General features: G+C 40.3%; 5 protein-coding genes and 1 long non-coding RNA gene across 9 annotated transcripts in view; 2 read left to right on the forward strand and 4 right to left on the reverse strand.

The window, feature by feature from the left end:
• cstf1 (cleavage stimulation factor, 3' pre-RNA, subunit 1) overlaps positions 1-265 on the reverse strand; it is a 6,665-nt gene extending 6,400 nt beyond the window's left edge. The window contains exon 1 of the mRNA XM_037102265.1: positions 197-265. The gene's annotated coding sequence lies outside the window, so the exon portion shown is untranslated. The remainder of the gene's footprint in view (positions 1-196) is intronic.
• A 3,713-nt stretch (positions 266-3,978) lies between these two features.
• znf831 (zinc finger protein 831) lies at positions 3,979-16,803 on the forward strand. Of its 2 annotated transcripts, XM_037102317.1 has the most exons (5): positions 3,979-4,623; positions 6,095-10,346; positions 12,995-13,278; positions 15,082-15,445; positions 15,569-16,803. In XM_037102317.1, exons 2-5 carry the CDS (start codon positions 6,143-6,145, stop codon positions 15,919-15,921), a joined length of 5,205 nt encoding a protein of 1,734 aa, XP_036958212.1. In that variant the 5' UTR covers positions 3,979-4,623; positions 6,095-6,142; the 3' UTR covers positions 15,922-16,803. The 2 variants fall into 2 exon arrangements, with proteins under 2 accessions (XP_036958212.1, XP_036958211.1); XM_037102316.1 differs by having other exon boundaries at positions 3,980-4,623; positions 15,082-16,803.
• A 4,713-nt stretch (positions 16,804-21,516) lies between these two features.
• Positions 21,517-25,785, reverse strand: LOC119021321. The gene is made up of 3 exons (XR_005075519.1): positions 25,533-25,785; positions 22,149-22,279; positions 21,517-22,031 (listed from the first exon to the last, which is right to left on the reverse strand). It is a non-coding gene; the product is annotated as an uncharacterized LOC119021321 (long non-coding RNA).
• Positions 25,786-32,599: 6,814 nt separating this feature from the next.
• On the forward strand, positions 32,600-42,502 carry LOC119020475 (endothelin-3). 2 transcript variants are annotated; one of them, XM_037099810.1, is made up of 4 exons: positions 32,600-32,863; positions 35,951-36,194; positions 40,711-40,839; positions 41,917-42,502. In XM_037099810.1, exons 1-4 carry the CDS (start codon positions 32,794-32,796, stop codon positions 41,966-41,968), a joined length of 495 nt encoding a protein of 164 aa, XP_036955705.1. In that variant the 5' UTR covers positions 32,600-32,793; the 3' UTR covers positions 41,969-42,502. The 2 variants fall into 2 exon arrangements, with proteins under 2 accessions (XP_036955705.1, XP_036955706.1); XM_037099811.1 differs by having other exon boundaries at positions 41,920-42,502.
• A 23,821-nt stretch (positions 42,503-66,323) lies between these two features.
• pdrg1 (p53 and DNA-damage regulated 1) lies at positions 66,324-69,495 on the reverse strand. Its single transcript, XM_037102482.1, has 5 exons — positions 69,342-69,495; positions 68,434-68,509; positions 68,023-68,097; positions 67,805-67,885; positions 66,324-66,719 (listed from the first exon to the last, which is right to left on the reverse strand). The coding sequence occupies exons 1-5, from the start codon at positions 69,423-69,425 to the stop codon at positions 66,637-66,639; spliced, it is 399 nt and encodes a 132-aa protein (XP_036958377.1). The 5' UTR covers positions 69,426-69,495; the 3' UTR covers positions 66,324-66,636.
• Positions 69,496-71,286: 1,791 nt separating this feature from the next.
• Positions 71,287-72,089, reverse strand: part of LOC119021931 — a 4,498-nt gene continuing 3,695 nt past the window's right edge. For both annotated transcript variants that reach the window (XM_037102537.1, XM_037102536.1), the window contains one exon: positions 71,287-72,089. This exon is cut by the window's right edge. In XM_037102537.1, the coding sequence (XP_036958432.1) occupies positions 71,715-72,089 (375 nt within the window). In that variant the 3' untranslated portion in view covers positions 71,287-71,714.

A 72,089-nucleotide genomic window follows, 5' to 3' on the forward strand; every position in this document is an offset into this window, starting at 1 on the left:
GTAGCATTGCTGCTAATAACGTTAGCTTTGTTGCTGCAGTTGAGACGGGGCAGGAACAACAGCAGGTTGGCCACGGATAAAACCACAAACCGACAAGACATCTGTACTATGTAAGAGCGGCACAATGTAATGTTTAAAGACATGAGCTGAATATATTTTTTTCTCTAGAAGCTGAAAAACATTAAAAACATCTAACCCTCTTCCAACTTGCAACGGCGAAGCAAGACGCAAATGTGCGTTACGTTGTACGTACTTACGTTATACGTCACAGCCGTCAACTTTCTTCTTCCCTAAGGTTTTCATGGCAACTTTTATCATTGATGTTGCATTACCGCCCTCTTCTGGAGGCATTTCACTTGACATTTGAAAGCGGAAAGACGATGAAACCAAACGACATTTGAAATTGTATTTGACTTCTATTGAAAACTAAACAAAAACTATTTCACTATTTCGAAATTTCGAATTTACTCCCTTTATTAAGCAGGCCTATACGTTTTGAATTGTGTTTTGTTATGTCTGTTGTTGTTTGTTGGTGTCAGCTACAAAACCCTCCCACGGCCTTCCTTTGGCCTGTCAGATCATATTTCTCTGCTTCTGCGGCCTACATATTCTCCATTGATAAAGAGGGTCAAACAGTAAACAACTGTTGTGTGGACAGATGAAGCTACAGCAGCCCTACAGGACTGTTTTGAGTGCACAGACTGGCACATATTCAGAGATGCAACCACTCCTCGTGATAACAACATTAGTCAGGACCAAGGACAGGAGGGCCTGATTGTTGAGAGTCGAGACCGATGCTGTTATCAGTGGGTGATTAATATGACACAGAACTTCACTGATACCCAATTACATAGTATATGTGACATTGGTGAAGTGAGATATCTGCAAGGACGGTATTAAAAGACAACACCAACCTCAACAACAGTCTGTTCAGCCTGCTGCCATCTGGCAAAAGACACAGTATCTGCTGCTGTACCACCAGACAGCAGCTTCATTCCCAAAATCGTGAGACTCCTGAGCTCATCCATATCACATACTACCAACACACATTACCAAAAAATTAAATAAATAAAATGTAGCAGGACACTGATGACTGAAAACTGTACAAACTGTGGCTGTCTTCAAGGTACATAGAAATATCATAATCAAAGTTTATAATGAAACACTGATGCAACAGTCCTAGGAAAGAGATAGTGGTAATTTGGGTTACAAGCTAAGCTGTGATATTGGGAGAAACTGCAGCTGCAGGCAATGACAAAAAAAAGTATAAAATAAATAAATAATAAATAATGACACTTCAACATTTAAACTGGGATTTAAACCAGCAACACTCCGATCACTAGCCATCCTGCCCTATCCGCCCCCAAACATTGCTGTTTATGAGTTATTGTGAGGATTTGCGGCTCCTCTTTGTTTGAGATAATTGTTTTTTAATTAATATAGTTTGGTTTTGCAGTTCTCTCTTGTTTCTCTCATTTTCTAGATTTAATAATCCAAAAACAAACAAACAAACAGATTGCTGGATAATATAAAATAACTGTTAGTCTATGCAGCTTTTAATGCCATGGATTTTACTGACCTCAATTCTACCACCTTTACACATGTGTATACACCTTACAGTATTTTACCTCACATTGTGTAGGCCTACACTCATCATGACACTGCAGGGGCTGCACAAGTGCAGCATCTCAATGATATAAATAAAGAAAAGCTGTAAGTTTCTGCCCAGGTTTTGATCTTTTAAATCTGCTATAAAACCAAAACTGCAGTTTGTAAGCTTATTTAATCATGTTGCTGAGCTACATACAAAGCAGCTGAGACTGTGTCCTAGTAAACGGACAGACAGAAGCAATTATTATGGATGACAGGTATGCACACAGTGTTTGGCGGCTGGTTTTAATCGGTGATGAAGGCAAAAGTAGGTTGTGAGACTGATAAGTAAAGATGTAAGTGGATATAGGCCCCCAGTGACTCAGCAGCCACCCACACAGTCTCCCAGTTGCCACCCCCTGCAAATTGGCTCATCAGTTCAAATGCTGGCCAAAAAGACAGAAATGTAGTGTCATACAGAAGATTAGTCTGTTCACTAGGCCCATTCACATTCTACCTCTGTTATTTATCATTTCATGTACAACAAGGGGCAGATCGACACTAATGAATCTAACTGGATATTTGCCTTGAAATCTTCAATCTAGGACTGTGACTTGACAGTCCTCACAAATAAGGTAAAGAGCCGTTTTGATGCCATTTCTAAACATTCATGGTACCATTTATATAAACAAATATTAGTGGTATGACTCTTTTTGTGTCTGCTAAGTCCACTCTATGGCTAAAAATACATGAATATAAGCCAAATAAATGTCTATGTAACTGCAACATAACATTGCAGAGGGCTCAGCAAGAAGACCAGAATGAGTAGGACAGCACTTTTTATTAGTATATGGTCCCTGCTGACTATCATCTGTAAAACTTGACTCAACATTGTATCTTAGTAACATGGGTAAACCACAATATCATCTATCAACAACATTAAGGGCATGCTGACTGTTTTGAAGATGGCATCTGTAGAAAATAGTGTAGACTACAGACAATCCATGATTTAAAGATGCTGAATCTGACTCACTCTGTGAAAACATGCAAGCATGCCTGAAACTATACCTCCACCCAGCAGGGCTGCGAGCTGTATGAGGATAGTAGAAAACATGCGTGGTTGGTGGTGTCTTGTTACCATGTCAACACAAAGCATGCTCTCAGTGGGCCAGCCTGTAGTTGCCTTGGAGACCAGCTCGAGTCTGAAGCCATGAAATGATATAAAAACTATTTGTTTTCTTTCAGCAGATGTCAGCTGATGATTGCATGGTCTCTCCCAAACAATGACATACTGTTAAAAAAATGACTTACATCAGATATTTTGAGAGTAGTAATATGTGTTCCATTTAAGTTCAACACTTATTAACATTTAAGAAAACAGAATAAACTAAACTACTAAAATAATTTTGTATTAACATTGGGTCTGTTGACTTGGTATAATATGAAAGCAGTCTTTTGCACTGACCTACAGAGAATTATTCCTGACTTTTCAGTTGCCCCCTGTTGACCATTTAAGTGTCCTTCATCTCAACATTTATTGTCTTGGTTTAGTCTCAGTGTCGTCACCAGCTGTTTTTCAAGCAGTGGTATTCTGAGCCAGGTATTCTTCCCAGTCGTTGGAGACATATATCTTGCCTGGCCAGGCAGCTGGATTCATGAGATCATGCAATCCATCTTCCTCAGGCCTCAAGCTTTGTGCTATGTGTTTTGAACACATAGTGGTAGAACCAATGAGTGCGCTTTGAGTAAATACTGGCAGCTACGAGCATGATTTAGGTGTGACGAGCAGTGAGAAAGCATCTGTTCAGCGGCTTCTCAACAGGTTAGTGTTGCTACTATAGCATCAGTATGTTTTATTAAAAGAAGAGCAGACAATGGGTGTGTCTGTGTCACATTGGTTATGGGATGGCATGGGACAGAAAGTGGGTATGTTTATAAAAAAGTATGTGGTGCCTTTATCTTTTGATGCTATCATGAACTTTAAAAAATAGCAATGATCTGTCCATTAACAATTTGGTCAAACAAAGAAGCCAAGCTGGTTGTGTAGAAATCGGGGGTCAAATTTCTCCTGTAGGTGTTACCTTATGGACATGAAGCAATGACTATCTGATTTGATATTACGGATCTTTGAGTGAATGCTCTGGTGTACTCTTTGACAAGTTGAGGAAAACAATATCCTTATGATTTTTCAGATTCCTTAAATGAAACATTTAGATTTGTTTTTAAATGTACTAATGTACTACTATGTGCAGTGTGAACTAATGTACCTATGCAACAGGATAATATTGCAATGGGGGGCTGTGGTAGGAGGCGGGAAATTCACTCCAGCCACTCACAACTCATCCATTTGCTCTCTGCCTGAGAGAGTGAGAGCTGTGCAGTACACTTGCTGCCAAGCTGCTACATCAACATTAGCTGTGCTGCACCCTTGTCTATGTGGGTGTATGAAATACAGTGCGTGGGAGGAGGTAGGAAGGTGGAAGAGTGGGTATAAAAGTGAGCTGGATACCGGCTCAAACTGTTGATGGTAAAGTCAGTCAGTCAGTCAGCTTGGTGAAGGTAAGCTTGCCTCTGTAATTGCACTTCCTCTTCCAAACAGTCACTTTCACTTCCGCACAACACTTTGTATCACCCTTTTAATCCCTCCATCTGTGCTCAGGGCCTCTGCTCTCTTTCACTCCTGCTGATCACTCTGTGTAATCTATATTTTCAACTTGTCTTCCGGAAGTCTTTGTTTAACAGCCACACACCCACCCAGCCACCCAGCCAGCCCTTCTCCTTCCCTCACTCTCCTCTTCTCTGCCTCACCACTTTCATAGTACATCTTCTCTCTCATTTGCATTTGTTCCGCTTCCTCGTGACAAGAAATGATTCTGTCAAAGAGCTGTGCAAGAGAATCAGAGTGGAGAAGAGCACACAGTCTGGATGTCAGAACAGACTGAACTGAGCGGGTACACTGAGGATGTGACCGTTCAATGGAGAAGACTTTTCTAAACTGGATAACTGTTGCTGATTGAATTGCAGAGCAAGAATGTAAGTGACTTCCACTGTTCCTACTCTCTCTTTTTAACTGATGCACCTTCGTTTTGATCTAGTAATGGCACGTTCTAGCTCTTTATAGTATTGTTCTTACCTAACTGTATGATGGCAACATCAACATATATTTTCAAATGATCCGTTTATAAGATCAGAGCAATTTAGTGGTGAGATTAATGGAGTAGACAAGTTGAAACAATAAATTGTCTCACAATGAAAGAAATCTGAAAAAGCTTGAGAGTCATCTTTTATTTACATTTTGATGCTTGCAATTTTTTCTGATGCTTATTCTATAAGCAGAAGCTGTTTTTCAGTACAGTTTGACCTCTTTTTGAACCCATTTCCTCCTAGGATGCAGTTGTACACAGACAGAAATAATTACAAGGAATTGTAGTAAAAATATGCCCTTCTTAATGATTCAAACAGCACTGCATTTGTAATTGTAAGTATTTCATGTAACAAAATGACATAACTGTAAAGAAGTGAAAGTACATAACAGTAACAGAGTGTAGCAGTTTCCATGTACATAATGCTGTTTTTTTAAAGAGAGAAATCATTTCAATATGAACAGAAACTTTTCACAGCACTACAAGAAGTATCTAACGTGGGTGTACTCATGCTGTAACTAACAGAGCGTGCTGCATGCCAACTATACCCCTGAGGGTGAATTATGCAAAATCTCAATGCATAAAGAAACCACATCACAGCAACAGGAAATTAACTGTGCCCTACCTAGTATGATGCCATTTATGTTTTTTTGAAGGTAGCTTTATGCTATGATTTCATTACTGCATAAATATGACAGGAGATAAAGCCACCACATGCTGCTGACAACATTAAGGTTTTGCCATTTAATTGGTGCAGACTGATGGCAACAGCTAATGTCAGCACACATTTCAGTTAGGTAGATTAAAGCCTCTGCTCTATTGTGGGAGAATCTGATCTCATTCCCTCATCCCTCTCCTGATGTGAGTCAGTCTCCTACATCACCTCCTGCTTCTTCCAACTGTGTATAAATATTTCTCTCCATGTCGTGTCTCATATGTCCACTGCATGCAAAATAAACCATCTTGAGTTATATTCCTGTACCACCTGCTCTTTAAATGAAACTGTACAGAATACTTCTATTCCTCTCTGCAGTTTGTAACCTTGGGTATTATTGCTCATGACAAAAATAATGTCACTGAGTTTAGATAAAGGAGAAATCTAAACTGGATTAATTGCTTTATTAGTTATCTGTCATAAAGGATGCTGCATGTCTATTATCATCAACTGCTTTAGTACGTTCATTAACTGCTTTAGCATAATTATTATGCATCACTTTTCTTTGTTCCACTGGAACAATTACAAAATATTCACTAGGAATGAACTTTTGAAGACCTAGAGACATCCATGATCACATTGACAGATCTGCTCCTTTGCTATGTGGCAAAGCAGAGGTGTAATACAATATGTTCTTATCTTACAGGTAATTAGAGACCTGGCACTAGTACATCACGACAGCAGCAGTGTTACCATGGAGACTGGCAAGCCAGGACTGGCGCATGCTCCAGTGCACATCAACTCTGTAGCAGCGCAGACAGAAAAAAGGATGGACATCCAGACCCCTCTGACGGCTGTTTACATCCACACAGTGCCTGCTCTACCAGCACAGCCTTACCCTCAGCCTCCTGCAGCTGCCCGGGAACCAGCCACACTTCATCTGGCCATGCCGCCACTTTACTCCAAGGAGACTCTTCCTTTTCTTACACTCCATATTGCTAGTGGGCTGCAATCTCAACCGGGATTTAGTCTGGCAGCTGCCTCTCCTGCAGTTAGATCCAAGTCTTCAGGAAAGCATGTGTGTCCTCACTGTGGACGGGACTGTATGAAGCCGAGTGTGCTAGAGAAGCATCTCCGCTGCCACACCGGGGAGCGGCCTTATCCCTGCACTACTTGTGGAATTTCTTTCAAGACTCAGAGCAACCTCTACAAACATAAGCGTACTCAGGCTCATGCCCGCCTCTCATCTGAGTCGGAACAGAGCAGCCTGGGCAGCCTAGAGAGCATGTCCAGCTCCAGAGAGACTTGCACCTCCAGTTTGTCGCTGGATGAGAGCAGCCAGGAGTCAGGCAGCAGAGAAGATGAGGCCACACAACCTGCTGCTGAGGTCAACTGTCCAGCCAGTCCTGCAATTGTCTGCTCTGTAAAGATGCATGCTGCTGTTGGTAAACAGAATGAGTTGACCCCTACAGATCACAAGACCAAAGAGCCAAATGAAAGTGGAAAAGTAACAACAAATGGGGAAAAACAGAGGCCAGAGAATAAAAAAACCCAGCGAACTGCCAGTCGACATCTCCCCCTTCAGAGACAGGAGGCCACTCTGTTCTCCAATCAGTGGGAGAGCTCTGTAGCCAGAGGGAAATCCCAGAGCCATGAAAGCACAGACTCAGGCTTCAGTGAGAGCAGTGACCACAACCCAAGCCCTGGCAGCATTTTACCTGATCACAGTATGGATTCTCTCGCCGAATCCACCAAGGAGCATGTTGAAGAAACCACCAGCACGCAAACACTGTCACAACCAGTCCAAGGTGGGCAGGAAGCCAAAGACACTGCAAGGAAGCAGAAGCATGAGACATTGGAGGAACGTATATCTAAGCTGATTTCGGAAAATACAGCTGTTGTGGAGGACAAGCAGCTGGAGAATGTAAGGCCAAGGAAGACAGTTCTGTCAAAACAGGGCAGTATCGACCTCCCTATGCCTTATACGTACAAGGACTCCTTTCACTTTGACATGAGGATCAATAAGGCTCTGAATGTTGGGCTCCAAAGAAACAGGAAACCTGGCTACTACAGCTCTGTGCCCACTCAGCACTCCACCACCATGGAGCATGCTCCCTTAACCCGAAGCAACTCCCTCCCTTTCAGTGTTACCCTCCTGCAGCCTGAGAGGAGCAGCCAAACCTCTTCCTTCCAGAGTGATTATGGAACACTTGTCCGGAGGGGAAGCTCTGGCCAGATCAATCCAACAGGTTTCACAATGAAACCTGTGAACCAGCAGTCATCCACCCACCGCCCACTGGTTCGGCAGGCAGCCGTAGACTGCAACCACGCAACAGATGGTCTCTTCATGAATTCATCTGTGGAGGAGGCGTCCACTGGCAGTCTCAGCTGCGATGGGGACGGTGGTGACATTTGTGGAGCGCCAAGCAATAGAAAGTTCCGCAGGAAGAAAGCACAAAAGTTTGCCTACAACAAGTGGTACATGTATGGGGGAGGGACGTTTAAGAAGCTCTACACTGCAGAGAAAGGTGTTGAAGACAATGTTATCAAAAGCAGGAAATGTTCAACGAACCCAACGCATGAGGCTGTTCAAAAGAGGCCGTCAGTCCACAATGAGTCAGAGGCAACAACAAGCTCAACAATGATCTTTACCAGCAGCAGTACAACAGTGTATCGTCGAGACTACCCTAATTCCAAATTATCCCTTGGCTCTACTGTGGATCTAAACTACTCTAAACTAAATCTAAACTCTAAAACCAAGCAGCTTCATACTCCAGGGAGCTCTCTCAAGAGCCCACTCCCAAGAAATCTGTCTTTGTCAATATTACCATTACCTATAACTGAATCACTGGTTAGCAACAAAACAACCAGTATGAGCAGAGCAGAGGATGTGAGACTGACAAATGAAGATACACATACTGACTCCAGCTTGCAGCTCTGTGAAGCCCATATTCCCTCTGACAGGAAAAAGCAGAAAACAGATGACAAAATAATTTGCAACCTGGAGATGGATACTAACCCAAACACACTGACTCACTTGCCTTCCTCTGTCACTGGTAGTGCACCTAAGGATACAAATCTCAATTATATTAACCCTGGAAAAAATTTAAAACATACTCAAGTGAAAGGAGCTCTCTTCCCACCGTGCATAATCAATGCAAATCTAACACCATCTGTTAGCACCTCGCCAGCCACTTCCACCACCTCCACTACGAAGACCAGCTTTCTGCCCAAGTATCAGCTAAAGTTACCCAGTGCTCCTGAGCCCCAATCAAATCCTTCATTGCAGGCTCTGGATATACCAACAGGGGCTGATGGCTGCAATATCATCTCTTCTCTGTCATCATCTCACAATGAGCAAACAACTTCTGAAAAAAAATGTCCTGATGCGGTTACCTCACTGTTGATGCAGAGTTGTGATATTAAAAGGACAAATGCTCCCACATCTACTCTGGCTGAGGTGCACAGGCAATTTGCAGCAGCCACAACAACCACAACCTGCATACAAGGTTATCAAGCAGGATTATGCAGCACTTCAATGCAGCACTCAAAATCTGGAGGAGGCTTAGGAGCTATGCAGATACCCAGACCTGTTGCACCCGTGGTTGCAAACTTCACTGCAACACCTGCCGTAACCACAGCAAACAGACATCAGATATCTGCTGCCACCACTATAGCTTTCTCACAAGATCAGCCTCAGCCTTACTCTACTCTCTCACACACTCAACTCTCGGCAGCCTCAGACCAGTTAAGTCATGTAAATGCCAGCTCAAAAGCCCCAGTCGTACCGTGTCAGGTCATACCGTTTGACCAGATGCAGCCAGCTGCTCAGAACGTGTTTCATGTTCACACAGCAGACCTCCAGATCTGCCTCCAGATCATATCTGACGAGCAGCTGGCTCTCATTGAACCCCAGATTGAGAGGCCAGAAGCTAGCACCCTCTCACAGAGACATGGTGTGGATGCTGTGATCCAGAATAAAGCTCAAAGCTCTTTCACCGTGGAAAGTTTCAAAGGAAGTGACTATCAACCGTCAAGACATCAGAAAGACTTGGACCAAAATGAGTCTTTGCGCACAGTGAACATGGAGGGAATAAAACCTCCACTTTCTGTACAATTTAGAAAAGCAGAGCCAAATCTCAACAGTAATTCTCAGGCTACGGTATCTGCTGAATCAAAGCCTCCCGAAGCACTTGGCTTGTCGCAACGCCCACATGAATACAGTCATACAGTCACAGAGACTCAGAGCTGTATGGGCAATATAATGTCAACTGCTGCTTCACTCAAAGGTGTAAAGTCAGGAGGAAGTCAAACTTCAGAGGAGGAACATGCCCTTTTCCTCAATCACTGTGTTGATGAACAACTTTTGCTAGACCGGAGGGTCAGCCAAGGTGGAGCGGTCTCGCAAACACTCTCCGGCCAACACAACCTCAGCAGGAACTCTCTCTCTCTCAGCACAGTAGATCAAAATAACACGGGAATTGAAATACTGAGAAAAGAACTAAAACTTAAAAATCAAGGAACCACACATAATGTAGGCATAATGAATGCCAAGGGTGAGGTTTCTACGCACAAGAGCAGCAAGTCACAAGGTAGAGAAACCCAGAACATTCAGTCCTCCAGTTCTGCATGTGCTAGTGCAGTTTCTTCATTTTTCATCAATGAATGCAAAACTCTGCGACCGCTGAACCCACAAGTATCAATCAACTGCAATAATCTAGTGGAATCTACATCATCAGAGGGTCTGAATTCATCTAAAAATGCAGACATGGGATGTGACAGAGTGAGCCATATGGACAATTCTGACCCTTCACAGGAAATGTCCCTAGGTGACGTAATCCACTCAGCCCACTCAGACAAACAACTTGGTCAATTTGCTTCAGTGTCTTCTAACATCCAGGTGGAGAGATCCAAAGACATCCCATCTATGTGTATACGTATTCAGAGCCCTACTACAGGTGAATATGACTATTTTAATTAAATTAAGTACTTGTAATTGGGTCTGGATGGATGGAACATACAGTGCAGTGTTTAACTTTTTGTTATTGACTTGGTTCTGTACCCCAGCACAATGGATTTAGACAAACATGTAAAAATTGCCACAATAGATGTTTTGATTTAAACAATGATGTTGTGAATTAGTGTTAGTCATGGGAATTGCTGTCTTCAGTTTTCTGATGTGTTTTAGAAAAGAGGATGAGATAGCGTTTTAAAGTTTTATTCACATTGAGTTTGCCGACTTCCCAACTCACTCTCTGATGTACCACTGATGTTCCCTGTAATTGATAGCAACATGTTTCCAAATCAAATGCTCCATTACCTTTCTCTGCTTTGAACACTGCTAGAATCATTTGAAATAACTCAGCAAAATGTGTAACAAGGTCTAATTGACATGTATATTTTAATGCAGAATTGTTACATGGTATTTCCTTTAAGTTGTACAGTGACTATGAGGTTTTAAAGCTGACTGTAAATATTTTAGTTCACATCCATACTTGGCTAACAATGTAGCAATGACCCTAAACATATGATACAGACATTGCAACCAAAAGTTTTGGGGGCAGTCATCAGGGGTGTCGAATTGAGGTGATAAAGGAAACTGAGTATACACAGCCCTCAAGGGAGGAGGACCCAAAGTCTTCCATCTGATCATGTATATCGCTGGAGAAGACCAGGCTGTTGGCAAAAAAGATTCTGAAATATATTGCTGGATATTTATGGCCCCAGGCCACCAAGAGCAGCGAGACTCCAAGGTTGACTGAGTACAGTTTGTGATAATTTGGGCCTCCTCTGTTATTAGAGTATCTTGAGGCTCTGTCTTGTAGAAGGGCCCTATGTCAAGTTTTACTATCTTCATACATATATACACTTAAATATATTCGTAAAAAGAGCTATAATTACTATTGTTCTGGTGAGAATGCAAACAGTGTCAGGTTTCAGTATATTCTGCACTGCATTTGCTTTTACTATAAAGTTTTCATTGAAGCACCTTTCAAGACAGAAGCCAGATTTTGCCACAAGATGGCAGTGCTTGGTCACTGATTTACAGAGTGAAGCCTTATCAAAGGTGGTTTTGTGTTAAGCACAATCATCAAAAACAAATTATTATGTGGAGGTTATTTTGGACTTTGTCAAAGAAATTAAACGCACTAGCATCAGCTATTTAATCATAAAAATAATAAAATGTCAATTTGCCTAAAAATCTCTACATCAATCAAATTAAATCATGGTCAAATCTAGTTTATGTGGCTCTAGCTTTGTCATTCGATCCCCAGCACTGGATACAGAAATGTAATCACTCTTTAGGTTAAAAGACTTAATACATTATCTCATCTGTGAACACCTGTAATACTGCTTAAAAATCTTGTCATAATCAAATGAAATCGTGGTCAAAACAAGTCCATGTAGCTCTAATTTTGACTTTTAATGTCAAACTACTCGACATGTGAGCTGCTTCATAGAGAATTGCAGTGTCCTTCATTATTTAAAAGTGTCACTTGATCTCCATCACTGGATAAAGCATTTTAATCACTCTTTACGTTAAAGGATTACAGACATGAACAAGTTAAGTTAAGTTAAAGGGTCACCCGGGGAGGGAGAGGATAAACACAAGGGCTGGCACTCATTGACCTCCAGCCACTGCCTCCAGACTAAACTCAAACAATAACAAAGTGTCTTGTTCCTGACCTTGAAAGACTTGTCAATGACAGTGATCATTCACATGGTAGTCCTGAAAATGTGTTCACTGTAAATTACATTTCCCTTTATTATTATTGTTGCCAGGTTAAGGGATAAGGGTCACTCTCTCGCCACTAGTTTTTCGGTTGCATTATCCAGGCGATTGATGGAAAACTAAGAGTATATAACATCTGCCGCTAGGAATGTCTTAATCAAAACAAAGATAAGGTTGGTGATGTTAACAACAGTCACTGACAATGAAAATATTTCTGATGTGACCCAGGCTTAAACCTTCACAGATGAGATAATGTATTAAAGTTGATGTGACATAACATTTATTCATGCTTGCAGTCTTCCTTCTTCACTCTGACTCACACAGAAGTTATTCCGACATACAACCAAATGAAAGATGTAAAGGAGTATATTAGAATTTCTCCGGGTTCTACGTTGTTTTCATACACTTTACTGCAGAAATGTCACATTTTACATCTTTAAAGGCAGTGGACTGGGAAGGAGGAGGAGGCAGGGTGGTGCTGGTCCATGTGAACTTTCTTACAGCCCTATGCACTAAGGTTTTGCCAGACAAAACATATTCTACAAGCCCGTTTGTTTTTCATTAACACAATTACTGTTAATATATATATTCAACTGCATATTATATCTGATCTGATTACTCCATGTTTATATCACAACAATATTTAGCCCAGCAGGAAAAAAGGCCACATTATTTGTTTAAATTGTGTTGACAGGCTGGTAGCATTACATTATTGTGACATGAATGTTATATTCATATTTGCTGTGCTTTTATCCAGAGTGTCTACATTCAGGTCTTTACATAAGGTGTATAACATTCACTAAGCTTAAACTGACTGGCAGGCTATAACACTGTGGATTCACTGTCCTAAAGGAAACCTCTTTCTTTCTCTAGGGCTCATGGATGGCGACTCACTGGTGGGATGTGCAGCCCAGAAGGAGCTGCAGACACTGGGACATGGAGGGACCCCTGGGCAGCCAAACAGCACAGATAGGAGGCCAAAGCAGAGTCAAGAGGCTGGAGCAACAAACCATGACTGCATGGAGGGTCAGAGTGGGGGAGGGTTAGTGGGAGAGGATAAGAATGAAGGAATTATGACAGACAAGGAGCCAGGACAGTGGGACAGGACCATATTTAACTGCAGATACACAAGTTTACAAGACATAACAAAGACTGAGGTAAGTTTGAATGAGTTGATTCCCTGCTCACAGGATACATGTTTATCAAATTGTTTTGTTCTCGATATTTTAGTGTTTACACTCCAGAACAAAAAAACCCTCCTGTCCCCTTAATAGAGAGGCGAAGTCCCGCCCCTTCTGGTGTGCCCCAAGGAACCTTATTTTATAAAGAAATTGCACAGTGGTCACTGGAGAGAGACCAGTGCATTTTGATCATGTTTGAATAGTTCCATGAGTTAAACCTATGATGTTTGTCAATATAAAAGGTAATTTTGCGAGACAAAAACGTTGGTGTGTCAAAAAGTAGAATACCATTTAGTTTTGGCGAAACCACTCAGTAAACTACAGTTTACCGCTCAGTTCAAAAGTATTTAAAAAAGAGGAAAATCAAAAAAAGCCTGGCATACTGAATTCCGCAGTTAGGCCAGCAAAAAAGGAGAGTATTGTGAGCTAGCTATTACACAGGGCAGCACTGCAAGGTTTTTAGTTTTGGGTTTCAGAGAATGTTAGACATGACAAAGCCACTTATGGGACTGTTGGGTGTATAGTTTTTTTAATTGCGTATTTTCACAGTCCTATCCCTCAAACTGAAACCTTCTCAAGTTGAATAATTATGTTATAAATTGAAAGAAATTGTGTGTGATCCGTGGCACAGTTCAAACATTGTCAAAAATGATCTGTCACACACCATTCACTACCACTCATATATTTTAAGGTCCCATGGTGGTTCATCAGAAGGAGCTTGACTTTGCTGAAACATTGTTGTTCATTTTTTCCCGAGGCAAGTGAGGACATTTTTTGGGAGTCTTAGTTCTGTTTTTGTCAACCCTTGGCCTTCCCCTTCAAATTTATCGATCCACTGCTGTGCAAAAGTTTTGTTCAGTGAGTGTTTACATTCCACACATCGTTTTAAGTGAAAAAAGTTAGAAGACAAATTATAGTACAGTTCAGACACACCAAGTAAACACATCAAGAACACATATTAAATCCAAAATTCCAGTGACCCTTTGATTTACGCAACCAACTCAGTAACTCCTTCTTCACATGTGTACCTACATATAAACCATCTGTCAGCTGCAAACAGGGGATAGAGGAATTGTGCAGTCGGGATTCTTTCCAATTTGGCATTCTTTCTAAATACTTTTCATTGTTTTAATTATTCTTAACCCCTAAATCTTTCCCCAAACCCCTCACCACAAGATATATTCAGGCTGCACTGATCCAGACATCATGTGCAAGCAGGTTTCTGGCAGAATGGGTTGTTTGTTCATTTTTTGAAAGACATTTTCCAAAAAAACAAAAAAAAAAACCCAACCAAAACAAAAACAAAAACAAACCAAAAAAACCCTAAATCCAAAGAAAGAAACCAAAGCCAGGTTTTTGGGTTTTCCTCATGAAATATTTGCAGCACAATTAATATATGATTCCCAATAAGTGCTGAACAAAAAAGAAAAAAGATTTACACATCATGGCAAATTTGCTAAATAAAAATGTATATCAAAGAGCCACACATTGTGGCAAATTTGATATAAATCACGTGGCTTCATGCACCATTTGCCAAATTTGAAAACATTGGCAGTTCATTATCACAATACCAGGACTATGCAGCTGACATCAGTTACATTAGCATCATTCTGTTTCATGGCAGAATTTCTACTAGATGATTTCAAACTTGATGTATATGAATTGTTGAAGAACAATGAATGCTTCAACCACAGCTGATAGCTAATAAAATGATTCGAAGGAGGAACATGTGTGATTGTGATTATAGTATTCCCACCCATATTCATCTTTTATTAACAGGGAGAAGACGGAAAGGCTAAGGTGGATTCCTTGAAAAACTCTTGGCTATCGGCGCAGCATACACATCTTTCCCAGGGACACACTGGAATATCTGAGTCCCCTCAACATACGAGCCTTTTCAATTCACCACAGCCCCCAACAGAAGTGAGCAGCTTCTATTTCTCACAACAACAGTGGGAAAGTGGCATCATCCATGACCAACAAACACATGTCTGTTGTGAAAAAATTTCAAGTGAGCTCATGAAAGAAGAGGAGGCACAACATGCTTTTTCACAAATTGAATCTAAGCCTCAACACACTCAAACCTGTTCACATAAACAGACCAACATCGATCCAGCTTTTCAAAAAGGAAACACCACTGCAGGTAACAAGGTCACAGCAGTAAGCTGTTGTACTAAATTAACATTAGGAAGTCACAAAAGTCTCATTCTTGATGTCAAGACAGCATCTTGTACACACCCCACTCAAGTTTCTTATTCTGCTCAAGTCAATAGAGCTACTGCTGGATTAAAAGGAGCGGGACATGAATCAAACAACAACTTGCTGGATAACACTCTGCTGCCGTCTAAGACTGTCACATACCTACAACCTACTGATTACCAGGACACCAAGGCTAAGCCACCAAATGATGACACCAATCAGAACAGCAACTCTGGGAGATCTGACATTACCAACCCTAACCCTAAATACCAGTCTTTTCTCTTTGCTGGCCAGTTTCATGGCTACCAGCCAGCTGAGTGTCTGGGTGTCATTGGAATAAGACCTGTTCAAAGCTGCCAGGATGACACAGAAGATACCAGCAGTAGTGATGATGAAGGGAAGTTAATCATTGAGCTTTAGGTGAACATACACATATGCTATTTGGAGCTTTATCTACTGTAGATATATATATTTTCAGAGGCACAATTGCTCTGGAGGGAGAAATAATGTCTATGTATAGTTTAAGTTGGTGGACAGAGCCAAAGAACTACATGTGTAAACTCAAATTATGTTGAAATATGAATGAGAAATGAACTTTTAATTACTTCTCATATCTCACATTACAAATAATACATGCAAACGTAAATTGTCAACTTTTGAATTTTAGCTATGATTTTTCACTCTGTCAAAAAGAACCACACAAATAAATAAACCAGTCACAAAACAGCTGCAAACTTATCATAGCTGGCAGTTACATCCAAATAATCCAATAAATGAAAAGTTGTAACAACAAAGTGGTATGAACACCATCGCCTCTTGACCTTTTTGTGGCTATGTAAGATTAGGAATATAATGATGGTGGTACAAAGTAGGCTAAACTTTGTTTTAGTGCCATTCATATATCTACTGTAGGAATCTAAAGCTAATGGATGTGGTTGTTCAGTAATACTTATTATGTGGAGAAAGCTAAAGTCATCAACATCCCTTGTAATGTTATGTCTTCATAATAATAAGCCAACAACAAGACAGCATGGCTATATGACTACAAAGTAGCTTCTTCCCTCAGGCTTTCAGACTCTGCAATGAAAAATAGTTTTAATGTTATTACAAATTATTTTACAGGAACTCCACCCCATTGATGAGAATAAAGAATATAGAAACAGCTAAACTTCTCACTGAACTTCGTGTTTGGTAATGTAGGTCTTACAGAGACATCATTTTTATAGAGGCATCAGTATTAAACTGAGACTGTTTCACAGTTAAAAAAAATCCTTGTTGTAGGTTCACATACTTACCTAGTGTGTCTACAAAGTGGGAATGCTGCCGAGTTGAAATAGTTTCCCATCATTCCTATCATGCTGACATGCAGCATGACATGTGAACACTTGCCTTCAAGCTTGCAGTGCCCACAACAATCAAGTGTTCTTTCATTTATGACCACGACAATCAACTTAGAGTGTCAGTAAGTTAGCAGCAGGTTAGCTAAGTGGATAACTAAGGGAGCTATTTTGCTAGCTTCAGTCAATTAGCTTAGTTATTTAGCTATTGTAGATAACCTAGCAAAAAGATGTCTCACGTATCACACAGTTTTCTGTCCTGTAAACTTGCAATCACTGGAAAACAGAAAACATGTTTCTGTTAGCAGGTAGTGTGCTTGCTTCATATTAGAAGTAACAGCAGAAGAAGAATCTTTATGTCACGTAACATACTAGCTCCATTGGGTTTAAGTCATCTTTTTGGCTTGGTTTCTTGAGTGTTGACAGAAAAATCTTATTGATTTTACCCAACCAATGAGATTACTGCTGCCTCAAAGAAATGTTTTGTATGACTTCCATTCTGCTCATTCACACTTGCATACACATAGTTTGCAACCTTCTCACACTCACACTCTCTCTCTCGTAAAAAAAAAAATAATCTGTATTACTCAGTAACCTCCACAGACAACACCTGTGTGTATGAATCATGTACACATACTGTCAAATACCCATTAAGTAGATCTTTGCTGCCAATCACCCAGGTGAAACAGACATTCACTGGAAGGGCATGACCCATTTCCCTGTCTAGGTTTTGTGATGAATCAGAGGCTATAAAAAGTTATAAGGCACATGGGAACAGGAGGTGGGTGTGTGTGACCATTTTTTTTTTTACATAATTTCACAATGAAACCTCAAGCTGACTAGTTTGTCAATTCTCAGCCAATTAACTGTCTGGAGCGTCATTTCCAATGCATCTGTTCAGGCCTGTTTGGTTTGACCTGCTAGAGTGAGGAATAGAAACACCAACACAATAGGAATAACAATTGCACATAAATGTGCAACATATAGCTTGGTAAAGTTATAAGCTAATTTATTGTTATGTTACAATACATTTGCTTTCATTTTCTAATTTTATAAACTTGTTACACATTGCATGAGCAAGAATAATCATAATAAATAATAACTGTTTTCCTGTGCTGATTGTTTGGCTCTATCCTTCCATTAAATCTCTAACATTTGTTTTATTATTAGAAAAATATCAATTCTCATCAATATGTTAATGCATTAGCCAGCAGCAACTTACTGTATTTATATGACAGACAGACAGAAGATTTGTGTTGTGTTTGTTTATCTGATGAATCTATTTCATTCAGGAACACTATCGTCATAGGATTACCCATTTATTGCAACAAATGGAAATACAGTTATGCTTGGTGCTGATGGCTCTTGCTCCCTTAATCGACCCCGCAGCATGCTAAGCCAAAACAGGGAACCATCAGGGTAAACAACAGTGAGCTGCAAGACAATAAATGCAGTTTTATTTATTTATTTTTTTATTTTCACTTTTTTAACCATGAGCCCTGATAGGACTCGACAGCAGGATTTAAGGAGGTATGTGAATGAGAAGGGAGCCGTATTTAAACAGACCACCTCGTGGTACGAATAGCTGTGGTTGGTGTGTGACTGATTGGTAACAATTAACTGAATGGTTGCTGTCAACTGGCTACAGCTGGGACATATGACTTCTGTGTCCTACATGAACTGACGCTAAGCTTCATTTCTGCTCCTGCTGTGCTTTTCCCCATTCTGTATTCTCATATCAGATGTTTCTATGAACAGTTTTGTATGAATATTGAATATTACTCCAGACTCTCCTGGATAATGTACCAGTCATTTAGGTTTATGTTGACACCAGTTTAAATTATTTAAACTTCCAAGCTTCATTTTTAGCATGTTGTACAAAAAGCTGTATTTACTTAAATTGAACAAATCACAGTGGCAAATCTGAATCTGAACTAAACTGATTTTAGTTGCAGATTGTATTATCAGTTTTTCTCAACAGTCTATATGTTATGCTGTCTGGTTTAGTGTACTGTGACATTTTGTGGTTTGTCCAAGTTCGGTTCCTATTTCATCCTGGTGTTTTCATCACTCATTCGACATTTCGAGATGTGATGTACCTGCTGATATTCTGATTATTAATTTTGTGCAAACAAAGTTTCTGTGTAATACATTAAACTTCTTCTGGACTTTCTTTTGTGAACCCACAACCTCAACCTTGCACCTCTGATTGTCTCTCTGTAACCTTTTTTAACAACCATCAGCAAATGAAAATGTGCAGTCTGTATTTATTCTGTCCACTGTGTCTGTGTATTAGCTACACTGTCCAGCCAAAAAAAGTCATCCTCTAACATGTTGTTGGACCGCCTTTAGCTTTGATAACATTTCGGTCCAGACTTTCATACATTTTGCAGCACAATCTTGTATCAATGATGGGGGAGTTGGTCTACTGTGTAAAGTCTTCTCCACCACATCCCAGAGATTCTCAACAGAGTAAAGGTCTGGACTCTGTGGTGGCCAATCCATGTGTGAAAATGATGTCTCATGCACCCTGAACCACAATTTGAACCTGATGAATCTTGGCATTGTCATCTTGGAATATGCCAAGCACAGGAAGAAGATCTGGGAAGAAAAAAAATCCAATCTTTCCTGGTCAGATCTTGGTCAAACTCAAACTGTTAACAATGGCAGAGAACAGACAACAACAACAACAACAACAACAACAGAACAGAAAAATTCCCCACCATTGCCCATGTGAAAGAGAAGAAATAAGAAGACTGACAAAGAAAAGCAGTCTTTTAAAAAAAAGAAAAGAACTGGACAGAGCCAGAGAGAAAACAAGGACAAATAGTGTCATTTCAGAGGTGGAGGGAGCTGCAGGATTAGTAAGGACTCAAGAGCGACGCAGAGTTAGCGGCTTTTCTTTTGGACAAGTAAGGACCCCTGCTTTATATATGTTTCATTTTATTTACTAACCACAAGGCTAAGATGGCGGCAGTTACAGTAATACTTGCAATAGTGCATATGGCCTTCCAGACATCTGTCTGAAGTATGTCTAAAGTATTCACCAATGAAAGTGTCTATTTTCACAGTGTGCTGAGGATGGTCAAGCTCTGTTCCATAAAAAATATCTAATCATGTTGCTCATCTGTTGCTTTACAGGACAGAATGCATGGACTACTTTTGGAGCACATCACAAACACATCAAATGCATCAACTTCAGACTGGCATTGAAATAAAAACATTCTGTACCACAAACTCTTTTCAGTTCAGGGTGATTCAGACTGGCAGCAGTGATTCATTGACTGTCTGTCAATGCTATGTTAAAAAGTGAGCCTGGGCTATTTTGTAGTTTTGGTGGGATTTGATGAGGTTTGGGTTTGTCTTGAGGTTTGTAAAGGACCGGGAGTTGTAGATTTATTGGTATTTGTAGATGATCTGTATTAAGAAAAGGTAAAGATCTTGGTTTATTTATGATGTTTTAACTGAAACAGGAGTTGAACAGGCATGTGAGCACGTAGATTCACTGACCGAGGATTATGAACATTTAGTGCATACTTTTCGATAAAATGTCATTAAAACTTGTTTTAATGCAATTCCTATCTTAAATTTGTTGCATTTTTCACTGGAAATAACAGGAATGGCAGCCATGTTTTTTGTTCTTACAGCCAGAAGGTCAGGCATGATGTGGCCAGGCAATAGAAAAGAATTGGCCAAAAAAAATTGTAGGCTTCTCACAATTTAAAATGCGTTATTGTGAAACTACTACATTTTGCCATGTGGACCAACGTAGCTTTTATACATTTTCATGTGAGACTGGTTTGTCGAAGCAGGCAGGCTCGCCCTTCCCCCATCAGCGAGAAACACTTCCTGCATACCTTGCAGACAGAATGATGGAAAGATGGAGAACCTTACACAATCAAACAGAAGACTTTAGCATTAATGCTAAGCTATTCTGAAAAAAAAAACAAGTGCAGGTAACAATACACTACATACAGCTACATGTGTCTCTGTTTTCTATCTTTATGCTTATTGTATATAATTTCTAAAACTACTTTTCATTTGCATTACAGAATTGTTTTTAGGAGAAAATTGTACATTTCCTATCAAGTGAGGGAACTTGCAATGAATGAGTGTTCTGTGTCGCCAATTGCCATCAGCTTCTCAGAAAAAATATAATTATTGATAGTGTTTTTATGCCTAAATTACAGTGTCACAATGTTTTGGAATATACACACAGCATTGTTAGTGGTAAGGTTACACTGCTCTACATTATATTCAAATGTTTCAAATATTTAATACATGTATGTATGTAAATTATGAGGACAAAAAAAAAATGAAAAAACCCCTAAATATACTGCAGTCCACTCCATGGATTTCAATATGAGTTGATACGATTTGTGTCATATGAATGAGGTTACTTTGTTAAGACTAAGAAGATAACATTGATTAATTTTCCATCTTTTCTCTGGCATTTGGTGCATGAGGCCACAGCTAAGAGACCAACACAGGTATGCACCTTTACACAATATTTAAACTATATATGCACATGGACTTATTTTATCACTGAAGCAGTTGTAATTCGGACTGTATGAGTGGCTGTACGAGTGCCTGACAGCTGAACTAATCAACACTGTAAAGCTTGTAGGACCCAAATGCAAAGAACAGAGATGAGAAGTAGTGAGCAAATTAGGCTTGATGATTTTAAAATATTTATTTCGAGAGTTTCCTCATCTTTTTTGTTGCCTTGTGTTAGATAAAATAGAAAAATATGAGCACTGGGGCAGACAGCCAGCAAGATAGCGGACAGGAATGACTTCTGTTCAATCAAGGAGCAAGGAAACAACAAATATGAGAAATGAGATGCATGAAAGGAAGGACTGGCACCAACCATAACACCTTCAACAAAAACTCTATAAGCTTTAACCCAACATGAACTTCAACTTTTTATAGCTGATGGCATTAATGTTAAGGAAATCTTCCAGATACTTATTTTCGAATATTCACATACCCAGTTCTACATTATCACATGGACATCTAATCCTCATTTTCCCAAAATCAGTGATGTTCATCAGGTGGAAAACAGGATTGAAGCCTCAGATGAGTGCATGACACTGTCAGCCCAGGTGCAGTTGGCTGGTGGCAGAGGTGTGGGAGGCTGGGTCGCGCTGAGGCCAGGGACTGTATCCAGGAGCAGACTGATCACTGAAGGATCTGAAGAATAAAAGAAAAAAACAAAAAACAAAACATACAAAAGGTTATGATCACTGAAAACAAAGCAAAGAGAAAGTAAGCATCACACTAAAAGACTATGCACCACGTTTGGCTTACAAAACAATCTGGCAGCGACAGGGGAGGGAACCAGGGCTTTTACCCGCCACTGATTATCTCAATGTGCTGCGGGTGTGTGACAGGTATCAGACAGGTCATACGGGAAACCCAGTCCAGAGGCTCCACAGCAGCTGTGTCCATCGGCCCATTACTGTTCGGCCCATCGGGAAAAATCCCAGTAGTCCCGATGGCCACCCCTGTACCCACTTCAATATCAGTTCTCTCGAGTGGCTGTGTGTCCAAGCGCGTGTGTGTGCATGCGTGCAGTGCGCATGAGTATGCGCTTGTGTTTAGGGCGGGGGTGGGAGGCACAAAAAAATATTTGCACCGAGGCCTATCACCATGATGTTACGCTACTGATTAGCGTTACATCACACCAGACCACCTGTTTTGTGGATGCACAATTCTATAATTCTGACGAACATTTCCAGCAACATGTAGTTTTAAAAAGTGGCAACAGGATGAATAAATAAATGTCCACTGCTCAGTGTGTGACTGCATTTCTCCAGCCTGGTGGGCCGTCGTCTCAGCTGCATGCAGTGTGCTCCCATTCACCTTGGCTATCAGTGTGCATTGACTGTGGGCCCAGGCTAATATCTGGGTCATGGTTAGTCTCCATCTGCTCATGTGCAGGTTGATCTGCAATGACATGAAATGTTTTTTGGAGATACAGTAAATTTACATGGAAAGCAGAAAATGATTATGTCCAATGCGCCAGCTGCTCTCACATACTCACACAGGTCCATGTTATTATGTGGATTAATATTTTGACAGAGTCTATTTTATTCCACCATGACACCTACTGGGTCATTAGCTTAGCATCAGTTTGTAGCAGGAACGGCCCACACTTTCTTGTAATGTGTCACTAATTAACCTCCCAGAATGTTTAAAAAGGGTCTGACAGTTAAGGCAGGAACACATCAGCCCAACTGTTGGACATCTGAAGTGTTTGGAGAGACGGACGAGGTCGTGAACAAATATGTTCGGTGTGTTCAGCTGCGTTGGAAGCTGTCGGAGCCGCTTGGATGTTGTCTGCTCCGATTCAGCAATTAGCGTTGTGTCGGTCGCAAACATGTCCTTCAAACGAACAAATCTTTTGGGTGAACAAAGTGAACGGAATCACTTCATGAACTGATTCGTTCCTTTCTCATTTCAGTTGAGCTCAGCTGCAAGCATGCCAGTCGGGAGTGGAACTGCCGCGACTCACTCGTGGATCTTTGGCGAACGACGCAGCCAGCGTGCAGGTGGGGACTCACTCGCCTGCACACAGAGAACTGTAAGGATTCACGTTCAGGTCTTCACGTTGAGGCGTCTTTAACACTAGAGCCACCTGCTTATTGCATCTTGCACAAGCGCAGAACGTATACACTACTGTGGAGCTGGCAGCACGTCGAAGCAGTGTGTTCAATGCAACTTTTCTGCTGAACAGGTCAGACAAGAGTGGTTGGAAAGTGGTTGGATAAGGCAGCTGGACATCTGGGTTGTGTGTGGGGGCCCCTAGGCAATAGGATGGTCTCTGCTTTATTCTAGAGAACGATATCTGGTAATTAGTCACTAATCAGCCCCTAACAGAGGTGGCAAGTAATGAAGTAAAATACCTCGTTACTGTACTTAAGTCGATTTTTCAGGTATCTGGATTTTAATTGAGTATTTATTTTTCTGACGACTTTTTACTTTTACCCCCTACATTTAAAAACAATTATTTGTACTTTCTACTCCCTACATTGTCAAAACAGTCTTGTTACTTTTTCAACCTCCGCGGATGACGACACAGCGTATAACAAGTTACTACCTAGAGAGGGAAAGTCAACGGCAGAGAGAAGCACTGTCAGTTACAGGTTATGTAGAGAGAAAACTTGCAGCAGCGACATCAAGGAAGAACGTGAACCAGGGCACGAGAATGCATCATATTTGGAGAAGCAAGTCATTCCCCACCCATGACCAAGAATGATCATGCCGATTGCATTGTGTGCCAACCAGCTAAAGTGCCCTTTTGGGAGCCGAAACATGCGCTAAAGTGCCCTCTTTGGATTACGAGAAAAGATCTCATAATTATGAGATCAGGATCTCGAAATTATGAGAAAAGATCTCATAATTATGAGATCATACTTTTACAGTAAATAATCCCAGTAATAAACTGAAGGTATCACGAAGATATCCAGATTTCAAAGTAAAGGATGACATGAAAAAAAACAACAACAACTTTAATTAATTGCCGTTTGCCACTGTTGTGAGACCTTACTCTTCAGGGTTCTCTGCCAGAAAGCCCCTCTTGGGTAGGTTTAGGGGTTGAATGGTGATTTGGGTTAAAATAAATATATTTTCTGTCAGAAAAGGCTTTTAAGCTGTAAGGTCTGATTATTCTGAAATTTAACTTGCAGCAAACAGACTGTGTCCAGTGATGTGATGTGCAGGTTGTTAATAAAGAAAAAAACTATCCTATTTTGTGTGCCAAGAACTTTTTGTTTTGTTGAGTTATCGGAAGAGGTATTGTGTATTGCCCTGATGGCAAAAAAAAAAAATTTTACTTCTTACTTTTGCACTTAAGTACATTTCAGAGCCTGTACTTTCTTACTTTTACTTTTGCTAGAGTAAGTTTTTACACAAGCATCTATACTTCTACTTAAGTACCAAATGTGAGTACTTTTGCCACCTCTGGTCCCTAAGCAACAAATTTCTCTGTTTTTTTATTCTATTAATGATAAAAATAACACACAATTTAGCTCAATGCTGAAATGGCCCTCCTATGAGATAACAATACCAGCAGTGGCACCCAGCACATTTGAGTTTGAGAGCCCTGCTCAGTGCAGCTTATTACATCTTATATGTGCACTCTAAAGTTACCTAAAGTTCAACCAAAAGCAAAGTACAAACCGGTAAAAGCACGGGGAACAAAAAAACAAACATTCCATGAGGTGACACAAGAAGACACTGAAAGACATAGGAAACAGGGTCATGTGAATAACACAGGATGAGAAAGGGTGAGAAATGACACAAGGAGAGGAACTGAAAAGGAGAACACAAACTGAAACATGACAGTAAATAACTTATTAAAAGTAAACCTCGCACTGAACTAACAAATCCAATCCCTGAATACATTTGTAGTTTATTGCATTTACATTTCTGCTCATATTTCCTATCCAATTTTTATTTGTATTTTTCCCCCCATTTTTAAACCATTACTGCAACTATTTCTTTTTCACATCAGTGTGATGAAATGAATGAAACTGATAGTTTAATGCATCGTAGTTACCATTGTTGGAGCAGAGTGTTAACTTGCTATCTTATGTAGTAGATTCGACAGTAGTGTCATGGTGCTGCTGGACAGGGTTGTGTTTTGCTGTGTTTTGTTTTTCTCCTTTTCGTATTCCTCTTCTTCCTCACCTGCCCTCTCCTCGTGGGTGTGGCCAAGGGCGTGGAGACATGGACGTGGAGAGTAGCGCACCTGCCTTCCATCATCTCATCACCTGCAGTCTACATACCCCGGTCTCCCCACTACTCGGTGCCAGATTATTCCGTAACCAACGGTGATCACTAGTGCCGCTGAATTTATATTTCGTAAGTCGACGATTACTCGCTCAGCTATTGTGAGTTGCCTCCTAACCCTTGTTCTGTCTGGCTCCCTCTGCAGAGGACTCCTGCGCCACTCCGTCCCGTCATCTGCCCGCCTGACTCCCTGCCTGCTCTCCCGATCCGTCTACCCGCCTGCCGGACCAGCCGAACCCTGGACAGTCCGTCGGCTGGATCCGAGCGATCCGAAGCCTTACACCTGCCTTTCTCCCCCCGCTGAGATAAATAGACAAACTCTTTTTCACGTCGCAGCTCTGTCTCCGGTGTCTGCATCCAGGTTCCCACAGTCCGCCCCGCCGTAACAAGTAGCATTGTTTAATAATCAGGAAATAGCTAGAGTAGACATAAGTTCATGTGACTCCACCTTTAATTCATGAGGGACATTTGGAAAGTTAACATGAGGCCTGTTAGGTGTTATTTTAACCTGTTGGCTGTGTTTTCCTGCTTGTGTCTCAGTTAAAATGCTATTAGTGTATACATATGTTCATTTTACTGCACTTCAGTGCTTTTTGCTCTCTGGTTAGACTGAATTGCTTTGCATGACAAAGTTCAATGAATCTCATATTTTCATTATTAATCTATATTAGTCTTAAAACTCCATTGGCTGCATATCAAATTGCATTGATTTTAAGATTCTACTCCTCACTTTCAAGATCTTTCACAACCTGGCACCATCACAGTGTATATCTCGCTGAACTTACCCATATCCACACACCCTCCCACACTCTCCGATCCTCTTCTACCATCCAGCTCTTTGCCACATCTGCCAACCTTACCACCATGGGGTCAAAGCTGAGGGTTAGCATCTCCGAAGAAGATAAATAAAACAAAAGCAACAAAAGTGCAGCATGCAAGTCAGCAGTATACACTTTGTCTGAGTGTGGCATGTAAAGCTGCAGGCTGACAAATCAACAAAACTCTCCAATGAATGAGTCAGTTTAATGCAATCTGCATTTAGGGTGAAAGGGTGTGTTTCATTGTTTAGTATCTTGTCATGTCTTCAGCCACAGTATGCAGTTTGACTCAAACAACACAAAGAAATATGTCTATATGTCATTAATGTGTGTGACTGCTAAAAGGGTTTTCAGCGCTCCTTAGCTTGTTAGTGTATTTCAGCAATCCTCATCACTTACATATAACAAGGAGCTGTCAAATTGAAATAAACTGCACTGAGTGCAGAGGAGTGGAGTCCTTATACTCCTGCAGAACATATGGCTCAGCCCATAGCTTACCGCTTTTGTGTTATAGAAGTTTCTGCAGTTTGAAAGGGATATATCATTGCTGTTTTACCTTTGTGTGGAAAGTGTGGAAAGTGTAAAGACGAGTTGTGGGGCCCTATGGACCCCCAATTCCTGCACTGGCCCCAATTCCTGAGTGCAGGAATGGGGCCAGGCTGGCCCCATTCCTACTGTGTATAAATATTTGTAGGTATTGGTGCATATGCTCAAGGAAATTGGAAATTCCAGCTGTGTGACACAGTCAAAGGCCTTTAACATTTTCTCTATGGATAATTTTTAAGACATATTTCCTTTTCTTTTTGTGTTTATATTTTATTTTAAACTCAAAATGGAGAACTGAGATGATAGCTATAATAACTTGGATTCAAAGCGTGGTTTACATGTGGATTGGATCTGTGTCTGGGTGCTCCATTTTCCTCAAAGAGATATCAGTTATGTGAATTGGCAAACCCACATTGCATATGCACTCCATATGTATTAGTCTTTGATAAAACACCTGTCCTGACTAAAAGTTGCATCTTTCTGAATGTGTGCTGGGATAGGCTCCAGGACTCTGAATACGATGAATGGTTGATGATCTACAAGTTAAACAAACAGCTCTAAATATGCTTTTTCAGATTGGATTCTGTTTATCTGAATTGATGTAGACAACTTCCAGTTCTAATATTGTGTTTCCTTAAGTCTGGCACACGTGCAAAACAGCATTTGTTCTGTTTTTTGTGGCGACAGTATTATATTACAGTATCACAAAAACATAAGAAATGCTCCAGTCAAACAAAGTTCTGCCTCTTTTAACCCGTTTGACAATAAAGGGAACATTTCTTAACAACAAATAAAAGACAAAAACAAAACAGATGTGTTTACTGGCTTCAAATAGGAAAAAAACAAGGTGATGCCAGATAACCACCAATCCATTTATGTCCGCTTTTTGGCAGCATGCTGAGAAGGGTATCCCAGACATTTCTTTCCCGGCAATGCTCTCAAGCTCCTGGAGGATCCTGAGGCATTCCCACTCCCTCCAGTGAGTGCTTGTGGGCATAAAACCTCCAAAGGAAGGTTCCCAGGAGGCATCCTAACCAGATGACCGACCCAACTCAGCTGGCTCCATTTGATGTGAAAGTGCAGCCAGCTCTACAAACTCCCTCTGGATGTCTGATCTCCTCGCTGTATATCTAAGGCTGAGCCCTGCCATCCTACAGAGGAAAATCAATTGAGGCACCGTCAGTCACCACCCCGATCTCATTGCCATAGGTGAGGGGAGATCAACATGTAAATCAAAAGTTTTGGCCTCTGACTCAGATCCCTCTTTGCATGTTGCTTGCTCATTAGCATGACAATAAAATGGAACCAAGCCATCATGAAATTTTACCTGCACCTTGTAATTTTATCCTTGATAATTTTAACAGTGGACTGAAGTCAACTCTGGACTCAATAGCTCCACTTTTAACAAAAACAATAAAAAGAAAATCAATACCCCTATGGAGAGAAAATGATGAAATCAATGGATATCCTGCTGGAGATTCTACGTGGCACAGTGGAGGGGGCGCCATCATGATCTGGGGTGCTTTTGCCTTCAATGGAACAATGAAGCTTCAGGTTGTGCAGGGGTGTCAAACAGCGACTGGCTATGTGGAGATGTTGCATAGGGCATCCCTCATGACTGAGGGCCCTCGTCTGTGTGGTAATGACTGGGTTTTTCAACAGGACAACGCTGCTGTTCACAATGGACTTCTTCCAGAGGAATAACGTCACTCTTTTGGAGTGAAGTGAAGAAAGATCATGAACCAACTAGAAACCTGGAGTCCCCGACGAACACTGACACTGACGAAGCTGAGTTGCCAAGTACTTTCAGAAGATCTACTAGTGGATGTGAATGCTGCTCTGAATACACAGGAACCATCACTAAGATCATAACTCACACCATAACACCATAACTACACAGAACAGCAACAGTAATCATGGAGAATAAACAAGCTTTTCTCCACTGAATCAGCCAAGGTGTACTCTCAGTGGCAGGGAAACAACAACCGGTCAGACCCACCAAGAGCTGAGGTGGAAAAATACTGGTAAGACATATGGGAAAGAGAGGCATCACACAATACCGATGCCCAGTGGTTAGTGGACCTAAGGGCTGACCACAGCAACATCCCAGAACAAGAACCAGTGACCATCTCAATGGCAGATGAACCAGCTGCTGAGGGATGGGACCCAACCAGAATGGCCAACCCAGGGCAGGACAGTCCTAATCATGAAGGACCCCCAGAAGGGACCCATCCCGTTCAACTACCGGCCAATTACCTGTCTCTGCACAACATGGAAGGCCCTGTCAGCTATCATTGCAGGAAAAATGAGTAAGCATGTGGCTCAATACATGAGCGAGGCACAGAAAGGAATTGGCAGTAACACCAGAGGAGCAAGTAGGTAGGTAGGTCCTGAAAAGTCATCTGAATGGTAAGAAAAAGGTCCGAGCCATCAACATGCATGCACTACCAGTCATCAGATACCCCGCTGGTATCATAAGCTGGCCAAAGGAGGAGACAGAAGCCACAGATATCAGGACTAGAAAGCTCCTCACCATGCACGGAGGGTTCCATCCCAATTCCAGCACACTGAGGCTATACACTAAGTGGAAAGAGGGAGTCTGAGGGCTAGTGAGCGTCAAGGCCACAGTCCAGGATGAAACGTCGAAAATTCGAGAATACATCGAAAAAAGGCCCTGAAGGATGAACTGCTAAGTGAATGTCTCAGCCAGCAGAATCCTGATGAGAGTGCAGAGGAGGAGGAGCAGACAACCTGAAGGGACAAGCCCCTACATGGCATGTACCACCCTCAAATAGAAGAAGTGGCTGATACCAAGAAATCCAACTAGTGGCTGGAAAATGCAGGACTGACAGACAGCACAGAGGCACTAATCATGGCAGCACAAGAACAGGCCATAAGCGCAAGAGTCATAGAGGCCAGGATCTACCAGAGTAGATCAGACCCAAGATGTAGACTGTGCAAAGAAGCCCCTGAGACAGTCCAGCACATAGTAGCAGGGTGTAAGATGCTAGCTGGATCAGCGTACATGGAGAGGCACAACCAAGTGGCACATCTGCAACCAGCATGGAATAGAAGTACCCAAATCCCAATGGGCCATACCACAGAAGGTGGCTGAGAAGAACAGGGCCATGGTTCTATGGGACTTCAGCTTCCAGACTGACAAACAGCTCCTGGCTAATCAACCGGACATAGTGGTGGTGGACAATGAGCAGAAGAGGTGGTGGTGATAGATGTGGCGATCCCAGCTGACGCCAACATCAGGAAGAAGGAACACAAGAAACTTGAGAAGTGCCAAGGGTTGAAAGAGCAGCTGGAACCGGAAGGTCAAGGCTAGTGTGGGCCCCGTGGTAGTGGGGGCACTTGGGGCAGTAACCCCCAAACTGGGAGAGTGGCTCCAGCAGATCCCAGGAACAACATCTGAAGCCTCAGTCCAGAAGAGCACAGTCCTATACTAGATACTGCGCAGAACCCTCAAACTCCCAGGCCTCTGGTAGAGGACCCAAGCTTGAGGATGACACAGATACCACCCCACCAGGGTGAGAAGGGGATTATATATATATATATATATATATATATATATATATATATATATATATATATGTATGTGTGTTTGTGTGTGTGTGTGTGTGTGTGTGTGTATGTATATGTATACTACCATTAAAAATTTGTAAAGGTTTATCCACATCATTTGCAACTCTATAATCAAATAATCTTTTTTTTTATAGATGAAGGGTATACCAAGTATTATGAATATCATGTTTTGACTTTACAATATAAAGCATGTTATTGTTTGTCAACATTGAAATAACTATTAACTTAAGTTTGATTAAATATAAATGTACCATATATTGAAGATGGTTATCTTAAAGTGCTACTGATCAGTGTAGTCAAGACCACACAGGATCTAATGACTAACGAGAGTCAAAAGAGATTAGACAAGTGCTCGGAAGGTGGGTGGGCCCCATACCAACTGTTTTGGTAGGATTATTTCCCCTGCAGAATGGGGCTCGAATAGCAAGCAATGCATTCCTATGCTTTTTAATGCGAAAGACATTCCTTCTCAACCAGTGCTGCATTACAGACACTATCAGATCTGTGTTTTTTTCGGTTTAAATACCACTGAGCGGTAGAGTACTGGTTGACAGACCATAAATGTAACTGAAGATAAGATCTACAAATCCTCCATTAGTGAAGCATTAGTGAAAATGCTTATGAAGGTCCTCGGTCATGGCAATTCTAAGTACTGTATCATAGCCAACTGTGCTTGTTTCAGTTTCTTGAAGATGTTTCGTCTCTCACCCAAGAGGCTTCTTCAGTCCTAACTAAGTGAAGGGGAGTTGCAGGCTTTGAACTCTGTGTCGGTGAGTCCTCATAGATGTTAAGGTCACGTGTGAATGTGTGAATGTGTGAAACTGAAACAAGTCAAGTTGCTTGTGATATAGCATATGTGAGAAACGTAGCCTTACATGACTGACTGTGGAAGTTCAGCTGTAACATTTCAGATGCTGGGGTATGTTTTGAATTGAACATATCATTCATTACATTTACACACATCTAGTCAGAAGCTTGATAATTAAGTGGACATTCAGACTCCCAGTCTAAAATTAAGAAGGTAGGGAATACAACAGGTTAGATAATGGGACCCACTTTTATGGGTTAGGGTTACAACATTTTTAATTTTCCATCTTCACTTCACTGTGGTGCTTTACATTAAATGTATTTCAATATAAAATATAATAACATTAATGCATTGGATATTATTTTCTTTAGTCTTAGTGCTAGAAACCTGAATATGTGATTAAAGGTCAAGCTAGTTTGATTATCTGTATGGATGGAGCAAGCAGGGATGATGATATAATCATATAGCGTGGTCATGGCATTAAGGCACCCTCAACCCATAGATGTAGAACTGACCAAATACTGGCTTTAATTATGGTTTAAGAGACATTCTAATGATGTACTGAAATATTTTCAGGATTTTCAGGTCTCTTGACTATAGAGTATGGACGTATGGTTGTGGGACTGAAAAGTGAGGCCAATATGAAGGTGCCTTAAATCTGCATACTTTTACAGCGACTTCACTGTTTGTTAAATCTTATTGATTGAGTGATGTCATGGGTTTACACTTGTTGGTGGATTGTTTTGTGATGATACTGTTCTTAAGAGTGGCGTCTGTGTAGTGGCAGTCACAGGCAATGTGGCTATATGCTATCATAATGGCCTTATTATAGCTTTGCTATTTTTGAATAAAAATGAGAGCATTTAAATATTTGTGAATTTGTAGGCTTATATCATTTTTTTTTAATTGTCATAGAATTCAGCAATTAGGCAAAAACAGTCTTATCTGTCCAGTGGACAACTCCACAAACCGCATTCATTTTCTGCTCGACCACAGTCAGCTGACAATAGTAGCAAAGCAGAACAGCTCCTCTCAAACATCTCAATCCGTCTCATTGGCTTTTGTGCACAAAGCTTTTATCTTGAAACGTGCGACAGGAAGTATGTGGGATTTTGCAGCTGACTTGTCGCTGAGCTGTCAGTTCATGAAAAAAAAAAAAAAAAAAAAAAAACCTGAGTTAGAGCGCCGGAGGCAAACAAACGCCGAGCCTCAGCAGCGGATCTCCACAAGTGTCAGCAGCTACTTGAACAATCAGATCTATGAAGTGTCATCAGCAGCCCTAACCTCAGACAGACGCTTTGGACTTTGGAATAGCTTACTACTTCTTCCTCTTCGTCTTTTTCTTTTTCTTTTGTTTTTTCATTTTTAAATATGATTTTTTAATGTTTCATGTGTAATGGCTAATGTTTCGTCGGCTGATGTGGGAGTTCTGTTTCTCATCGTAATCACCGTATCTTTGGCAAATGGTGAGTAGAGCTCATGGTAGACTAGTGGGTGGGCTTTTATTGTGGAGCGTTAATACACAAATGCTGTATGCTGTTTAGTTAATTGAAAAATTGGCAATACAGATGACACATCAACACATTAATCAATACAACAAATCAGCCTGTTTTAGCTAATGGTTTGTAATAAGAACTGTTCCAATAAACAAACTGCATCAGCGTAAAACTGTAAAGTCTCCCAGGATTACTGCTGCAATTCACTATTATCTTTATCATGCAGTTATTAGGGTCCGGCAGCTAAGGGGGGGGGGGGCAATAAGCGTTTAAATTTTAAAAACTTTAAAAAATACCTACAAATTCAACAGTACATGCTACAGTTTTGAAACTTTCACCAAACTGTACTGCTGAAACTTTAGTCCATTTAAACTAATAACAAATTATGAAGTCCATCAATCAGTTTTTTTCAAAACCTGTAAAACTTACAATTTTAGCTCAATTGTCACCAAACTTGCTAGAGAGCATCTTCAGACTGTCCTCCGCAAAACTTGTCTCTCAGATTTTTGATTTATCAAAAATTAAGCCTACAGTGCATCAGAATGTTTGACTGTAAACAGTACTGTAAACATATACTATCATAGTCCTGCTAAATACATTTTCAATCTTCCTGAAATGAGCATATTTTGGGGTCATGATTGATGAAGTTTGGCAAATATCAGAATTTTATTTCAAAAACTGAATTTTTGTGAACATTTTGAATTCTGCTCTCATTGGAACAAGTCAGTAGCCCGTTTTAGATAGAAAAGGCGGCACAAGCTACGGGCGGCAATGTGAGGGCCTGTTTTTCTCAACCCGAGGATCTCTGCGGCTGTCCAGTTATTCATCTTAATGTCTGCGGATGAAGTCATGGACTGACTGCTGTGATCAGCTGTTTCTTGGTTTTAAAACTCCCCAGCTGTGGGTCGCACAACAGTGCAGGTCATTGACACCTCCGCCCATCTCATGCAGAGGCCGGCACATTGACGCCTCATTTTTAGATAGCAGGCAAGGCGGAAATGAGTGTACCCTCTGAGGCGGAAAATCGGTGGACCAAAACAGACCCCCAATTTGCCGGCTTCTGTCTAAAACAGCAGACTAAGCCGCCAAAAGGATGGGCAAATTGGCGGCTTGATACTCTGTCTAAAAACAGCTAATGTAAGAGTGGCATTATTAAACATCAGATTTTCTCTTATGAAGCAAAACACTTAGAGTTAAAAACAAATCACCAACATTTCCATGTTGTCAAGATGCAATTTATGTATTATCAGATTTTTGTTCAGGTAACAGAATTTCTGACATTTTGACCATTTTTTAAATCTGCCTTGACAACAGCTGCCTGGACAGTGACTCCCTGAGTCGACAAATGAACTGACACAGCAGGTCTCACTTCCAGCCAATGAGCTCAGTGAGTTGGGAGCTGGTTCTGGGGGTCAGGGGGTTGTGAGTTTGAGACACAGCAAGGATGATAATGACAGATCAAAATCTCAGATGTTCTCAACATGAACCACAAGACAATTGTCCTGATGTAAGCCTCTAAATTAAATAATAACATATAGCTTGGACCGCCCCATGGGTGAATGCTAACCAAATTTTGCACAAAGGTCCAGTCTCATGCCAGATTACCTCAGCTGTAAACCCAAGACAATAGTCCTGATGATGGCGCTACAGCATGCATCTAAAGTTCAAAACTTTGAAAATTCATAACAAATCAACCACAGCTTCAGAACTTTCATCAAACTGTAGCCTCAATATTGAAGCAACTTTTGTACATTTAAACCTATTAAAATGAAGTACATCACTCAGTTTTTTTTTGTCAAAAACTGTAAAACTTCTTAAACCTATTTCCTCTCTCCTCCTTTGATTTATCAAAACTTAAGCCTCAAAAACTGAATTTTTCACAGCATTTTAAATTTTTCTTTCATGTGAACAATTGGAGTCAATGCAATAATGACATAACTAAACATCAGTTATTAATTTATGGAGCAAATCAATCATTTTTAAAACAGATTATCAACATCTCCATGCTGCAATATGTGTATTTTTAGATTTTTGTCTTGATAACTGAACTACAGTGGTTTCAAATCTGCCTGCACAACAGTGAATGACTCAATTTGTGAAACCACTGTTGTATTACCGCTTTCCAATTAACTCAGAGCGATAGATGACAGTCTTGGGTTCCAGAAGTTGTGAGTTCAAGCCTCAAGTGGTCCAAAATGAATATTGTTGCCTACTGTCTTGTCTTCCTGTTCTCCTGTTTGTTACTCAGAATTGCCAAAAATAGCCCAGACCTGACCCATCGCTGCGGAGCAGCTATAATTTTATCATATTTTTCTTCAAATAACTGATTTCTTGTTGAGTCTAGTGCATGGAAATGACAATGCTCAACTCAAGTAACCAGAGCCCAAAATGATGTCTTAGAAGAGACAATAGACCACATTTGGGCTGTGGCCTGCAAATATTTGAAATCCTTACTGTTTAAATGACTTACATTTACATTTGCAATTACAATCACTTGGGTTTCATTAAACAACAACAACAACAATAATAATAATGATAATAATTATCTCATTATAATGACGACCATAACTACTATCTGCACCCGACTCTTTCTTCCAGAGCTAGCCTGCTCTGAGCAGATGAACAGCACCTCAGCCTGGTTGCACATTCCAGCCCCGTAAAATCAGAATCTTTGATGTTTAGATTACCTCAACAATTAATTACCGGTTGACTTGTCACTTGCCACAGAATTTGCAGCCAGTATTACAGTCCCTGAGTTTGGATTAATGACAATTATCTCAATTTTTACAAGAAAGAAAAAATTAATAATAATCTTATTGTTATAAAAATAAAGATTAGGGTTATAGCTACAAAAGATAGCGCAGATCAACTTTTAGATCTCCTATTCCTTTGCACTACCTACATTTCCAGATGTATTGGATATCCATACACATGGCCAGTGACTTCACAGACACACCATATGTCCGCACAGTGGGGTAGAACCGGCAGTTTTACACTGTTATTCAGTCTCATAGTGCAGACATGAGAGGGAGTTCTTAGATTGCTTTGTCCCTGTAGGTTCCTCATCAAGCAAAGATGTAAACCAGAGGAGTGAGGCCGAAGCCTTCAAGCTGAACGGACTTCATCCCAGCCGTGTAGACAACCTCAGTGGTGATGCCTCTAAAGAGGAAGAGAAGCCATGCCCTGCTTGTGACCCACCAGGAGCCAGAAGGCGTGCAAAGAGATGCACATGCTACACCTACAAAGACAAGGAGTGTGTGTATTACTGCCATCTGGACATCATCTGGATCAACACACCAGAGTGAGTGTCATTCTCCAAACATCCACTGTCTGCAAGGTTACTGTAGCTCATATAGTGTCATGTTATGATAATTGTACACTGTGTCACAACTCATTCTGTGGTCTTGAATCATAACCCTTCTTGTTTTCAGCTTCAGTCTTGGAAAGCATTCACAAGGTATGCTGAATGAGGCACAAAAATGTGTTTTTATGGAGAAAAGCAAGCCCTACGATTTGTGTTAAAGAAGTGTTCATCATTTTGTACGCCATGAAAGGATTTGGTTGAAAACTTAGCTGAAAAGCAAACTAAGCTTTTTCCTCATATGTCAGTATTTTCCTGTGACTTGTCAACTGAAAAGATTTGTTGTAATAGGAAGTGGTCTAGACCCTGAGCTCTTGGGTATTTTAATTCTGCTGAGGATTTTTGATAGTTGCCAGAGGGCGGCAGGAGGGTCCAGGGGATGTCTTGAACGGTGACCTTAGAAATTTAGATTGAAGGAACCCGTTGCAAATTTGTATAATTCTTTTCATTCTGCTGCCAGAAAAAAAAAAAAAAACTTCTAAAAGCCTAGCAACCAACTACTGAGCTACTCTGTGGTTTTGAGTAGCCAAAACCACTATTTTCTTTGTGTGCTATTCAGAGATGCTGCTTTCTTGTTTGTGTTATTATTTCAAATCAGCTTAACAATCTGCAAACAGAAACCTCAAACTATTTCATGGGACTTGCAACTGGTTGGAAAATGTATTCCCTTTGAACTCTATTTTCCACCAATATAACCGTCGTCCATCTCCTATCAGTTCTTTGATCACAAAGTGTTTGACTATAGAGTGGTCACCAGTTCTACACAGTTCAAGTTTTCACTGCAGAGCGGTGCAGCAACTGTGCAGGGTTAAAACCACTCATTATTTGACGCTGTTTAAATGTGTGTATGGTGCAGGAAGCATGTTTTAGTGTTGATTCTCTCTTTAAAAAACAATACACCTTACAGCATTGTAATTAATGGACCCAATGCAATGCATAGATTCAATGAAGACATTTAAAAGTTCACCCAAAAATAAAAACTATTATCTACCTACCCCCATGGCAAGGGAAAGTCAGGTGAACTTTTGCAGTCATCAAAACATTTCTAGAGCTTAACATTGGCCCAGGGCTGCAATATTCTCCTATATAACTGAAGATAGACATCCTGAACCCTGAGTCACTTATTGCCACCTCAGATGACTGTGATTTATGTGGTGTGCTATACCAGAACAGGAATTGGTGCTGCCAGATACAGGTTGGCAGACACGGAAGAGACAAGGGTGGCAAAGTCAGGTTTGCGGGGATGGTTGTGGTGGAGGAAGCGGATTAGCTGGCACAGGAGAATCAGAAGGACAAGAGAACTCCAGAAGAATGTGGAAAATCAGAAGGCCATAGAACCACCACTGAGGGGAACTTGTAGAAAAGACAGGGTTGATATACTGCAGCATAAGGTAATAATTGGCGGATGTGCCAGTTCTGTGAACTCAGAAGCAGGAAGGAGGTAGCCACATCTGTGCCATACAAACAACACAGAGAATCACACACACAGGGAGAACACAGGGGACAAGGGGGGGAGAAGGACAACTCATGGAAACACTGGGGACATGTAAGTTATAATAGGACCGTGACATTCTGCAAATATATTGAAGGCGTCGATGGCTATGATGAGTCACAGAGGGCTGAAGCTCACTCCATTGAGACTAAGCATGAAACAAAAATTGTGTATTTTTTCACTTCACTGTTTGGAAAGTTGAAAATCTACTTGTCAGTAGTATAGAGCAGCCCATACATGATCTGCACCTGTGCAGTTGTTTCTCAACTATAATTCCATAGCTTCATATTTTATATTCTTGAATTGAACAGTATATTTTACCATCTGGTCTATAGTCATCCCTTGACAATAAGATTTAGTCATGAACCAATACTTTAACATAAAGCTACAGCTAAATTATGGTTCATTTGGGAGCCTGTGTGTCAAAAGGTAAAAATATTTGGATTGTGCAACAAAAATTAACAACCTGAGGTTTTATGCTGTTTAAGGGACATATTCTAAAGCACCTGCAGCTGTTACTTTAAGTTGACCTTTTTGACTTTACTCCCCTGACTACTGAAATTTGTTTTATATGTTGAGATTTGTCATGCTTGATATAAGAACAGCATGTTCCTCTCAGTCTCCAGAGGCAGATTCTATTGAAGCTGCTTAACCGTTCAGGGTATGTTGCAAAAAATGGTTTAGATTTTGTTACTACTGTTGTATCTTTTCACTACTAGGAAAAACTGTACAGTGGCTCGCTTATTAATCCAAAAGAAAACCCTCCTGGACCAGATTCTGAGCATTTCATTCTTCTTAAAGGTTGCTTGTAGATTTTTTGACCAGTAGGTATCTCAATGCCTAGTGTTTTTCAAAAGTTGGTCTGTATTGTCCAACCACACTAGGAAGCAAATGCGCTAGCTTTATAGAAACTCAAACTAGCATTTGAAATGATTCCAGTGATTGACAATTAGCAGCAGTAATGTACCAGCAAATGTAACAAGCAACAACAACAAGCAGCCTCCTAGTAACCTATTATGGATATGAACGATGTGCAATGTAAAATATTCTACATTTCAAATGTTTAATTAGTAAGAAATAATAAAATTGTTTTCGGTACAAAATATGGCTCACACATTAAAACTTATTTGACACCCTTGTTGTTCTACAGATTTTTTACCTCTTTAGCCAAATAACATTTTTGTCATGGGTGTAAACACTGGCATCATAGCATCTCATCGAGAAAGACATGATAAATAAATGTCATCAAACAGCAAAGAAAGTTACACATTAACATATTTCCTTTGAAATCTCTATCAGTCAATCATCCATCATGTTCATGTTCATGGTGTTCATGATTGCAGCCTTAAGAATTAAAACAATTTTGATTGGAAATCAAATCTTTAATGCATGCAAGTCAAGTACAAGGTCAGAAATATCTGCATCAATGCACCAGGGGTGGATTTAGAGATCATCAGGATAAACAGATAATGACTAAAGAAAGAATCTGCTTCAAAATCCTTTCATCCACTCAAAGCAGAGCACTTTATTAAGTTTGTTCAAACAGAGTGCAAACTGTAAAAGGAGCACATTCCATACCTTCACTGATGTGCTGAAAGGTTTGTTTAGTGGAAGACACTGAAAAATAATATGATCTATGCATCCATTCCATACAGCATATTTGCATGGTCTTGTTTAAGTTAAGTGAGTTAAAGGAGGAAATCCAATCATACACCAGTAAAGAAACAGAAATAACAGGAATAGTAAGAATAGCATGACACCGGTCATGTATCAACACCCATTGTTCCAAGGAAGCATTCAATATTTACAGTAATTATAACCAAGTATGCAGAGATTCACTATACTGATACTGTTGCTAAGAGCTCTTTTATTGGTTCAAGAAGTTCACTGAATTTCTGTTGCATTTTGTCATGTTGCTATCCTGCCATAATGATGGGTATTTTTATTGCCATCAGTGTGTAGACCACCTGTTTTTTTTATTTAGAACAGGGGCCCCCAAGGACCACATGAGTAGCCCTCAGGCCTGTTCTAAAAATGAAAACTGAATATTGATATTATTTGTCTCCCAGGTTAAGTCATTGTTGATAATTATTGTGAGAAATCATTAGCGTGATCTGTGTCTTCACATAGATGAGTATCATTAATCATTAATAATCATATGCAACTAAAGGCAAACTGAGCAAATTTGTTATTTCAGAAGAGTGTATTAAACTGGTAGCCCTTCATATGACTCGGTAGCCATGAAGTAGCTCTCAGTTTCAAAAAGGTTGGTGATCCCTGATTTAGAACTTGACTTTAAAAAAGATAAGTACTTGGTATTTGCTTTCATAATTGCAGTGTGAAACCAAAACTAACCAGATCAAATGTATACAATGCAACGCAAACATAGAATGCGTTTTCAGGTGATTCAAAAGTGATTTTTTTCTGAATCACCTGTGTTATCACAGTGTGAAGTTTATTGGCATCATCTAACATAAATCTTGGCGTCAAGCTCTTGAACCTTTCAAACTGCTACCTTTTTCTGCCAGCTGCCTTTGGCAGCCTAAACCTTAAAAGGGAATGGTGGTTGATTACTTTAAATCTAATAATGTAATGAATTTCAAATAGACTAAGGTACCAGTTTTGTAGGTACACTGTATACAACCCAACAACCGTTCTGTAAGAAATTAAACCACTACAAAGTTTTTTTTCCAGTTGTTAACAGTTGTTAGAGTTGTAATGGACTGTGTCATTCTGAGAGGTGTTTCCTATGTTTTATCACACTCTTGCATCTAAATGGTCAAGGACACCTCTCAGTATAATGTGGCCCATTAACACTGTCACTGGCAACAGCTTCTTGAATCAATTCCTCTCTGATGCAGTGTCATAATGAATATTATAACTATCTGCTTCAAGGGTTGCATGCATGTAGTGTAATGTCCTATATGTGTGGTCACTCAGTGTACTCTATATGTGTGTTTTTAGGCATACTGTACCATATGGTATGTCCAGTTACAAAGGATCCCTGCGTATGAGGCGCTCTGCTGGGACTGCTCAGCGCTGTGTGTGTACAGTGCATAATGACTCCACCTGCAGCAGCTTCTGCATGGACAGGTAACTGTACCACACAAACGTAATGTATAGTGGACATTTTGAGAAGTATTTGTCATTCAACAATGTTGTTTTTAAGGAGACGCAAACAGGACTTTAATACGATAGACAGTGATCACAGACATATTGAATTTAATATGTCCATCAAAATCAAATCAAGTATGTAGTGTTCTTGAAATAAGTAGAGCAAATTTTAGCTGGAGGTAACCATAGCAACCATGCCTACCCAGAACCATTTGAAGGATAGGCTCTGAGTTTTGTCATGTTATGATGCTCATATGGCGGAGTTGAGCCACAATAATAATTTTCCCTCATCATTATCAAGCCCCCAGGATGAACGCAAGGATTTAGAGCTGATTTTCTCATTAGTGGCCAACAACAACCCAGTCCAAAAGGCTTTCTCCTATAAGCTTACATTGTGAAAGGAGCAGCTATAAATGATGGATAATTTTTGGGAGCGTCACAACCCCAGCGTAATGATTTGTTTCACTGTCAGAATTAGAACCATTCTGTCCGATGACATTTTGAAAGTTGAAGAAGAGCCACACGGTTAAATAATTTTATCCCCATTCAAGTTAGCGGTATAGAAAGTGGTATACCCGAAGTTTCTGGTTTGATATCACTGAGCAACTTTCGTAGGAATGACCAGGGCTGGACCTGTGGCATTGTATCCAGGTGTAATTTTTATATATATATATATATATATATATATATATATATATATATATATATATATACATATAGAAAAATATATATATATATAGATAAATATATACACATTTGTTGTAAAGTGTTCCCCTTACTCTGACAATAGACATGAGACACAGTGTATAGTTTTAAACAGCAACTTATAAAGTAACTCTAACCATTAGTTAAAGCAACATTATACATTACATGTGAAGGGTGTACTCACTCCTGTGCAATACTGTATAAGTTGTTCCAAATTAAGGAAAAAATTGTAGTATTGTAAGAAAACGCTGTTTTTCATGTTCATGGTGGTCTGGACTATGTGGTATTTTTTTTGTAAACCAGCAATACTTCATCATATGTGGCCTTGATTAGATGTAATTTTTTCCCCAGCAGGCAGAGGAGACCAGCACCCGCACGGAGCGTCCGCAGCAGCTGTGCATAGTGAGCTTGCAATGAATTGAACATTTAAGTAACATGCTCACCATCTGAGAGGTAGACAGTCGCTGTCATTACATATCGCATGTACTTGTTTGGAAAAATAGCCTGTTTGTCTACAGTTTACATACACTTAAGTTGAGCTCTGACGCAGCCTCTCAGTCCAGAAATCCTAGAATCAATTCTTAAGTGTTTTTGTGACAAAGTAGTATGTGTCCAACTCTATCACAGAACAGTTATAGTTTTAGAAATCACTTGAACTCTCGGCTGTCATGATATACATGTTCTTTGCAAGTGTATGTAAACTTTTGAACACAACTGTATATATATGTAGAGAGCACGTGTTTGTAGTGCCTTGTCATCAGACTCATAGATGAATAACCACAAAGATGTTGAAGGCAACAGGTACAAGCAGTGTCTCTCGGCCTGTGTCTGTTAGGCAAGTGTGAACAATGTTTTTCATTTTCCTGTCATAACTTAGAATGGTTTACATGGATCGTTTGTGTCGAAGATTAAAGACTTTGGTAGAGCATGTTGCTCACACATGTCCATGATGCGTGATGTGGGGGCCAAGAACTGCTACCATCCAACTCCACCACCTCAACCCACAAGGATCCCTCACCACAAGACACTTAATCCATAAGGACAACATTTAACCCACCTGCCTTTGTCAACATACACTCAAAGCCAGTAATTAAGCTCACTAATTTTTTGGTTATTAGTATTTTCCCTTTATAAAGTAAGCTGGGCATCTCAATGTGTTCCCCAAAAACAGATATAAGAACATGATGTTAGAACAGATGTAACCCATATTATGTGAGTGGAAGCATTTCTGATATGGTACTTAGAGTCTTTTCTTTTCATGCTGCATTCATCTTTGTATCCAAACATTTCAGAGAGAATTTGTGTACTTTTTACTCCATGACAATTACCTGACAGCTGAACAAGCACAACAGCATGTAAAACACGAACAACTTTTCAAGTCCATTTCTTTAGACCAAAACATTTCATGGTTCCAGCCTCAGAAAGTCACTATTTTTCAGAATTTTTACAAACCAATCAACCAATTAATGGACAAAACAATCTGCAGATTAATCCATAAGGAAAACTCATTAATTGCAGTCCTATACAAGAGCACCACCAACCAACTACAACAGTAAAATCCTGCTTGACATTAATACTTAAGTAATAATCTAATGAAATAAAATATAATAACGTGTATAATATTTACAGGAGACATTTTTCTGCATTAAGTACTTCTACTTTTGATAGTATCGTAAGTATTTTTCTGACTACCCAGGACTGAATTATTATACTGTACTTGTATGGTACTACAAGGACCTTCTAACTGGTCATGAATGTGAATACCAATGCCTCTATGTGACCTACTTAAACAAACAAGACAATTAGTAAAAAGAATGTGCTATTCCTACATAAATATCATAGCTATTCTTAAACCTGGTCTGTGGATCAGATTTATGTCTTATTTGGATTGAATCATTCATAAAATGAAAAATATGTTTTATGTTGGAGTGCTGAGGAGTCTCACAGCCTACGGAAAGAAGCTGCTCTGTACTGGTATGGTACCACTACAAATGTTACTTTGTCTCACAGAAATCATCTTTTGTTTAAAGGGGCCACCAGTGTCAACAAAAATTAAAGTTACTTTTGGTGACTTTAAGTAACATTTTCAGTGCAGCACTTTTACTTATACAAGAGTATTTTACCATGTGGTAAGTGTTTTAATTATCTCACCTTGGCCATAACAGGCTGAGGAGGTTGGGCCTGTAAACATTAACATACAGCACACCTTCAGCTGACCTTCCTTAGATAATTATTTATTTGTCATGTTGGTATGTTCAGCATGACAAAACAATGAACACTGAACAAATATCAAACACTGCATTTTCATTACCCACTTTGGGTAACCCACAAATGACACAGCAGTAATGTCCGCGTAACAACGTTCGATTAAATCATTATGTAACTTTTATAAAGAAAAAAAAAAACTGTTTGTTTGTTCTTGGGGCCTACTGTGATATATGTGGATTATGAAGTGCTTTTGTACCCAAATTGTATGCTTTACTGCCATTGTTACATCAGTGTGGTAAACAATGGACTGGACTGGACTACTGGACAAAGTTTCTGTTATTTTCCTTTTATTTATTTCCCAGCATACTATTTCTCCTCTCCCTCTCTTTTTTCTTATCAATCCTTTTGTTTCTGTGAATCAAATCATGCAGATGATCAAAACCTTTAAAATGAAATTGAAGTGCTGGACCAGAGTACCATAAACAAAATAATGTTATTCCAATTAATCATCTTTGTATCTTCATAGTGCACAAATATGTGGCTAGAACATTCCTTTCTTAATCTCAGTCATACAATAACAGTGAAGTTTCACCAAACTTTGTAGCATAGTCACCCTTGTTTTCACTATTTTGTTGATAAATGTGGAGAATCAAATAATAAAATTAAATTGCTTTGAGACTTTTATGGGGGGCTCCTGGAGTATGTTAATTCCCACTGGTGTAAGACTGTCATAGTAAGAAAATGTATTTGCATTTCTGACATCGAACATTCATTTGTTTTCACTGCACACTTTCTAGCCTTTCTAGAGGGAAAGTTAAAGTGCAAAGAGGTTGCTATGTGGACAGATGGTGCTAATCGTGAACTGAATGACTTCCATTATGTCAGGTTACACTACTTTCTGTGAACAAATGATTATTCCCAGGAAGACAATTATCCATCCATTTTCCATCCATCCATTTTCGTCCGCTTATCCGGGGCTGGGTCGCGGGGGCAGCTGCCTGAGCAGGGACACCCAGACTTCTCTCTCCCCGGACACTTCCTCCAGCTCTTCCGGGAGGATCCCAAGGCGTTCCCAGGCCAGCTGGGCGACATAGTCACTCCAGCGTGTCCTGGGTCTTCCTCGGGGTCTCCTCCCGGCGGGACATGCCAGGAACACCTCCCTTCCCTCCTGACAACTCTAGCTCTGCCCTGATTACTCAATGAGGTACACCTGGCCTGGGACAGGAGGTACTTATATCATCTCTTGCGCCAGCCTCAGAATACAGAAGGTGCATCCAACTTAACTTGGAACAAGGCTATGAACAAGGCTGGAGGTACTCGACAGGATGAACGAAATACTCTGGCAATGCAGAGAGGGGAAGACAAAGATTTTATACACATGAGGGAGGGAGCACAGGTGGAAACAATCAAGGATTAGGGATGACGTCAGACCGGTGACACAAGAGGAAGTGCAAGTGACCTGAAAGGAAAGGAGAGTTACCTTTCAAAATAAAACATGAAATTCACAAGACAAAAAACCCATGACAGGACATCCCTAACCACACTAGAAGCTATAATATTATATTTCCAAACTTGCTGCAGTGTGCACAGATGTAGCCTACTGAAAGAAAGTTCACAGTGTATAGCATTAGGTAGCGTCTAGCTGACGTTAGCTTCAGTTCAGCAAAATCACAAGTTTTGCTGTCAGCAGGTTGGTGTTTGTTTCAAGAACCAGTGCAAAAGTACTTCCAATTAATTCCTTATTTAAAAGTTTGAAGTCCCTCTAAAGCAAATTCAGCCATTTTCCTAAACGCATTAAAAAGGTCGTAAATGTATTTCTTTAAAACATGTAAATAGCATTCAACCATTTAGAATTTAATTTTGGAGCTAGGCTCACAAACTGTGTTTCACCATTTCTGTGTTCAGGATTTAATGGGAGGGTCAGAATAGCATGCAAATCATGATTTGCATAAACCCGACCCTGCTGCGGAAGCCGTATAAATATACTCAGCGTATTAGCTTCGGTGTTTTTTCTGCTGGCTCTACAGTCTTGGATAGCATCTCTTAGCATAGTTTGCAGCTAGCTAACCAGTCAACCAGCTAAATAGTCATGTCTCCTCCACATCGCTTCTGCATCTTTCCTGGATGCCACAATGTGCAGAGTAAAGACGCTGTTAGCTTATTTAAGTTTCCTAAGGAGGACAACGTAAGGAAACGGTGGATCGATTTTGTCAAAAGGAGTTACTGTGGAGAGTTCAAAATCACCACCAACACTTGTCTCTGCAGTGTCCACTTTAGCCTTGATAGTTACAGCGACTGTCACCGGGTAAAGTCTGGATATCTGAAGAGTCTGTTGACGCTGGTCAGTGGGGCCGAACCGACCCTCTCTGTCCCCGGCTTGCATCCTCCCGTCCCCCCGACAGTGCATGCTCTCATCTCCGCCAGCATTATGTGCCCGCCTGCGAAAGTGCTGTCATCCCCGCCACCGGCCAGACTTTAGATTCTCTGCTTCCAGCTACAAAAGGCGTATCTCTCTGTTGTTTGTGCCGCTGCGTGGTTTTACACGTGAGTGAGTGTCCTCGTGCAGAAAACATGACTTCTCGCGCACGTGACGTCACTCCCCGAGACGCAAGAAGAAAAGCTACCGGCATCACTGATTATGTAGTGTAAATGCAGCGTGGAGCTTGAGAACGTCCGTTATAACAGCCCACGTATTAACAAAATGTCGGGTTTAAATCGGGCTTGGGCTCATAATTACAGTTAATGTGTCGGGGCGGCCGGCTCGGACGTTTGTGTGTAATGTAAAACATGGACTGTGAGGAACGAGGCTGAGCACTATCAGTGTCTGACTCAGAGTCAGTTTCTAGCTGTGATGGCTCAAACAGGTCTGGCTGGGTCCATCCAATGATGCTGCTAGCTGACATTGTTACTGTAGGTTAGGTCCTTGTACAGTACAAGGAGGCTCCCCTCCTGCGCGTGGGCGTGGCTCCAGCGGCTCTAACTGACACGCCCCCAGCGATTCACAGCAGAGAGAAGTTCTTGTTTTTCTATGATTCTGAGACCTAATTTCATATACTTGGCAATTTTTTCAATCTTTCAAATTTGGCTCAGTGATCAATGACACAGGTTTCTGTTTGTGAAGTTTGTGAACATTTGAATAGCTGACTCAAAGCTGTGCTACTTGTGCTTGCTCCTTCCGTGAGATGTTATACCCCCTGTTCAGATCAAGGTGGGAGAGTAGAGATTTGTAAATCCCTGTCTGGTCAGGATCACCGTGATCCAGATCTGCCAGTGTTCTGAAATACTCAGACAAAATCACTGAAATCATTTTGGTCCTTGACTGAGAAATGGGAGATTTCATCATCCTGATCATTCTGAATTCGATTGCAAGATTTGAAATACCAGCCCTGGGTGATGATATACTGTGTGGGGGGGCGCAAAGTAGAAATAGAAATGTCTATGTCAATGTCCTGACATTGGTCGGGAGTTCGTACCACCATGGAGGTGCCAAAACAGAGAAGAGTCACAACTACGTTGAGCAAGCTTTGTTTGATTTCAGCAATGGTACCAGACGGCTAGCTGATGTAGAAGAGTGAAGTTCTCTCGCTGGGGCATGTGGTCTGACCAGTGTTTGGAGGTTGACGGGTGCAATTCCGTTGACGGCCTTGAAGGCCAGTTTTGAATCGGATGCCAGTAGAGGTCATGGAGGATTGGGGTCACATGGGAGAATTAGTCACAGAGGATGGGAGTCCAACCAAGATGGAATTGCAGTAGTCCAGGCGGGGAGAAGACCAGCGCTTGGACCAGGAGTTGCATTGCGTCTTTTGAGAGGAAATACTGGATCCATGGAATAATGAAGAAGGAGGATTAACTCCAAATCATACAGGAACACCTAGTATCACCAGCAAGACTACAGGGTCTTGGGTGCAGTTGGGTGTTCCAACAGAACTATGATCCCAAACACACATCACACACAAAGCGGTAAAGCAATGGCTAAATCAGGCTAAAGTTCTGGAAAGGCCTTTCCAAGCCCTAACTTGATGTGGACTGTGCTGAAGAAACAAGTAGGTGCCAGGAAGCCAACAAATGTAGTTGAACTCCACCAATTTTGTCAAGAGGAATTGTTCAAAATTCAGCCAGAGGCATGCCAGAAGCTTGTGGATGGCTTTAAAAGGCACCCTTATGAAAATGGCCCAGGGACAATTAACCAAATATCAGAATAATGCATATTTTTGACCCAGCAGATTAGTCAAATTTTCAGAAGAGCTATAATACATTGATTACTGAACTCAACTTCGTTTTTGTGACAATGTAGTATGTGGTCCACTCATTCCATCACACAAAAATGTCAAAAAAAGTGCCACGGTACACAGGTGCACCTAAAAAAAAGAATATCATGGAATAGTTCATTCTAGTTTTAATTCAAATAGTAAAATGTACATATATTCTAGATTAATTACGCACAAACTGAAATAATTCCCTTTTTGTTTTTATTTGGTGCTTATGGCAAACAGCTCATGAAAATCAAAATCAAAATTTGATTTTTATGAGGTGTAAACTGGTGGTTGATGATGGTGGATCCATCATCAAGATGAAGAGTCAAGAGGGTGTAAAGAAGTTCCTTCAGTGTTTTTAGTGTAGCTAACCATTGACCATCCTGACCTCTTTGACCTTTGTTTATCAGGAGCCCCATACACAGTTATTCCATATACAGTTATTCCATACACACTGCCTTTTCGAGGCAGGACTCTTACGCCAATATTCCGCCTTGCTGTCTGCGTGAAAGTTATAGAGGTGGATGGAGGGAAAGTTTTGTTCTGCCTCTGGTGATTGCTTATGTCATGCAATTTAGTCAAAAAAATTGTCTGTCACCTTTCCGTATTGTGTTGTTGCAGTTACTGTTTCTGCCAACATGTATTTTACCAAAGCAAGCCTTTGTTGCAGCTATAGTCCAGAGTCTCTGTGTGAAAAGGGCTAGACTCAAAGTATCATCTATTATCGTCTCAGATTTAACTCACTATTATAGCAGGGTAATGCTTTTGTTTACTGTAGCATGGCATCATGTGACAATTTCAAGGAATGTTTCTTTTTACCTCTTAAAAATGTGAAATTATGTCCCACAGACATAGTTACATAAGTTATAACAACACACATCCCATTTACAAAAAGTGCCAGGTCCAGGCTGTCTGCAACATTTATCCTGCATTGTTCAAATGCCTACTCAATTACGAGTGCTGTTAAGTTAAAAGCTACAGGTGGTGATAGTCACAGACAGAGAGGAGAGGAGAGGGAGAGGACAGGACAGGACAAGAGCAGTAATAATTATTTTTGTCATTCTAAAAGACTGTCTGGATACAAATGTCAGAATTAGATAGTACTGACATTTTAGATTTATTTCCATGAGAACTTGTATACAGGTAGGGTAAGGACTAATACAGTATAATGTAATTATTGTAATTATCATTACTTTTGATAACATTTTTTAAAACATCTGATTTGAACATGCTGACAGTGCAAGAGTGCAACTCTGCGAGAGAGAGAGAGAGAGAGAGAGAGAGAGAGAGAGAGCATAATCTGATATCTTTCATCTGGGAAAAGGCAGTAATCTGATTATAAGAAATCTGATAAACAAACTTAGATGTTTGCCTGATAATTAGTTTATTCATTGCATTTGGAATTATTATTTTATCCCCATTCGAGTTAGCAGGGCACAATCACCATGCAATTCTTACTGTCAGTAGATGCACAACCTGTTTATTATTCCATGAGTCAGTAACTAACTAACTAACTCTAACTAGTGCACTGTACGTATGCCATTTAAACCTTAACACATTACAACATTTTGATCAACAGTTAAAAATGTTAACTTGACAATTTACCATTAGCTTCAATGAAAGGAGACCAGGTGCCTTAACTGACACAAAAATGGAAAGAATTTCAGATAAACAACTCTGCACAATTAGTTACCCAGGACAAAATTGAACTCCAAGGTAGTTGGAGAGTTAGCCAATGCCCAGATGTTGCCAATATTAATCAACTGACACATGAACTTATGGGCATGGAAAACTGTCATAAATTGTGCACACGCATTGAGACTCACGCACGCAATAAAACATTTGCATACACAAATCAAACATCCGCACACGCATTTTTTTTCCCCCAAGCGCTTTTCCATGCACTCGCGAGCTATTTTTTATCCTGCATCTCTGCCCCTGGCGCGATATTGTGGCCTGCCAGGAGAAAAACAGCTTGAGCGTGCACAGAGTCCACTCGCAATACTTTCCCCTGCTCGCGTGCGCTCAGACTGCTCGCTTGCAAAAGCCTCCTCTCCTTGCTCGGAAAACTTTCCCCCTGCTCACGCGTGGGTGATTCTTTTTTTTTAGTGGGCGTTTTTTGTCAGTAGACCCCTTCACAGATTGTAAACATGCGGGGCGGGACGATCACTGGAGGCAGAAGAAACATTTGAACACAGTGGCTAGCTACCTAGCTTATATTGTTTAGGCTTGTTTGGCTATCGTTATCATACACAAAATGGCTAAAGAAGGTGAGAATTAATCGCAGTATGTACAGACACTCTCTGTAGGGGATTGGAAGCATTTTTTGTTTTTTGTTTTTTTAAATGACGTTATCAGATGGGGCCATCTTGACCGACCCTTACGCGCTCACTAAATGGAGGGATGACGTGACAGGTTTACCCTCTGTTGAATGGCTGGTGTTTCGAATTAACACAGGGCTATGTTAACTGGCGACCATCAGCCGAATGCGTCTGTGGTCACTGTAGCTACAACAGATGTTGAAAACGGGAAGAGAAGAGGTAGCTGTCCTCAGATCTGCCTCTTTGTTCAGGTTTTCTCTGGTCAAAACATACCTGATACATGTTCGGGCTGCTGTTTGATTAAACGTGTCTGACCCTCAGTCGCTGTATCAAAGTTGCTGGTTGTTACGGAGGATGTTGTAAACAGGAAAATGGAGAGTTACTCTTCCTGTGAATGTGTATCTCTAATAAACCTTTATTAAAAACACGTACTCGTGTCTTCTCCCTGTTTGAGTAAACGTGCACCACATAGGGGAACTATAACCCTTGCGACTTGAACTCACATTCACTGAGGGGAAAACAATACCAACAGCAGTCAAACCACTATGCTAATCAAATCACGCAGATGACTTGCGGTATGACCTATTTCTCTCATCACAGCAGACACACAGCCACCTCTTGGTCGCAGAAGAAGGCCAGATCAACTTGTGACCGCAGAGTCTGTTCACCGTGTCTGTCCGGTGATGAAGTCCTGGCACTACTAACCTTAGTAGTTGCCTCCAAAATCAGTTTGTTTTGCCGTGACCTAATTGTGACGTAGGCTCAGAAGGGGCCTGTAAGGGGTGCTGTCTTTTCTTTCCTCCATCATTGACATTAATCTGATAAAATGCTTATCATTTTTTGGACCCTGTTGCAAACAGACATTTATTTTGGAAAAACTGTTTTGTTCATATTCTCGATCTAGGCTACTTCTTTCTCCCTTTGTGGGCGCGGATGTTTTATGGCCGTATTCTATGCCCATAGGCTGGTACCTTATAAAAACTGACCCTTCAGGATTGGGCTCCTGCTTGTGTTTGAAGATCTGACAAGCACATTCAACACAGTGTGGTGCTAGCACAACCAGACTAAGGCCTAATATCCTCGCCAGCAATGCTTCCCTTTATGATCTGGGTGCTGTCCTGTCCCAGGTGTTGTCCTGTCCCAGGTGTCTGCCAATGAGGAAATAGCGAGGCCTTTCACGTTTGCTAGTAAATCTTTCTCTTGCAGTCAAGCCAACCATCCTGCCCACAGGCTGAAGTTCTTGGCAACCAAGTGAGAGCTTTGTGGTAAATTCAGTCACTGGTTTAAGGTCCACAGATTCACTGACTGGTCAAACAATCCTCTCACATACATTTTGACCAAGCCCAAGATCAACACCTGTGAGCAGCACTGGGTCTCCGAGCTGGCTCCATATTCCTTTTGAGATCAAACATGTTCATAGTATTCTGTGGCCCCACACACTTCCTCTGGTTTGCCAGCGTTTCTTCTTTCATGATATGGAGAAGGATGACCGCGACCATGTAAAGAGCTGCCATAGATGCCTCCCATGATGATTTTTTTTAAAACACTTTATTTATAAAGATTTTTAAGATTAAACCACACAGAAAACACACAAGCTAAACAATACACAGAGCACAAGACGAGACAAAACAAGACAAACTACCAGCCCACAGTAGTATAAACATTTTTAAAAAAAAAAAAAAAAAAAAAAAAAAAAAATAGTCATACAAGTCAGTCCACATGCCAATTCAAGAGTACAGGTAGGTTTTAAGGTCCAAGACAGAGTCCAAAGAGCCAGGATCAAGAGCGTTCAAGGAGAGGCTTGGATGTACAAAGCACAATGCAATCGGTACAAAACAAAATGAGACAGAATAATATAGTCCAGCGTAACTAGTTCAGGGGATCAAATGTATTCAATAAAGGGTCCCCAGACTTCAAGGAACTTGTGGTGAGTGTCTGACAGAGTATATCGAATTTCTTGCAGGTAAATACAGGAAACTATATCATTCAATATTGTAAAACGAGGAGAAGCTGATTTCCAATCTCGAAGAATAAGTCATTTGGCTACAACCATACCAAACATGAGGGCTTGTTTTTATTTAAATAGATACTTTGATCCTGGAGGAAATTCAAGCATCCAGTAGCAATAACAAAACATTGAACATACAATATCAAAGAAACAGAAATAAAAATATGGAATAAAAAGTTATAAAAATGTTTTGTACAACTGTATAAAAATATAAAGTGATATTAAAAATAAAGTGACATAGAGGTAAAGAGTATTAAGGAGACAGTGTACAATTAAATTGGGCTATAAAAGATGAGTGCATTTGTCCATTGTGCTTCCTGACATCACTGCAAGCTGTTGTACAGTCTGATGGCCAGGGGGACGAAGAGTTAGTGTCTGTTGGTGGAGCAGGATTGAGACAGCAGTCTGCCACTGAACACGCTCCTCTGCCTGCTGAAGGTGTTGTGCAGAGGGTGGTGGGTGTTGTCCAGTATGGACAGCAGTTTGTCCAGGGTCCTTCTCTCTACCACAGTCACCAGAGAGTCCAGCTCTGTGCCCACCACTGAGCCAGCTCTGTGCCCACCACTGAGCCAGCTCTGTGCCCACCACTGAGCCAGCTCTGTGCCCACCACTGAGCCAGCTCTGTGCCCACCACTGAGCCAGCTCTCCGCCCACCACTGAGCCAGCTCTCCGCCCACCACTGAGCCAGCTCTCCTCACCAGTCTGTCCAGTCGGGCAGCGTCCCTCTTCTTGCTGCTTCCTCCCCAGCAAACCACAGCGTAGAAGAGGACGCTGGCCACCACAGACTGGTAAAACATCTGCAGCAGTTTTTTGCATATGTTGAAGGACCCCAGCCTTCTCAGGAAGTACAGACGGCTCCGTCCTTTCCTGTGTACAGCGTCCATGTTTGCTGTCCAGTCCAACCTGTCATCCAGCTGTCATTAGAACTGCTTGTCAGGGCTGGGTTAAAGGGAAGACTATGGAAAGGGGAGGTGGACCCAAACGCAGTTACACACAGGAGGCAAGGATAAAGGGGAACAAAAGGCGAGCTTTAATTTAAAGCTGATGGCAACAAAAACACAAGGAGCATGGAAAATGAATCAAGGACAAAAACCAAAGTAGCAACGCAACATCAAAACAAAGTAGCAAAATAAAACAGTTCAACAAAGTGCAAAGAAAACGGCAAAGTACAAATCAAACATGGAAATCTCAAAACCATAACATACCAAACAGGGGACAGGAGCAGGGACAAACCAAGACAATGACCAGACAGGGAGTGAAGGGAAACACAGAGACTAAATACACAGCCACTGATTACAAGATGAGGAACAGGTGAGGAGAGAGGAGGAAGGAAGCCAGGTGTGATAATGAGGGGGAGGAGCACAGCGGGGCAGACCAGGAGGGAACAAGGCTGACAGACAGAGGGAGACAGAGGGGAGACCACAGGAAAGACTTAAAGGACAAGAGACACAAGAGGACATGGGAAAAACGAAACATGACACAAGACATGATACACCGACATAAATCAAATACAAGAAACCAAAAACCAGATACAAAAACACAACACAAACAGGAATCATGACACTGCCCAATATTATCAGGAGACTGTCAGGGGTCAGCTGTTTGCTGTACAAGTAGAAAATGTCATACCAAAAAATCCTAAGCTTAGGGCAGGAACAGAAAATGTGACCCAGAGTCCCGTTGTCTGATTTGCATTTATCACAGGTAGCGGAGACGGAGGAAAAGATCCTATTCAGCCTGGTATTGGAGAAATGCAGCTGGTGGATGACTTTAAACCTACCAAGTTGAAGTCTAGCATTGATAGAACAAGATTTGTTCCTAGTCAGCCCCTGAGCCCACAGCGCATCCGAAATCTCATCACCGATGTCCGATACCCAGGCTTCTTTTTCTTTTTTTTTCCCTTCTTTTTTTTTGTTTGGCCTTTTCTGGCTTTATTGACAGGATAGCTGAAGAGTGTGACAGGAAACAGGGTAAGAAAGGGGGAGTGACACGCAGCAAAGGGACCTAGGCAGGGAGTCGAACCCTGGTCCTCTGCAGAGCCTCGGCAGAGCCAGGTCCCCTACAGAGCCTGGGTCGCAGCATCCATCATGCCTGGTTTAAAATAAGGATTCTGACATATAGGAGCGTAAGTGGACACTCCAGGAAGATCCAGTACACCCTTAATCTGTTTCAAAATCTTAAATGTGTTACACATAACAAAATTATCCTTAAAACATCTAAAAGGTGAATTTTGTTTGGAGAATAGAATGGCTGATAAGGAGGCACCCGCACACACTAAGCTGGGTCTCAATTTCAGGCCAGATGGGATGGAGGGAGCCTGTTTGCTCTACCGCAGCTGCAGAGTGACTCCAAAAAACCAATGCTCTGGCATTACAGGCCCGATGGCGGAAGACAGGAAGGCTGAGGCCTAGAGATTCAAGAAGGTTTGTCAGCCCAGATGAAGGGAACAATGATGGAATCTAACATCTTAAAGAAAGAGGTTGTAAGATATATGGGTATGTTTTGAAAGAGATACATAAATTTGGGGAGAACAACCATCTTGACAATATTGACACGCCCTATCAGTGAGAAAGGAAGGAGTTTCCACCTGTCTATCATGATTTTGAGTTTACCGATCAGGTCAGAGAAATTCAACTTAAAAAGGAGCTTTGAGTTCTTGGTGATATTGATCCCAAGATACATAAAATACTTGGTGGAGACTTTAAAAGGTAAACTGTTGAGGAAGGCAGAGTCAAGCCCATCAGAAAGAGGCATAAACAGACTTTTTCCCAGTTAATGGTAAAACCAGAGAGCTGTCCAAAATTCTATATAAGACTTAAAAGTGGACTGAGAGACAACCTAACATACGATAAAGTCAGGATCACATCATCTGCATATAAACCTATAGGGCTATCAGATGTACTGTCACCGATGCCAGTAATCTGAGGAAGAGACCTAATGGATATAGCCAGAGGTTCCAAAGCGAGAGCGAAGAGCAAAGGGGTTCGGCTGCATCCCTGTCTAGTTCCACATTGCAACAAGAAAGAGATCTGTCACGGTTAGTCAAGACCATCGATTCGGGGCAAGCATACAGCAAGGGTCATGAATTTATCACCAAAACCTGTCACATCGCGGTGAGGGATGTCTTGTCTTGTCAGTTTCCTGTTTTATTTTGAAAAGTAACTCTCCTCTCGTTTCAGATCACTTGCTCTTCCTTGTGTGTCACCTGTCTGATGTCATCCCTGATTCCTGATTGTTTCCACCTGTGCTCCCCTCCCCCATGTGTATTTAGTCTCTGTCTTCCCCTGTCTTTGTTGCTAGAGTATTTTGTTCGTCCTCGTCGTGTACCCCAAGCCCTTCCACAGCCTCGACCCCTACCTTGCCTTGTAATCAAGTTAAGTATTGTCAGATTTATTTTGTGTATATTGTTTTCCTCTAAAGAAGAGTGATTTTGAGTTGTATTGTTTTGGTTAGTGTTTTTGGTTCTTTGAGATAGTTAAGTTTATAGCCTTTTGTTTTCCTCCTTTTGGAGCGCCTTTTGTTTTTGTAAAGTATATCATTTAGAATAGAGAAGATAACTTCATAGCCTGAGTGCTTTCCTCGTTTGAGAGATTTTGTGTTGATTCATTTTATAGCCGTAAGGATTTCAGTTCAGTGTAGTCTTCTTCTTTCCTCCTGCGGGAGCGCCCTTAGTTCTTGTCCCCTTGTTTTGTGTTTTGTTTGTCTCCGCCATCCAGTGTTTCATAGCCTGTTTCTTTATTGCTCTGTCATTACGCCTGCCTTCCTGCATCTGAGTCCTCACTTTCTGTTCAAGTTTGACAGAACCAAATTTTTTTGTGGGTCGCGAACATGTATCCCCATTCAATTTGATCAAAAGCTTGCTTAGCGTCTAATGACATAACGGCGTAGTCTGATGGATTGGTGGAATACATAATATTTAGTAAACGAGTGTTGGAGAAGGAGAGCCTATCTGGGATAAAGCCCATCTGATCGGGGTGGATTAAAGTGCCTCGGTGAGAGGGTGGCACTCAAGTTGGCACAGCTATAGAAATGTGCCACGAAGTCAACACAGTGGGAGACATGGAGATCAGACGCTAAACTCAGATCAGCTGTTTGTTAACGCAATGCTAACTTGAGCCAGTTTGCAGGCGAAGTTGAGCGTACAGAATGAGAGATTGAAAGCAAGCCAGCAAGAGTCTGTGAGAGCGCAGAGGTTATTATTGCACCTTTAAAAAAACCTTAATTTATGTGCTAGCAAATGCATTTTTCTGTGCTCAAAATCTCCCATTGGTTCTTTTACCAGTGTGGCAGAAATATCACGCCATGAATATGAAACATTAAACATGAATATTTTTTTTATTATTATTACTTTTGCACTTTATGCCTGTTATTATTATTGAATGGTGATTTCTGAGACGTCATTGCACTGAAATAACTGTATATCACTCAGGAATGTGAATGTTTTGTCTCTGTGTTAAATTGCCTAATTGAATGATGTGGATACAGTATCCTACTGGTGGTGGAAATGCATGATTGCAGTCTGGCCCTCAGGTAGTGAAGATAAGATTTTTGTGGCCCTCTCTATCATTAAAGTTGCCCATCCATGCCTTAGGTCATGATTTACAACATATGCTAAGTGTTGACAACCCCCCTGTCATTGTGGAGCTGACAAACTGGACTTTAAAAAAGTGTATATTTTTATTTCAGGACCAACTCTTTAGACAAGGGCCCTGCCATGGGTGCCGGTATACTCCTATACTATGCTGGACTCTATCTGGGCTGGTTATAGGAAGACGAACCCCTTCAGAGACTACATCAAGTGGTATAAGATGTACATTGATGATCTTTTTTTTCATCTTCACAGAGTCTGAAGAAAAGCTTAGAGACTTCCATTGGTACCTTAACACCCCTAAACCCATCATCAAACTCAGTTGAGTCCAGCAGCAAAGAGTTACCTTTTTTTTTTAATTTTCTTGATGAACACATAGATGATATCAGCAGCAGTGTGATACCATGCAGGGTGTGAGATTGTATGTCGAAATATATTGTGTATTGTTTAGAGCATAGCGACAGAAAGTTAATTATCAGCATCTTCCTAACTGTCCCAGAATGAAACACGGGTTGTTTGTGTCATATAACGCTGTCATTCATCATTCTATTTTTACTTGGTGTGAGACATGTTGTTAATCTAAATGTTTTGGAAACTGCTGCAAAGGTCAGAAGGTTGCCCAGAAATTGAAGTCCACAAAGGACACAACTGAAAGAGACTTGAAAAAAGCAGCAAACAGTAGGAGAGATGGGCTGTTATGGGACTGTTTTTGATTTACTTGCTCCACCAGCAGTGGGGTTTTATCACAGCTGTCAAAATGCTGCTGGGTTGCCAGAGAATGTGAAGCACCTACCGCATACACAGTCAACTCTGGCCCACAGACAAAAAGCTTATCAGGCATAAATCTTCAAATCAAGTTCAGCTTCTCATTAGTTCCTATATGAAACTCCTCTTATTAATTAACACTGACTCACAACTCTTTTTCTTCCACATGAATCATCCTTGTCAGTTCTCAATGAAAACTGTATACAGTGACAAGTGTGCATTATTGATGATTATTGAACACATCCACTGCACTGAAAAGGTGACAGAACGGTTTCAACATTGAATTTTTGATACAAGGTATATATTATGTGTTCTGATACCGATAGCAACACACTATTTTTTTTTTTCCAAGCACCTTATGACAAAACCCTTTTTGTTTTCATTTAACAAAATATGCCAAGCTACACCAGCAGAAGCACATGGATGGATAGATAGATAGATGGATAGATAGATGGATGGATAGATAGATAGATAGATAGATAGATAGATAGATAGATAGATAGATAGATAGATAGATAGATAGATAGATAGATAGATAGATAGATAGATAGTCTAAAGTGGAAAAAAAAATTTAGAGTTGAAATGAGGTTGAGATTTGTAATTCTAGTTTTAGCTCCTTGCTGGTAAGGTTCCACCGTGCCGACCTTCTAGTTGCAGACTTTGTCAGCCATTGTTTCTCAGCAGGTAGAGCATAATGGTTTATTATAACCTTTTCACTAAACACAGCTGAAAGATGCTATAAAGGTCCACACAGCTGAGAGGGACTGCAGAATTTATGATTGTCTACAGAATCACCAAGTGACTGCTTTAACATTGTTCATTAAAGAAATATGGACTTGACGAACATCACACTTTCAAAACATATATAATGTATTTAATATGTAATTTTTAGTTTGTGTGCCTTTCCCATAAACTTTCAAGAGTTGGATAGTAAGGAAGGAAGCCTGCGAACGAGACTACACACATCGTTACTTCAATTTACTGAAACAAGTGTGTATTTGCCTCAAGGACCCTGATTACTGTACTGTGCACAAGCCTTGTTACACATTTCAGTACTTTCAGAAAGCCGGAGAGGAGCAAGTGAGAAAAATATAATTCTAGTGATCCACTCCAAGTCTAATCTGAGTGGTTTTATCTCCTATGATCATGATTTGAAAAGAGGTGAAAAAAATGTTTTTACTGTTAATTAATTTTATTTTTTATTTTTTGCCTCTCAGGGCTGACAGATCCTGTACTAGGATCCCATGTCCTGCGGAAGCATTTGTCTCTTACAGCATGGTGCTCAAATTATGAAAAAAAGAAAAGAAAAATGTATTTTAGGCCTAATGAGCACTTTACTAAAGAAAAAACATAAAACAGCATGAAAAAAGATAAATCATGAAATGAAAACTTTAATATGAATTATAGGATAGTTTTTCGTTCATTGTTATTATTTTTTGTTAGAAACAACCGAAGGGCAAAATCAAACCTGCTCAAGACACATTTATGGAGTAAGTTATTTATCAGATGTACACAAGAGCTGTTTTAAAAATAGAGAAGCCTGAATCTGATCAAGCAGATGCCAGTTTCCAGTACTTAACAGCTTGATACACATGTCAGTACTCAGTAGCAGATATACCACAACGTGTTAAAGGGAAATATGAAATGCTAAAATGCTATGCTAAAACTGCAGATAATTTTGATTGACATGTCTGGGAAAAAAGAAATGTAACACTTGAGGCATATTCTGTGCAATCATAAACAGCCAATCATTTTCTGTAAATCACCACTCCAGTTTTGCAGTTTGGGATGATTTGAGAATGACATCTAAATGAGATATTTTTTCTAGAAAGCTATTAAACAATTCAGTCTCACTGCAGGAGAGAGACATCGGCAGGCACACAAACAGCAAAACACGCCAAGAAAAAGTCCCAACCTCTCCACTCGGGTAGTTTAGAGTTTGTACTTTTGTAATCATCAGCAGATAAATTTAAGCTCTCACCCAAAGAGTGACAGCTGTTGGATTTGTTTGTTATAGATCTTGTTAATCCAACTGCTGCAGTAATCACTGCTCTCTGGCACACATACTGGTGTCTGGTCTTCAAACTGTCATTAATATGTCAATTTAGTACAGCTAAGACAAAATTGGAGGGACAGACAGATTTGATATCAACATTGTCACACCTTAAGTATTTCATGGATTACTTGCTTTCGTCTCGATTACTCTCTTTCGATTACTTTCTTTCATCTCTTTCGTCTCTCTCTGTATACACACACACACACACACACACACACACACACACACACACACACACACACACACACACACACACACACACACACACACACACACACACACACACACACACACATATATATATACATATATATATATATAGATATATATATATATATATATATATATATATATATATATATATATATATATATATATATATATATATATATATATATATATATATATATATATATATATATATATATATATATATATATATATATATATATATATATATATATATATAAACACACACTGGTATTATCAATCGTCACCTCAGAACATCTTAATTTTTAGTTTTACAGGTGAAAGACAAATGGTGTGTCACTTTCTTGTTTGGTATAATTATCCACCAATTGAGCTGATCAGCAGGTTCCCGTCCTTTGACTCATAAATTCATCACTCAGAGCTAGTTTCAGGAAAGTGGTGGCACGCAACCCAAGTCTAAGGAGCGAGTGAACCAATACCCCCACCACACACACACACACACACACACAAACAATCACACCTACTATGTGACTGTAGTCGTCTCTTCCTGCTGCCTGAGGCTTTTCGTGTCTTCTCATGCTCCGAGGCCACAACACACCTATTAACAATTTAATCCCCCACAGGACAGCACACTGGTTGTTTATCACTCACATTGTGACTAAGGATGTACAGGTATGTCTTGTTAAAAAAAAAAAGAACAAAACAGAAACCAGAGACACATACTGAATAAATAGTTCGAGTAAAATCTGACTTCTAACAAAAAATCAAATAACCCCACATAATAAATAAATTACAGTTACTCATAGATGAGATGATAAATAACAGTGGAGGAGAAAGACCAGGCAAAAAAGTTGCAATAAAAACATTTCTTACATTATTCACCGTCAAACACACTGGACATCTACAAAGTGTATGGATTTTGCATAATTGTTTTTAACCTTAAAGATGCAATTCTTGTCTGCTTTGTGCATCTGCTGTGTACTTGCACGACACTACCACCTTGTGGTCATTCACAAACTACATGGCCCGAGTTCCCACTAGTGTCAAATAGTCCTCTTGTCCAGTCCCACTGAGCAATGGTAATTTTCATTCCAATCAGACTGGCCATAAAAAAAGTCAGGAGGGTAGCTAAACTTGGGGGAAAAAAAATGAAAAGCCAGAGGTTAAATGAATTACCGAACAAGCCTGTTTATATCACTTTATATAACACTCAAGTGGTAAGTGGGTGCGCTCACCAGTTTCCGGCAGTTTTTCTGCTGTGGTGGTTTCTACTCTAAAAAAAAGTGTCTAATTCTTTACAGCCTGTGTGATTATCTGACTGCTTGTCTGTTTTGCCACGTTGAACCCCCTTTTTATGCCTCCAAGCTTCCATTCAGGGCATGTGAGTGAAGTGGAGCGTGCGAAATATAGTCGGAGCACAGAGCGGGTTTTACTCCAAAGGCCAGAGCGATGGTTCTGTTTCGCTCCAGCTCCTGGCTCAAACAGACAGAACACAGAAAGAGGACGAGCATACAACAATCTACTGTTCTTTACAAACTGAAAAAGGTTTCAATCCACAGGCTCTCTCCAGCAACAAAGCCGCTGCACGTCAGTTTAGGCCACATCGGGCAGTGTGTTCCAGGCTAATTCGGTGGAAAACGTCAGGAATGGCTCCCTCTTTTAAATTTAGGTGAGCGGAGAGTGGTCTTTGAGCGGAGCTGTCTGGTATAACTTTGGGAGATGGAGCGAAGGAGCAAACACCCAGAGCGGAAATTCTCGCCGCTCAGCTCTGCTCACATGCTCTGCTGCCTATATTCATGGCTGGAGGCGCGAGGTTTTCTGTCAGTCTGTCTGACTATTCTTTAAATGCAATTTCTCTGGAACACCTTGACGGAATTTGGTGTGCTCCCCGCCCAGCACACCACGGCGTAGGAGAGAACGCTGGTGACCACGGACTGATAGAACGGATAGAACGGTTGAAGGATCGCCGCCTTCTCAGGAAGTACATCCTGCTCTGAAACTTCTTATACAGCTGCTTGTTGTTGCTAATCCAGTCCAGCTTGTTGTCCAGCCACAGCCCAAGATACACTATATTACCAAAAGTATTCGCTCACCCATTCAAATGATCAGAATCAGGTGTTCTAATCACTTGGCCTGGCCCCAGGTGTATAAATTCAAGCACTCAGGCATGCAGACTGTGAAACAAGACATTTGTGAAAGAATGGGCCGCTCTCAGGAGCTCAGTGAATTCCAGCGTGGAACTGTCATAGGATGCCACTTGTGCAACAAATCCAGTCGTGAAATTTCCTCGCTCCTAAATATTCCACAGTCAACTGTCAGCTCTATTATAACAAAATGGAAGCGTTTGGGAACAACAGCAACTCAGCCATGAAGTGGTAGGCCACGTAAAGTGACGGAGAGGGGTCAGCGGATGCTGAAGCGCATAGTGCAAAGAGGTCGCCGACTTTCTGCACAGTCAATTGCTAGAGAGCTACAAACTTCATGTGACCTTCAGATTAGCCCAAGTACAGTACGCAGAGAGCTTCATGGAATGGGTTTCCATGGCCGAGCAGCTGCAGCCAAGCCACACATCACCAAGTGCAATGCAAGGCGTCGGATGCAATGGTGTAAAGCACGCCGTCACTGGCCTCTAGAGCAGTGGAGACGCGTTCTCTGGAGTGATGAATCACGCTTTTCCATCTGGCAATCTGATGGACGAGTCTGGGTTTGGAGGTTGCCAGGAGAACGGTACATTTCAGATTGCATTGTGCCAACTGTGAAATTTGGTGGAGGAGGAATTATGGTATGGGGTTGTTTTTCAGGAGCTGGGCTTGGCCCCTTAGTTCCAGTGAAAGGAACATTGAATGCTTCAGGATACCAAAACATTTTGGACAATTCCATGCTCCCAACCTTGTGGGAACAGTTTGGAGCGGGGCCCTTCCTCTTCCAACATGACTGTGCACCAGTGCACAAAGCAAGGTCCATAAAGACGTGGATGACAGAGTCTGGTGTGGATGAACTTGACTGGCCTGCACAGAGTCCTGACCTGAACCCGATAGAACACCTTTGGGATGAATTAGAGCGGAGACTGAGAGCCAGGCCTTCTCGACCAACATCAGTGTGTGACCTCACCAATGCGCTTTTGGAAGAATGGTCAAAAATTCCTATAAACACTCTCCTCAACCTTGTGGACAGTCTTCCCAGAAGAGTTGAAGCTGTAATAGCTGCAAAAGGTGGACCGACATCATATTGAATTCTATGAGTTAGGAATGGGATGGCACTTCAGTTCATAGAATGAGTAAAGGCAGGTGAGCGAATACTTTTGGTAATATAGTGTATCTGTAGGTCTCCACGACCTCCACCTCCTCTGCTCCTAACAGAACTGGTCTAGGTCTGGGTTCTGTCCCTCCCAAAGTTAATGACCAGTTCTTTAGTCTTTGAGGTGTTGAGCTGGTTGTTTGTGTGGCACCAGACAACAAAGTTCCTCACCGGGCTCCTGTATTCATTGTACTCAAAATAAATATACTTATCCTTCAATACAGTAAGTGGTATTTCAGTATACTTCTAAAAAGATAACTGTTTTGTAAGTGTTTCGTAAATAGGACACAAGTGTACTTTTAATAAATATACTTAATTGCAAATAGTCATGTTGTGTGTGTACTTTAATTTCACTTCATCATAAGTGTGTTTAAATATACTCAAAGACAGTGAACTTGTGATGTTGATTAATTTTAAACTGCACTTCAGTGTCTGTTGAGGTACATTATTAGTATACTTGAATGAAATGTATTCTAATTCCACTTTATATTAAGCGTGTTCAACTATAATTACAAACAGTGCACTTTTATGTTATGGAAGGTTTTATTTAGGACTTTTTAAGAGGTTAAAAAAAGGCATCTTAATAACTGCTGGGGATGGTACACAAACAAAACTTATAGCACTTACAACTGGCTCCCAGTGGGTCATAATAAGATTTTATTAGAATTTAGAATGTGTTTCATCTGCCTGTTTTTCTGTTTAACTATCCTAGTTACTTGTGCCAGGGCCTCCCTAAATACATGACTTCAACCACATTTACTGACTTATTTAAACATCTAGCCAACCTGTTCTTCTGTTATGCTTAACCCTCAAGGCCTCTTTACACTTTGCCTGCACTGACCTGTACTGGGAGCTTGTACATCGTGCTTAGGGATGCGGAAATGTTTAGCTGCACTGCCTGATGCATGTACCCATTTGCATGGCCAGGGACAACAGACAAAACTAAGCTTTTGACAGGTTCATCATAGTACCTTCTGATATATGTAGCATATTGTAAAATGTTGTGCATTTATCTGGGGTTGGAGGTGGAATCTTGGCAGCAGGGAGGTTACCACACAAATCAGCCAATCCCTTGGCACCTACATGTGAACATACAGTTACAAGTACAGTGGCCAAAACGCATCAACCCCGCCTTCTCCAGGGCAACCCACACTGTCATTAGTGGCCCAGTTAACTGTAGAAATGGTTTACATGACATTGGACAAAAGTTTTGATCAGATTAATTTCATAAGATATCATGTGAACCTAAACAAAATATTACCTACCTACACGGTAGGTAGGTAACATATAGCCTAATTGAAGCTCTGGCAGGGATTTGCTGTTTTATGCGATTTTAAATACTGCGGTAGGTGCTGTATATGGATTACAAGTGTCCAAAACTTGCAGTTTTTCATATATCTATATTTTTCTTCTTTATGGTGGCCATCTTATATTTGTGGCTTAAAAAAGGCAGAACATTGACAGGTTTGCACTGCAGTTCGACAGAGGCTCCAGTGTTTGTCCCACTGCCTTGCCTTCCAGGCTCCATGTTAGTCGCATGACTTAAAACTATGAGTTAGTTTAGGTTAAATGTGCTAACAGTGCCAAGTCAGATGTCAACAGTTAAACATCTCTCTTTAATGTCTGTTTTGTACTGTAAAATTATGCACATGTGCGTTCTTTCAGGGGTTCATGTTTGTGCAGTCTGTGCTTGGCAAATTGCACCCTGAAGCTGACAATGTGTATTTTTGCACTAATGTGATGACTAAAGAACTGATCAGAGTTATATGCAATGTTTGGTTGTTGTTCTGTCTTAAGGTGAGTTCATTGCGCTGTTTGTTTACAATTTTGCAGCTGTCAGATGAGATAAGCTGTTTGCATATGCTGAGCATTTTGACTGTGAAAAGAAGGGTTGCACATTCAAAATATTCTCATTTTATTTGGTCAAGTGCAATATACAAATGGTGGTCTATTTGACAGTGGACGCTATTTTTAAGATAAATGTTTCAGGGAAAACTGAAATGATGTAACATGTGAAAAACTAAACTCAGGAATGATCAGTCTTATGCATTTAAAACAGACCATGAAAAGAAAAATGTTTCTCATCAATGAAGAAAGTTGTGTTACAGTTGTGGTAGTCAGGTTGACACATCGTAACCCGCTGGTAAATCAGATAACAAACACAAAACTTGATGGTGACGCACTTGAGTTTAATCTGTGATCCGTTTTCACTCCGTATGAAACTCAAGTCATGTTGTGATGTATCAGATCAGTCTTACCCACTGCAGCATCCAATCAATAACTAAGGGGGTGTGTCGGCCGGTAAAATACTTGTGTCCTTGCTCATTGCTCCTCAGAGATCGCTCCTCTCCTCAGTCCTCGGAGCACAAATAATCAAATTGGGATGCTTTGCAAAATTATGGACAGGAACGATTTACGGTTCAAGCAAGGAAAAAATAAATACGAGAAATGAGAAGCACCTAAAGACTCTCCTAAGTAAGAATTGTGTCTTAGTGCACTCTACTGGATAAATAGCGCAACAACATAATTTCAAAGTCACAAGTAATTCTCCCTGCACTCTATTAGGAAAAATAACAGTTGGTGTCAATCAGCCAACTTTTGGCTGATAAGGATTATTCTCAGATAGCCTATAAACATCTGATTATATTGCGAGGCAGATTAATCAATTGGGCCCCATTTACAATACAGGATTTAATTTAAATACAAATTATACAAGAACCATGTAAAGTTTAAAACATGTTCTGTCTCTTTACCTGGAATGTATTTATATAATGTGCACTATAGTACAGTTATAGGGCGTGTTAAAAGTATCATGCATCTTAACTATTTATTTACGGATAATGCAAGTCTTAGTATATCTATAATGTACAACTGAACATGTAATTGTATGGAAAGGACTTTCAAGTACATTTACCACTGAGTACACTTGAATTAAGTATACTTAATATATACCATAAAGATGTATACATATTTTTAGTAATGTACTTAAACTGTACTATTTAAAGTGGTTCTTGGAGTTTACCAATAATAAATTGCTAATCAACTGACCAAGTGTGGGAATAAATTTGTGGAAAATTAAAGAGCTCTATAAGAGAATACAAAAATACTTTAAGTTGTTCCAAAATAACACATTAAATATGCACAAAGATACAACATAGATATATTTTTATGTAATGTTTAAAAAATGTTGAAAACATTAATGAAAGGCAGGATGTAATTTACATTCACACTGTTGATCGTCCAGGAGGCTAACTTTGTGTCATCAGATCATCCAGAGGTAAGCATGTTTGAGTTGCAGATGGGGATCCTTGCAATTCTGTCAACAATTTTTGCCTTAGAAAATTCAGGAGATGGCAGATATGATGTCACTTTTTCAAAAGGCCGCTAATAGCTTTGATTTCATCAGAGGAGAGAGGAGAAAGATTGTAGCCTCTCAGCTCAGGTTTTCCTGTGAACAAACAAAAAGACACACCAAAATTACCTTATTATTATCTGCCTTTCCTCCAAAGAAAACATGAAGGATTTCCCCCATTCCAACTGGTTTACCAGAGGAATCTGAAGTAAGACCCTTCCCCGTTTATTTTTCAAGTCAATCTTAGTGCTCTACTTCTGCTTTCAACATCTGTGGCCCTGGGAGACATTCAGTTTAATGACACATCCATATAAATTAAGGTCTATTTAAAAATTATTTATTTTCTGTCCAAACATAAATTAGCAGAGACACTATTTCAGAGTAGACTACAAACATAATTTGGAAATTATGACGGACATTGTACCTGTTGTTCCTTTCAGCTTTCACACGGCCAAAAAGTTACATTTCAAAAGAAAATTGATCCAATTGCCAGACATTTTAGAGGGAATACAAATGGCAAAGCCTGGAACATATCTTCACAGAGACTCAGGTGAATGCATATTGTCTGCTGTCTGACTTGAATAAGTATCCTGCCTAAGCAGAGTCAGCCAAAACACTGTAAAGTCTCCCCTCAGTGACCTCCTCTGCCCTCTTGTTAAAATGACCTTTTTGCTATTGAACATATTGCTAAGTGAGACAGGAAATAAGTTTTGCATTTGAGTACCAGCTGACACGCTTCCCATAAATGTATTATTTCGATCAATCAAAGCTTTTTTCGGCTACACTGGGCAGTACAGGTGTGATCAGATATAAATCTTGTTGACTTGCAGCAGCTGTTAATGTAGCCTATAAATCTGCACAACAAAAAGACTTGGGGACGCCACTGTGCCTCTGGATATTGTTCATTAAAAAAGAAATTCCTACATGTCACTCTCCGTGACATCATCAAGTTGTTCTCTTAAATGTCTATTTTTGTAGTGGTAAACTATGTACAATTGGTAATTAGCAAACTTTAAATGTGCTTCAAATTCTCCTTGCCAGCAGCTCCTGACACAGACATTAGCGTTAATCTTTTAATTTAACTCTCAGGAAGTAGGTGATTGAGTTTATTCCCCAAAATATTAAACTTCTCCTTTAAATTAGCATGTTGGCCAGTCGACCAACCAAAATACTTCTCATACCTTGCATCTCATTGAGACGATTGACTTTTGCTTTCAGTCCTTTGCGCAGGTCATTTATTTCCATGTCCAGCTGCTTTTGGTCTACAAATGAGAAAGTTAAAAGAGTTCAGGATGATCTCATATGTAGCAACAACATGTGTACAACCAATGTACTGATATTCACAGTTATAGCAGAAATCGTCCTATGATGATTAGATTTTACTAACTGATATATTTACCTTTCTGAATCATCTCCGTCATCTTCAACTTGGGAAATTTGATAAACACGCTTCCAAAACAAACCTTCACTTTCTCTGCAAATTACAGTAACATATAAAAATACAGCAACATCAGCAACCATGATTACATTTACATTTAGGGCATTTAGCAGATGCTTTTGTCCAAAGCGACTTACAGTAATTCATACATTCATACACTGATGGCAGTGGCTGCCATGCAAGGTGCAAATACACACATCAGGAGCATGGACACTTAGACATGCAGACCAGGGGAATTAGACCAGCGATTACAAGTATACATGACTTTTAACTGTCGTTTCCACTGTTAAATCAACGAGACAATTATGTTCATGACCATAGCCATTTGCAACAGCTGTGAGTGACAACTTCCTGTAATGAAAGGTCAGTCACCTGAATCTGACACTTCATTTTTCAGTGCGTTCAGTGCCTCTCTGTTCCTGTTTCTCTTTGTGTCAAGGTCCACTATCTGAAACATCAACAAAGAACATTAGTATAAAAAAAATCAAAGATACCACAGATGCACAGCTGTGCTAGTCCTCTGGGTGAGGCAGCACAGGGCAAATCACAATAGATCAAAAAAACAATATTACAGCAGACACCAGGGTGCGACTGATACTGTTCTATTAACAGTCACATTAAAACAAGAGGGAGTGAGCGATGTGTTTCGCACGTAGCTTCATCCATTACACTCTGTCAAACGTTAGTTCTTAAAATTTACAGCAGCTTTCAATTGATTACTAATTTGTAAAAGAATTTCACTGTTAACAAAACAGTAGCATCTGACATGTTTCCCTCCACAGCCACTGGATTGGATCGCAGACAGTTTACTTCAGCTAAATTTACAGGTTATCATCAAATGAAGACACCTACTCAAGGAAAATGGTTTGTTTAGTATTATTTCATGTCTGATATTATTAAACAACAGCCTGGGAACTGTATTACTGCCATGGCCGTGGACTTCCAGGTTGCATTTTTCTGTTCATCTTTAATATCGCTGCAAATTTTAGGCTGTAGATTGTGATGTTATCCTGCAACGTGCATTTTATCGTACGGTGTTAAGCTTATGTTACACAAGCTACCATTGCTTATGGTAGTGGCTCTCAACTATTATTTAGTTATTTATTTAGTTATTTGCCAGCACGAAAATGTGGTCAAAATAAATAAATTTCGTGAACCATGAGTCCACAGTTTAGCTCTTTAGCTTAGGTGCTAACATTGTCGACAGGTTTCCGTTAGCTGACACGTCAGTCAACTTCGAAGTATAAACATCTTATTCTTCTAAGATCGTTTTTAGTTACTTGCTGTTTTGTCGTGAGAACATCTTCAGCTGCTACCTCCACTTCAGTCAAATATTCCAAAACTCGCTTGGATTCACCGTCCATGACGGCTGTGTCGCAATGAAAATGCGTCCGGTCTGAAACAACGACTGGAAACCCAAAAGGCCGGCCTGGAGACACACGATAAAAATACCCGCTATAGCAGTTACCGCAATAGATGTTACTTCATCTTCTCGTGTTTTTGCACAAAATGGATCAAGTAATGTTATTGATATTTAGCCTACTATGTAAGCATACAAAGATACACCGGCGAGTCAGTATAAATATACTGTTCTATTTACTGTTCTTCTTTGATAGCAACACGTTTCTTTCTCTATTATTGAAAGCTGGAAATTCAGCAGACATAATTGTTTTGCTCTGGATTTTGGCAACTTAGTTCCTTTAACATTTTATTATGTGAAGAGCTAGAATATTCCTTATTATTCTTGCTTTTTTTTAAACCTACATAAGCCGGTCTGTAATTTAAATAGGTGTAGCTACACAAAGATCCAATATTTCGAGGCTGCAAAAGGAGACCGAAACTTTCAAAATAGTTGTATGTTTATTATGTTTCCTAAAGGGGAGTTTTGAATTCACAAATCCCTCAGGTTTCCCTTTCTACAAACCTATAGGCCTAGCGTCACACATTCACTCTCTCTCATTTCGTTTGGCCATACTGGCATTTTTCTGACAATGGTCACCTGTCATTGGTTATCATATAAGTAAATTATAACTGAAAAAACCTCCCGTCCTTCTCAAAATTGCTCCAGCTCTGTTCAGTTGCATGCAGGCCCTGAGTGAACAGCAATATAGGACTATGGAGAGAATTTTGTTCCTTTATTATTCAATCAAATAAAATAGATTTGAAACCAAAAAAAGAGATTTGAGAGCAAAAAAGAGTAAGTGGCAATCATCGAAAACAGAATAGGTTGAATAGATCGAAACAGAATAGGTTGCAATTGAAAAAAAAAGAGAGAACATATTTCTTTAATAACTTTAATCAAAACTAATGTTTGTAAGTAAAAACATATGATCATTTTGCTTATAAATCAGTCCTCTTTGCTTTCAAGATAAAAACCTCTGCTTGCAAATCAGTCCTCTTTGCTTGCAAGTTCTAAAGTTTTGCTTGCGAATTCAACTGCACTTGAGCACAAGGTAGAAGTGTGTGTCATGCGGAAGACGTAGCTGGCGCTGGAGCTGGGTCAAACCAACCAATAGAAACTCTTCTCTCATCCACCAGCATAGGCCCCGCCCATCAAGTGCAACTTTAGAACTTGCAAGCAAAGAGGACTGATTTGCAAGCAAAATGGTCATATGTTTTTAATTAAACATTAGTTTTGATTAAAGTTGAAGAAATATGTTCTATATATTATAACGTATAATATACGTATATTTTTTTTTCAATTGCAACATATTCTGTTTAGATCTAAAAAAAAAAAAGAAAAAAAAAAAAAAGATTGCCACTTACACTTTTTTGCTCTCATACCCCTTTTTTGGTTTCAAATCTATTTTATGTGATTGAATAATAAAGGAACAAAATTCTCTCCATAGAAGCCCTGTCACTACATTTGTAGGATGTTGCTTTGGAGGCATGCCAGTATGACTATTGCTTCATGTTTGTAGTGGTCATCTCTCAACAAATCTCAACAGTTCAGTTGTCTTAAAGAATGCAGTTGGCATCCTTCATTATTTTCCTCCTCTTCTTCACTACCTTTCCCTCCATGCCTGGCGCGATGCTGCCACCATCAGGTTTAGTTTTGGGGATAGTGTGTTTCTGCTGTGGTGTTTGCTTTAAGTTCACACTACTGAACAAACAACCAACACAAAGAACTGACAATACTGTAATGCCATATGAATTATGTAACTGTTGTATGTCCACAAATCTCAAGAAATCAGTGAAGAAGCAACAGAGGACTGGTACCACACCACATTATTTCTACATCTTTTTCTAATGACTTTAAAGAGTTACAGACATTAATTGTTCCACACATTTTAATAACTTTAATAATGAAGTTACGTTTTTGACAAACCAAAACAGAACCACTAAATAAAACTGGTGGTGTTTCATATAAACTTTCATATAAATACCCACATGCTGGGTTATTAACAGTGTATATGAACATTCACTGTTACATTAACTTAACTTAGTGCAATTAAAGCATTCAATTGAACATAAAAACATAACTACAATTAGCTGAGAAAGAAAGAAAATGGCAAAATATAACATCTAGTAGTGGAAAAAATACAATCTTACTACACTTTCTGTCAAAATATTCAAATGAGGAAAACTGATAATATCAAAATATTTGATAACTGTATCTGTGTCATACAGATCACACAGTACACAAGTTGCTGTTATGTTACTAATTCAACCTGTCGACTGTTTGTAGGAGAATTTTTGGTTCCAGGTAAATTGTCCATTATTGCAGTGACAGCATCTGGTTTAATTTCCCATTCCTTGAGCTCCGCTGTTCTCCTCCGCTCAGCTCCTCGTCTTTTACATTCAGAGCCACTCCGTCTTTTCTGTGATCCAACTTGATGTCTTTCTAATCCACCTCTTCTCTGCTCTGAGCCACTCCTCATCCTACAACCCCCTGTCCTGTAGTTGTACATATCCCCCGATGCTTCCAAACTCTCCCTTCCAGCCCCAACACTCGAGTCCCTGGCAGTGGATTTAGGCTTTGTGTTAGCACCTTTAACAGGGTTGCGAATGTTTCCCAAGGCCTGCAT

Source organism: Acanthopagrus latus, chromosome 6 (assembly GCF_904848185.1).
Source record: "Acanthopagrus latus isolate v.2019 chromosome 6, fAcaLat1.1, whole genome shotgun sequence".
Lineage (NCBI taxonomy): Eukaryota > Metazoa > Chordata > Actinopteri > Spariformes > Sparidae > Acanthopagrus > Acanthopagrus latus.

Excerpts from the sequence above, each read along its gene's own strand:
- pdrg1 (XM_037102482.1), bottom strand. The coding sequence starts at position 69,425 with ATGGACGGTGAATCCAAGCGAGTTTTGGAATATTTGACTGAAGTGGAG. Across the intron at positions 68,510-69,341 it reads TTCTCACGACAAAACAGCAA|ATAGTGGACCTTGACACAAA; the intron begins GTAACTAAAAAC and ends TTGATGTTTCAG. Across the intron at positions 66,720-67,804 it reads TCGTCTCAATGAGATGCAAG|GAAAACCTGAGCTGAGAGGC; the intron begins GTATGAGAAGTA and ends GTTTGTTCACAG.
- znf831 (XM_037102316.1), top strand. The coding sequence starts at position 6,143 with ATGGAGACTGGCAAGCCAGGACTGGCGCATGCTCCAGTGCACATCAAC. Across the intron at positions 10,347-12,994 it reads TATTCAGAGCCCTACTACAG|GGCTCATGGATGGCGACTCA; the intron begins GTGAATATGACT and ends TTCTTTCTCTAG. Across the intron at positions 13,279-15,081 it reads AAGACATAACAAAGACTGAG|GGAGAAGACGGAAAGGCTAA; the intron begins GTAAGTTTGAAT and ends TTTTATTAACAG.
- LOC119020475 (XM_037099810.1), top strand. The coding sequence starts at position 32,794 with ATGGCTAATGTTTCGTCGGCTGATGTGGGAGTTCTGTTTCTCATCGTA. Across the intron at positions 36,195-40,710 it reads ATCTGGATCAACACACCAGA|GCATACTGTACCATATGGTA; the intron begins GTGAGTGTCATT and ends GTGTGTTTTTAG. Across the intron at positions 40,840-41,916 it reads AGCAGCTTCTGCATGGACAG|CAGGCAGAGGAGACCAGCAC; the intron begins GTAACTGTACCA and ends TTTTTTCCCCAG.